The following is a 72,089-nucleotide window of genomic DNA, read 5'->3' as shown; positions in this document are numbered from 1 at the left end:
GACTGGAGCTGCCAGGATTCCTTTTAGACTGGGTGTTCTGGTCAAAAACTGGACACCTGGCAATCCTATCCCTTGCTCAAGTTTGTTTTAGTTAATGCCACTAGCCCACTGTGACCCACAGACCCCTTCATGCAAATCATGCAGGGTACAGGGTGTGCATAGGCTTTAATATAGGCATAATTGTTCATTGAAGTGTGGCATAGAAGGTCTCTACCAGAAATCAGCAGCTCACTGATTGTCATAACCATTGTGAAATATCTGTATGGATAACATTTAAGAAGTCATGGCTCTACAATGAAAATTATGTTCTTAAGGTCTTGGAATTAAGGCAGGTCACCCAGAGGTGACATACATCAGACATGTTCCTTTCAAGCAGAAGATAGCAGACACTTATCTCCCAGGCTTGAGTACATATACAGTGCTGCAGTGGCATCTTCTGTCAGCGTAGGTACTCCATCTCCCTGAGAGGCGGTAGACATGTCAACTGGTGAAGCTCTCCTGGCAACAGCTCTGTCTACACTGGAGGTTAGGGCTGGATAACTACATCTCTCTGGGGTGTGGAAAATCATGCTAAAGGCAGGTGGTAGTGAGGTGCCTCAAAACCCTGGGTGCCCCTGGAAGGCATCACACACGCCAGTAGTGTTGGGATTGATGACATAAGCGTGGGCTTACACACGTCCACATGAGTTTGCCCCTTTAGAGATAGTTGGAAACCAGAATTTATATTCTACAGGCATTTCCAAAATTCAATTTAAAAATCATTCTAAGTCAGAACAAAAAACGTCAGAATTTCAAAGTTTTCTGCAGAACAGAAATTTCCCTTCCAGCCCTCCTCACCCCCCACCCAAAAATTGGTATCATCAAAAGATTTAATTGGGATAACCTCAATTCATTTAATTTAGACTTTCATGTTACATATTTAATATTATAGTATTGTAAAAATATAATTTTAAAGTAAGTTTAATATAAAAATCAAAACAATCAAAATGATAAAGTGGAAAAAAAAGACTTTTTCCCATTGAAAATTTCATCAAAATTGACATGATACAGCAAAATGGTTAGAGGAAGCCGTGTCTTTCCCTGAGAAATTGTTCCCCTGAAATTAATTTTTGACCGGTTTTTGTTGTTCTTTATATTACAGCAGAGAGTTTGTATTTTAACAGTTACATTTTTTTTTATTTAAACAGTACATGAGAGAACAGCAACATGAGGCTGCTGTAGACTCATGCCCCCCGATCTCTGGAGTGCAGGCCCTCACTCTCCTAAGTGGAGCGTGATCTTTGATCTCTGCAGCCACATCCCACATTCTTACACTTGGACAGCTGATCTGTGGGGTTGCAGGATCAGCTCTAGAACTGGCTGGAACATTTTTGTTGAAAGTTTTCAACTGGAAAATGCTTTTTCTGTAAAACTGATTTTTGTTGTTGTTGAAAAAAATCATATTGATTTCATCAATGTCTAGTGACAAAATCAAAATGTGTTGTTGTTGTTGGTATTATTCCCAGAGTTTTCATTTTGGAAAATTTTTTATTTTTATCATCACTGTCTTGTGGTAGCCTCGAATCATGTTTTCAGGGTCTTGAAAATAACTGTTCCTCTAATCAGCACACTGAGTGTTCATTCCTCTTTTCTTGTTGATTAAATCAAGTGTCAAATTATTTAAATACAACAAAAAACAGGAGACACTTTGAGCAAGAATTGATAAGAAGATGTTTTAAGCTTCACTAAATAGTTGCCCTTAATCATTTAAAAAATAAAATACAATGCTTTTACTATCATGGCATATTGTAATATGTTAGTAGCATATAATATGCCTTGCCATGTCATAATATATGTCATTATGAAGTTAACTACAATAATGTACAATAAAATATAAAGTTAAAAATTCATTTAAAAAAGTTTCATTTTTATATGAAATTATACAAACATTTCTAAATGGAAAATTTGGATTTTTTGTTTTATGGGAAGTTTCAAAAATATTATTTCATTATGAATCAGTAGGAAAACAAGTTTTTATATGTCAAAATTTCCCATGAAATAGGAAGTCTGTCTTTCAGCCAGCTGTAATCAAGACCTAGAGAGTTAATCATCTCATATCCCAAATGCGTACACAAAACCAAATTTCATGCCCAACATCTTGATTGTGGAAAACTGCATCACAGAGTGCTGAAAACTGGCCCCACTTTTTCTGTGCAGGACAAGTTCTAGGGTCCCATTATTAGAAGGAAGTGAGTATTTTGGAGTCCCTGGATATCACTATTTAAGAAAAGCAAACAATTTTCCAGGATTTCAGGACCTAGTTCAAATCCAAGATTTTCTCAGGTCTAAGAGTTTACAATTTTTGCTGTGCTTTTATAATTTATATAAAGGATGAAGACTCACCAACCTACTGCTGTTCCACTGCTTACCATTGTGTAACTTTGTACATATTTTGGCATTTCAGACAATAATTTGGAGCCCCTTGAAGATATTCTGGGAGGGGAAGCAAATGTCCCCTTTGCCTTCCTGCCCTCCCTCTAATAGCACCAGGCCTGTGTCTATGGGATCCCTGTGTCTATGGGATCCTATGGGATCACCCTGCCATTTTCATTAGTGCAATACATATCAAAGTATCTATGAATCTGGTAAAAAAAAATCCATTAAAAATATCAATCCGTACATATAAGTGACCAAGAAGGTCATCAGACTTCATTACTCAGGCAAAAATCCTACTGAAGGTAAAATCAGGACAACCGCAGCCACAACTCTCAAGCAACTATGCAAAGAGAATAGAAGAGATCTAGGTTAATACACTACCTCCAGCCAGGCAGGAACCTACTGGAACTTAAAATACTTGTTCACCAATATTGCAAGATGTTCTACATCAAACTTGATAGATAGTATGTGAGCATGTTCAGTACCTTTAATATTTCTGACAGAAATATGAAATCCATAAACGTAACATAGAATTGGGAATAGAAGGAAGAATTATTTGAGATCACAATGGAGCTGACAAAGGCTACATCTCTCTGCCATTTTATTATTGACATTTCTCCATACAGTTTTTGGCTGCAAATGATTTTGGGTGCCTTTGAAAATGATTGACTTGCTGCTTTTTTTTTAAATCGTTTAAAATCAGAGAAATACAAAAGTGTGACAGTTCTCAGAGGCTGTGAACAACCAGAAATTATTTCTGTGATGTTTTATTTTGAAAACTCACTTACTGATTAGACTGTGTTGTTTAATATCACTCAAATCTAGAAAAGCTCATGTTAGCTAGACGAAACAGACAGGTTGCTCTACACATTATCCATCAAAAGTCAAAATGCAATCAATCAATATTATTCCCCCAAACTAGCTGCAAGATCACTGAAAACTAATAATATATCTGCAGGTTGAAGAGAGAAATTGCTTTAGGCTTTCAAACTGTACTCCAGATAGTCCCTGATGGATGAGAAGCAGAGTGTTAATGATAGAAGACTTCTAGCTAAATCAGAGCAGTCTAAAATCCCTACTTTGCTTCTCTCTCTGGTGTAACAGTCTTGATTGGCAAGTATAGTACATATAATTAGGGGAAATTACTGTGATTTTCCATTACACTACAATAATACGTTGCTCAATAGCCTGCTCTCTCACATGCAGATCACACACAGTACCCATCAGTATTAGAGATCAGCATAGTGCCCACTGTAGTCACAAGAATTCTGTTTTGGAAAGCTCCAGCAGGAGTGATTTGGAATCCCCTCCTTAGACTACCAGTTAGTCTCTATGGGCATGTACTAGCAGTTGAGATAATGGTTGGAGAAATTGAATCCTACGAGTCTATACTGACTGACTGAACAACCTCCCATATGGTAAAGGCAACCAATGGGAGGAGAGAGCATGTGTGTTCTTTCACAGGCATGGCTGAGCTTTTCCCTGCCCTCCCTTTCTGAGGAAGTCGGAAGGATACATTTTGATTGCAGACACACAGTGGTGCAGATAGCAGGATGGATAGTTCTGCTCTTGACACAGTGATCACAAGGGGATTTGGCAAAAGCTTTCCTCTGAAACAACAGTCTCTCCCATACAAGGGGATGAAGCGGCAGACAGGGAAGGGATAAAGGAAGAAAAAAAGAGATTCCATCTTCCTTAGAATTTGGAAAGGATCAAAACTGTTTGTCTAATTATAGCATATAACTGAGGGATGGACTTCAGAGATTACAGGGGATGGATTCTTGACTGGCTAGTTGCTCACCACAGCAGTAGCAGCATGTTAGCCTCCCTCAGGATAAGCATAAAGCCAGAGGAAAGGGAAGAAGGGAACAATATATGGTTTTGCTCCCAAACAAGAGAATTTCATGAAACTTAGAAAGATTTTACAGAGATTATCATTTCTGCAGTAACACAGAAGAAATATACAACATGATTTAGAAAACGTTAGACATATGCTATTTTTCCAGTCTAATAAAATGTACTCAAACAAACTGTTTATGTCAAGGGATCCTCAGAGACAGCAGAAGGTTTGTCATAAAACTAGCTGCCAGAGTGTTGGTCTGATGATTCATTTCTTAAAGCAAACAGACACAGTTGAATCTCATTCTCCAAATTTGCAGCGTTCCTACTTCTGTGATTTCCCCCCATGACCTATTCAAAAATGAGCATCAGACTCAACAAGCATTAAACTTCACAGGCAACGGGTACCTAGATTCCAGGAGCCTGAATCCACCATGGGTTTTGGTGGAAGTAAACAAGCTTTCAATAGGATTCAGCTAGATTCTTTATTTAATTTAACTAGACTACCTCAAAGGGCCCTTACTCATGAGGAGCAGTATCTTAATTCACAAAAGATTCCACTGACTTCAATGAAGCCACCCGTGGTGTAAGTAATATTCAAAGTGAGTAAGGGTAGCAGAGGCTGACCAACGATGATACAGTGCTAGACCATCGTCTTCTCTTGGCTCCGCCCCTAAACTCCTTCAACTGTTCTCGAACAGATATTGCAATCACTCAGACCTGCTCCATTATTAATAATTAGATATATCTGCAATCAGATCTGCCTGCATGCACTCTGAAATGCATAGTTATGCTTGCATTTGTGAGGCTGGACCACCAAGTGGTATTGGTATGATGGTATTCTGCCATCCTCCAAATTGGGCAAGTCTCTGAGTCTTTATCTCCTGCACTTGTGCAATGAGGGATCCCATAGGAGGAACATTCTTCATCCCAAAATGTGTGTTTTTAAACCAAGACAAAAATAATTCATTAGCTACTGTCTAAAAATAGCTCAGGTGGCAAGTCACTGCCAGCCTTACCTGGAATAAGCTTTGCATATGTGCCTGCATAGATGAGTAGTCAATAGGGAGTTGTCTGTGGTTTTCTATTGCTATGTCTTACAGTTATATCAAAGAGCCAGATACTAAATCTATCACCCAAGATCTTGTTTGGAGGACTAAAGGGATTACTTATCCATGCATGGAGATTTTCTCCATCTGTTGCAGATGTCATATTGATGAGTTGCTTAATTTTATTTAACTGCTTCAGGATATTATGCGATAAACACCCCAACAGAGTGGAAATTGCTTATTTTTAATTAGGGTAAGCACAACTATAAATTGTGCAGGGGACTTTGTGGTGTGCTGTAAACAAACCTTGTTACTGCATTATAATTAGCCAAATTTTTCATTTTAAATTAAGGGCTATAGCAGCTACTCGTACTCACCCTCTCTGTGGAAAGGCTCGATTTGCTATCTTTTTCATGGGCAGACAAGATGTCCTTTCCCCTCTACCCTACGTCTGTTCTGCTGGCATGACTTATAGGCTGGCACAATATTGGCTGGATTCTGAGCAGAGGTGATTCTCTTTGCTAACAAAAACCATGCAACAATTTCCCTTCCGTTCTCTTTTTAACAATATTGTGAAGGCTGGCAATCCCTCTGTTTCCTTTTCTATACAAATTCATGCACTCTATGCAATTCATGTGCTCTAGTCATTGACTGTCAGAACTTTATTTAAGATGTTTGCAATTGTGTCATCTAGATGACAGCTTCCAAAGGGATTTTAAATACTTAACCTTCACTCCCAATTTTTGGAGACTTGGAAGCAGGGCTTGGAATTAGCTGGTTCAATGAAATAAAAGGGAGAAGATCTTGCCTTGTACATTAAACATGTATACAAGTGCACTGAAGTTGATATAGAAGCGGAGGGCACACCTGTTGAAAGTCCTTGGGCAAAGATAGAAGGGGTTAAAGAGAAGGGTGAAGTCATGGTAAGTGACTACTGTAGAACATGTAATCAGGAAGAAGAGGTGAATGAAGTTTATTTTTTAAACAACTAACAAGATCATTCAAAAAAACTAACGAGACATCTGATGGGGAAATAATCCATCTGAGAACAGACTATCCAACAAATTCTTGGACCTGGTCTACACTAGGGGGCGGGGTCGATGTAAGATACGCAACTTCAGCTACGGGAATAGAGTAGCTGAAGTCAACGTATCTTATTTCGACTTACCTCCCGTCCTCACAGAGCAGGATCAACGGCCACGGCTCCCCCTGTCAATTCCGCTACCGCCACTCACCCTGGTGGAGTTCCGGAGTCAACGGGAGTGCATTTGGGGACCGATATATTGCATCTAGATGAGAGGCGATATATCGATCCCTGATAAATTGATCGCTACCTGCTGATCCGGTGGGTAGTGTACACATACCCTTGGAATGCATTGGACACAGCTTTTTATTACAGAAGGTGGAAAAAGTGACTAGGGCAAAGGCTATTCTGGATTTGATTCTGACAAATAGGATGGAACTAGCTGAGAATCTGAAGGCAGAGTGGATGATATGAAATGATAGGAGGAATAAACAGCAGAATAAAGACAATGCACTTCAAGACCTTTAGCAAACTCAGTGAACTGGTAGGTAAGATTCCATGGGAAGCCAGTCTAAGAGAAGAGTTCAGAACAGCTGGAAATTTTTTAAAGAAACATTATTAAAGATACAAGAGCAAACTATCCCCGTGCATAGGAAAGATATGAAATACGGTAAGAAGCCACCCTGGCTTAACCAGGAAATCTTCAATTACCTGAAACTAAAAGAGAGTCATGCAAAAAGTAGAAACTAGATCAAATTACAAAGGATGAATATTTAAAAAAAACATAACACAAGCCTGTAGGGACAAAATTAGAAAGGCCAAGGCACAAAATGAGATTAAATTAACTAGGGCTATAAAGGGTAAAAAGAAAGCATTTCACAAATATATGAGAAGCAAGAGGAAGACTATGGACAAGGTAGGCCCATTATTCAATAAGGAAGGAAAGATAATAACAGCAAATGCAGCAATGGCTTAGACAAGCTAAATGTCTTCACATTGGCAGAGCCTGATGAATTTCATCATAGGTTACTTAAGGAACTGGCTGAAGAGTTTGTAGTACTATAAAAAGAGAATAAGGACAATGCAGGGAATTACAGACCAGTCAGCTTAACTTTGGTACGCAGAAAGATAATGGAGCAAATAATCAATTTGTAAGCACCTAGAAGATAAAGTAATAAGTAACAATCAACATGACCAAAAACAAAGTAATATCCTTCTTTGACAGGATAACAAGCCATTGTGGATATGTGGAAAGCAATCTAAGTGATATCTCTCAGGGCTTGGCTACACTCAAAACTCCAAAGCGCTGCCATCGTGTGGTCGATGCGCCAGTGCTGGGAGAGACCTCCCCGTAGGGATTAGCTTGCAGTGCTGGGAGCTGTGCTTCCAGTGCTGGGCAGTGTTTACACTGGAGCTTTGCAGCACTGTAACTTGCTGCTTTCAGGGGTGTGTTTTTTTCACACCCCTGAGCGAGAAAGTTGCAGCTCTGTAAAGGGTCAGTGTAGCCAAGGCCCCAGTTTTAGTACAGCTTTTAGTACTGTCTCACATGACTGTCTCAGACAAATTGGAGAAATACAGCCCAGATGAATCTACTATAGGATGTATGCACAACTGCCTGGAAAACCATGCTCAGAGAGTAGTAATCAAAGGTTCACAATAGAGATAGAAGTGGGTTCGTACAGGAAGAATGGGTCAGTAAGCCTTCAAAAAGGCCAATGCTATAGGTATGAGAGGATTATTTCAAGTTAGCAAGTAGGAGACCAGCTATAGAACTCACCTCAGGTTTTATATGACACAGCTTCCTATTTTTATTGGTTTCTATGTCCAACAGGATGTGACTTTTCAGGAGTGTGCTTCTGTGATTTACTCCTGACCCTTCTCCATGTAAAAGATTTGTCCTATTCCATATCATCAGATACAGTTATCCTCCTATTTAAGTTTTAAATTGATTTGTTAGTTTCCTGAATCTTTGCAATACCCCTTTAACATGTTCTTTTAACTATTACAATTAGTTTAGAAATTTAGAATCAAGTCATCCAACTCCATTCTAGCTGATTCTTATTAACTTCTTGGTGCCAGATTTTGTAGCTCTTGCCTAAGTTGAACTGATTTCAAATGGAACTATTCACATGAGTAATTACTGCTCAGTCTGAATAAAGATTGCAGAATTTGGACTTGAGTAATTCTATTGGAATTATTTATTAATTATTATTATTATAAAACTGTCTACCATTGACCTTTGTGTGGTGAATATTATACAAGGCTGGGAGACAATGACTTTGTGAAGTGCTTTTAGAAGAGTGGAATAGTTACTTAAAAGTTTGAGATAAAAGAACATAAAACACAGACTTCATCATCACTTCCTCCTCCTTCCTCCCACCCTATATTCCCTGGCTGCTTGACCTTGACTGAGACAACATACTGGTGACATTTCTTTCAAAAAACTAAGCAGCAACTTTCAGTTTTCAAGCCTGTGCATAGTGCTTAGTAGCCAGAGATGGAATAGCTTACGGCATGCAGAGATTACAATATTCTTCAGCAACTTTCCGCACCTCAACGCAAACAACTTTTTGCAAAGAGACAGTTCCATCTGCTTGGTTCCTTCTAATGCTTGGCAGCTCACACAGTATCAAGTCACAGCAGGTTCGCTGTTATAACAGAAAACCGAGCCATCAATTCTCTCGAGTCATTTGAAATAAACAAACACTGAGGCTTTCCAGACACAGCAAACATATTTACTGTTTCTGAAATGAGATTTTGGGTCCATTATGCAGAATCGAGGAGAGATAAAACCAGCACATCATGTGACCCCCACCTGCCAACCCCTAGTCTAGCACAATCAGTGGGGATTCAGTAGCTGTTCTGACACCAAGCAGCAGGTGGGTCGCCAGGTCTTATTTACAATGAAAAGGCACATGGACCAAAACATTGGGTTTGTTTTCCTCCAATTTCACCCCAAAGTTTGTCATGTTTCAAGAGTGCATTTGTTTGGGCACCGATCCCTTTTTTCATTAAAAAATAATCAATTTCTCAACAGTCAACAGCTTGAGAATTCAAGTCAGAACAAATCAGTCAGAATTTTTGAGAAGGAGAATGGTCTAGTGGAACCTAGGCTTTGGGTGTTGTGAGGGTGGATACATTAAAGATTGTGAGGTGTTCAGACATTATGGTAAGGTACATGTATGACACTCATTACCTAAGAGTATCATCATCATCATCACCACCACCACCATAAAAAAATCCTCACACACACACACACACCCTCCACCTGCGCACACACTTTGCAGGAAAGTAAAGTTTGTGGGGCACAAGATTGCCCAAAAACTAAACAGCAAATGTTTAAGAGAAACTTTGTGGTGGAATGTTCATTGTGCTTCAGAATTATCTGCAGTTGCATGATTCTCTGACAACATTCCTATGCTTTATAAGGTTATTGCCTTCAGATCATTCTAGTTCTGAGGTATAATGAATTTGAATGTGGCAGATTTTACCCTTCTAATTAAAAATGATGATAACTTCACAGTATAGGTTTCACATTTTCAAAAGCATCTCCCTAAACAAAACATGAGATGAAAGAGTCCAGGTTTGTCTATTCAGAGCACTTTCCACTGATGTGCTATACAGTTAAAGGCATTAAGGGTGTAACATAAATACTGAGAAATCTGTCACTAGCTGTCATCTGTATTGAAAGGACAGGATCCCCAGGGCTCACTGTTGACAGCATTGAAAGAAATAACTTCACCTGGAATCACATTTTAATTCATCTTGGTGAACAATTTGGACTGGAAACTCTCTGCTTCAGATTTGGATGACATGCCACTTATTAAACAAAACAGAAATGAAATCAGCCATTCATTATTGCCAGTTTCACATTCAAGGCCCCAGTTGTGATTTTGAGAAACAGCAGTGCTGATAGCTAAACACCAAGGATCAACAATTTTTAAATGTGGTTATTATTAATTTCCTCAGGCAATCTTACATCACTTCCACTATCAACTCTTTGGTGTGTTCCTATTTTATGCATAGTTTCAGCTGACTAACACATGGCTAGTTCAAATGACTAGTTGCATTGTCATAAACAGATAGCTAAGGGTTAATGTCTCTTTCACCTGAAACACCTGACCAGAGAACCAATCAGGAAACCGGATTTTTTCAACTTTGGGTGGAGGGAATTGTGTGTCTGAGTCTTTTGTCTGCCGGCCTGCTTCCTCTGAGCTTTGGAGAAGTAGTTCTATTTTCTAATCTTCTGTTTCTAAGTGTAAGGACAAAGAGATCAGATAGTAAGTTCTATGGTTTCTTTTCTTTGGTATTTGCATGAATATAAGTGCTGGAGTGCTTTGATTTGTATTCTTTTTGAATAAGGCTGTTTATTCAATATTCTTTTAAGAAATTAGCCCTGTATTGTATCATCTTAATACAGAGAGACCATTTGTATTTTTTCTTTCTATTTTATATAAAGCTTTCTTTTAAGACCTGTTGGAGTTTTTCTTTACTTCAGGGAAATTAAGTCTGTACTCACCAGGGAATTGGTGGGAGGAAGAAATCAAGGGGAGAGCTGTGTGGTGGATTGCTAGCCTGATTTTGCATTTCCTCTGGGTGAAGAGGAAAGGGCTTTTGTTCCAGGATTGGGAACGGAGAGGGGGAATCACTCTGCGTAGTTTCACAGAGCTTGTGTCTGTGTATCTCTCCAGGAGCACCTGGAGGGGGGAAGGGAATCAGGATTATTTCCCTTTGTTGTGAGACTCAAGGGATTTGGGTCTTGGGGTCCCCAGGGAAGGTTTTTCAGGGGGACCAGAGTGCCCCAAAACACTCTAATTTTTTGGGTGGTGGCAGCAGGTACCAGGTCCAAGCTGGTAACTAAGCTTGGAGGTTTTCATGCTAACCCCCATATTTTGGACGCTAAGGTCCAGATCTGGGAATAAGGTTATAACATGAGTGGCAGCGGCGGGATATAGACGGAATCCAGAAGCCAGTAGGAATATTATATTTTTCTTTTCTCTGCTAAGGGCTTTTTAGCAGAGAGAAACAGTTTGGTTTTAAAAGGGAACCAGAGAGAATTTTTTTTTTCTGCTCTCTCTAGCAGTTTGTGGTTTGCATGTTAAGCAAGAAGCCATTACCAAACTGTTAAGGGTCTTTTGTCATGCAATAGCCCTCCCATTAGGAGGCAAGTACCAGCACTTATATACATGCAAATAAAGTGGTTTTTCTGGTTTCCCTTCATTGAACATTAGCTAGAGAGAGAAAGGGGAAAAAAGCACTGTTGCTAGGCAGACTCCAGGAGGGAACAGAGCCTGCAGTGCAGAAGATAAACACCGGAGGGCACCCCAACACAAGAAAACAGGAATCATGACTTCTAAGGCAAAAATGGAGGCCGAAGACCAAATCAAAGAAGCTGAACACAGGCGACAACTAGAAATAAAACAAAAAGAGATGGAGCTGAAAGAAAAGGAAGAAAGCATCAAACAGGCAGCCCAAGAGGCAGCACACAAAAGAAAACTAGAAGAAGAAGAGGTAGCCTACCGAAGGAAACAAGCAGAAGATGAGTTGGCCCACAGAAGGAAGCAAGAAGAAGAAGAGACGGTCCACCGCCGAGAAATGGAAAAACAACAAAGAGACATGGAAAAACAACAAAAACAAATGGAAAAAGAAAATGAAGAGAAGGAAAAACAGAGAAAACATGAACTGGAGTTGGCAAAAGCTGGGCTGCATGTGCCAGCCAACCCTAACAACCCGGCGCCAATTATTGCTCCACAGCACAGGAAATTTCCCACCTACAAGGCAGGTGATGACACCGAGGCCTTCTTGGAAAATTTTGAAAGAGCCTGTCTTGGGTACAGCATCCCCGAAGACCAGTACATGGTAGAATTAAGGCCACACCTCAGTGGACCTTTAGCCGAGGTGGCAGCTGAAATGCCTAAGCGGCAAATGAATGACTATAAACTTTTTCAAACCAAGGCCAGATACAGGATGGGGATAACCCCAGATCATGCCCGTCGGCGTTTCAGAACCCAAAAGTGGAAACCAGAGGTGTCATTTCCCAAACACGCCTACTACATTGCAAAAAACTATGAGGCCTGGCTAACAGGAAACAACATTCAAACCTTGGAAGAACTGAACCTCCTCATACAAATGGAGCAGTTCTTGGATGGTGTTCCTGAAGACATCACACGGTACATACAAGATAGAAATCCCAAAGATATCGCTGAGGCGGGGGAGATTGGAGCCAAATGGATGGAACTTGCAGAAAGCAAGAAAGCTACTGTCAAGGGGAACGATTACCACAGGGGGCACACAGATCATAAACCCTACAACCGAGGACAGCCAAAGACCCCACATACCACCCAAGTAAAGCCACACATACCCTACCCTTCAACCTCACCAGTCTCCAGTAACTCACCTCGGCCCAGTGACCCATCAGATGGAAGATGCTTTAAGTGTAATGAACTGGGACATATCAAGGCCAACTGTCCAAAGAACACCATGCGAGTGCAATTCATTACACCACCATCACACCAAAGATCCCCAGGCCCGGATGCCTCTCAAATACCCGTGGAGCGAAGGGAAAATTTGAGAGTGGGTGGAAAGAAGGTTACTGCGTGGAGAGACACGGGGGCACAAGTGTCAGCTATCCACCAATCCTTCGTTGACCCCAAATTCATCAACCCAAAGGCCAAAGTTACAATTTACCCCTTCATGTCACAAGCTGTAGACTTGCCTACAGCTCAACTGCCTGTCCAGTACAAAGGCTGGTCAGGAATGTGGACTTTTGCCGTCTATGACAATTATCCTATCCCCATGCTACTGGGGGAAGACTTGGCCAACCAGGTGAGGCGGGCCAAGAGAGTGGGAATGGTTACCCGTAGCCAAACCAGGCAAGCTTCCAGACCCATTCCTGTTCCTGAGCCGTCCACAGAGGCCCCGTCTGTGTTACCAGAGACCCAGACAGAGGCAGTGGACCCGGATTCCATGCCTACCACTGAAACAGCCACAGCATCTCCAGTCCCAGGCCCGGAACTGGAACAGCAACCAGCACCAGCAAGTGCAACCACATCTTCAAACTCAATGCCAGAGGGCGCCAGCGAGCCAGAACTGGCAGAAGCAAAAGACAGCCATACCCAAAAGGCTCAGCCAGAGCCTGAAATACCCTCAGGTGCACCAGCGGAGAGCGGTTCACCAGCAACGGAAACAACCCCATCACCTACATCGCTTCCAGAGGGACCAACCCCAAGTCCACAGTCTGAGGAAGAACTGGTGACCCCAGCCTCAAAGGAACAGTTCCAGGCTGAGCAGGAAGCAGATGACAGCCTTCAGAAAGCGTGGGCGGCGGCACGGAGCACCCCATTGCCTCTCAGCTCTTCTAATCGATCCCGGTTTGTTATAGACCAAGGACTTTTATACAAGGAAATTCTTTCTGGTGGACACCGGGAAGAATGGCAGCCGCAAAAACAGTTGGTGGTTCCAACTAAGTACCGGGAGAAGCTCTTAAGCTTAGCCCATGATCATCCCAGTGGCCATGCTGGGGTGAACAGAACCAAGGACCGGTTGGGGAAGTCCTTCCACTGGGAGGGGATGGGCAAGGACGTTGCCAAGTATGTCCGGTCTTGTGAGGTATGCCAAAGAGTGGGAAAGCCTCAAGACCAGGTCAAGGCCCCTCTCCAGCCACTCCCCATAATTGAGGTCCCATTTCAGCGAGTAGCTGTGGATATTCTGGGCCCTTTTCCAAAAAAGACGCCCAGAGGAAAGCAGTACGTACTGACTTTAGTGGACTTTGCTACCCGATGGCCAGAAGCAGTAGCTCTAGGCAACACCAGGGCTAACACTGTGTGCCTGGCCCTAACAGACATCTTTGCCAGGGTAGGTTGGCCCTCCGACATCCTTACAGATTCAGGGTCTAATTTCCTGGCAGGGACCATGGAAAAACTGTGGGAAACTCATGGGGTGAATCACTTGGTTGCCACCCCGTACCACCATCAAACCAATGGCCTGGTGGAAAGGTTCAATGGAACTTTGGGGGCCATGATACGAAAATTCATCAACGAATTCTCCAATAATTGGGACCTAGTGTTGCAGCAGTTGCTGTTTGCCTACAGGGCTGTACCACATCCCAGTTTAGGGTTTTCACCATTTGAACTTGTGTATGGTCACGAGGTTAAGGGGCCATTACAGTTGGTGAAGCAGCAATGGGAGGGGTTTACGCCTTCTCCAGGAACTAACATTCTGGACTTTGTAAGCAACCTACAAAGCACCCTCCGACACTCTTTAGCCCTTGCTAGAGAGAACCTAAAGGATGCTCAAGAAGAGCAAAAGGCCTGGTATGACAGACATGCCAGAGAACGTTCCTTCAAGGTAGGAGACCAGGTTATGGTCTTGAAGGCACAACAGGCCCATAAGATGGAAGCATCATGGGAAGGGCCATTCACGGTCCAAGAGCGCCTGGGAGCTGTAAACTACCTCATAGCATTTCCCAATTCCTCACTAAAGCCTAAAGTGTACCATGTTAATTCTCTCAAGCCTTTCTATTCCAGAGACTTACAGGTTTGTCAGTTTATAGTCCAGGGAGATGATGCTGAGTGGCCTGACGGTGTCTACTACGACGGGAAAAAAGACGGTGGCGTGGAAGAGGTGAACCTCTCAACCACCCTGGAACGTCTGCAGCGGCAACAAATCAAGGAGCTGTGCACTAGCTTCGCCGCATTGTTCTCAGCCACCCCAGGACGGACTGAACGGGCATACCACTCCATTGATACAGGTAATGCTCACCCAATCAGAACCCCACCCTACCGGGTGTCTCCTCATGCCCAAGCTGCTATAGAACGGGAGATCCAGAACATGCTACAGATGGGTATAATCCGCCCATCTACCAGTGCATGGGCATCTCCAGTGGTTCTGGTACCCAAACCAGATGGGGAAATACGCTTTTGCGTGGACTACCGTAAGCTAAATGCGGTAACTCGTCCGGACAACTATCCAATGCCACGCACTGATGAGCTATTGGAGAAATTGGGACGTGCCCAGTTCATCTCTACAATAGACTTAACCAAGGGGTACTGGCAAGTACCGCTAGATGAACCTGCCAAGGAGAGGTCAGCATTCGTCACCCATGCGGGGGTGTATGAATTCAATGTCCTTCCTTTCGGCCTTCGAAATGCACCCGCCACCTTCCAGAGGCTGGTAGACGGTCTACTAGCTGGACTGGGAGAATTTGCAGTTGCCTACCTCGATGATGTGGCCATTTTTTCAGACTCCTGGCCCGAACACCTACTACACCTGGAAAAGGTCTTTGAGCGCATCAGGCAGGCAGGACTAACTGTTAAGGCCAAAAAGTGTCAAATAGGCCAAAACAGAGTGACTTACCTGGGGCACCAGGTGGGTCGAGGAACCATAAACCCCCTACAGGCCAAGGTGGATGCTATCCAAAAGTGGCCTGTCCCAAGGTCAAAGAAACAGGTCCAATCCTTCTTAGGCTTGGCCGGATACTACAGGCGATTTGTACCACACTACAGCCAAATCGCTGCCCCATTGACCGACCTAACCAAAAAGACCCAGCCAAATGCCGTTAAGTGGACTAATGAGTGTCAAATGCATATGGTCTATTTTCCTAATTTTTCCAGCACCTTTTTTCTTATGATACTTATCTGACTCCCCATCACCACAGTATCTGAGAGCCTCACAATCTAATGTATTTATCCTCATAACACCTGCGAAGTAAAGCAGTGCTATTGTGCCCATTTTACAGATAGGAGCCCTGAACACAAAGAGGCTAAGTGACTTGGCCAGAGTCACACATGGATGTTTGTGGCAGAGCAGAAATTTTACTCTCAGCTCTCACAGCCCAGGCTAGTGCTCTAACCGCTGGATGGTACTTCCTCTCCAATCCAGAGATCTAGATTCCTCACAAAGTATAAACACATACAAATTAGAATGGTAAATTTAATGCAAAACTTTGACTCATTTTTTCAAGTTACAGATTTTCCAGTTTTTAGACTTTCCCGCAGGAATCAGAGAGCTACTCTACTCTCCAAAATCATAAGGCCCTTCGCTACTTAAATGCACTTGAGGGAAGAAAGGCAGTGAAAAGGTAGCTGCCCATTCTCCAGTGGCTGCCAGATTGATTCAGGCCTTCTGCGGCCCCACAAAATGCTAACGGAGACCAATTTAAAGAGGGGGGAATTTCAAAAACATTCAGCACTGACCTAATTTTACACCTGTTGAATAAAGACTTTACCTGTAATTTCAACAGCAGCAGAGTTATGCTACCTAGAACTCTCTTAAAAACTCCACCCTAAAAACTGATGTTAATAAAGATAGAAAGTGAGATGTCAGATCATTAATGTGAGGAAATTAGAGTCTAAATGTTACTGCCTCCTTTGTGGGGCATATAAATATTGAGAACAGCTGGTGATTTGTCTTACACAGGCAACACTGTGTGGGCAGAACTGGATAAAATGAGGCTTGAGAGGCAGGCTATTTTTCTTTTCATTGCATTTGTAGGTTTAGTTGAGATTCTTGATATTGTTATTTCAATGCTTCTCTTCCTTCACACCCTCCCCGCCAATTTAATCATAAAGGTCACATTTTTTAGCTCTGACTTCCAGTTTTGCACATGCTTTTTTGATACACAGTCACCCATAAACTGGAAAGTTTCACGTACAGCTACCAATTTGCATGCACAAACGTGGGTACATTTGTCAAATAAATACTCATAACCATATAGTCATTTTACCTGTGCAATCACAGGCACAGAAAAGCCACCAGAAGGCTAGTTGTACAATTGTCCCTTAATATATGTTCTGTTAGATTTAACTAATAGTGTGCAAATATAAAGCTAGGTAGATGTGCAGTTCTTCATAATTTGTTTTTATTGGAGTTATATTTGAAACCCAGCTGGATGTATCTTTTCATTTTAGCTAAATACCAACACATTTTGATTTGCAAAATTATATTCACAATAGCTGTTGCAAGAAGCTAGTCAAACAGTGATGGGTGGCAGTTTTAGACCCCTCTCCTTTATTCCCCTTTAAAAGAAGTGTGTCTAGAACAGCAGTGAATACAATGCATCACATTTTAGAGAGCTGATCCTATTAGTTTGTGGCTGTGTTGCAGTTGCGGTCTCTCTTGAGATCTGCCAGGGGAGCCGAGATTTATCAGGAAAGCAATCGTGCAGAACATCAAGCAGCTTGCAGTCAACTTGTTTACCATATTAGCTGCTCTCCAGTACTTCTCCTGGATTAGGAGACCTTGAATGCTGCCACTGTTCATCACATATGAGAAGACATGTGAAACAAGATGCTTCTGTGATTTTGCATTTGTCTGCAGGGAATATATGTTTCTATTAAAAACATTGAAGGACAGATTTTTAAAAAAAGATTGTGCCCACAGCAATTTTATACTAGATTGATTCTAAAGAGCTACTGGTGTTTAATTATTAAGGACTTGAGGGTGACTCATGCAAGCAAAGAATTCTCCTAAATAACACTTCCAAACAAGACTAGTGCAGGGCAAGAGGCTATTGTCTATTCTCTGATGCCTTTGACAATCAAACATGCAAACAGAGGAGCTGTTCACATTCATATCTATGCAGCAATGCTCCCCTGCTTGTGAGCAACTCAACATCCCCAAGATATTGAAGTGGAAAGAAGTTTGTGCATTTCATTCTTCATCTTGCAGTTTGCTGCACTCACCTGGAGTGACAGTCAGGTTCTATGAGGTCACACTGCTGTGCTTGTGCAGTTAGTTATAGCACTGAGGCAGATATCTGGAGGAATTAATTGCTGCCGAGATGCCTAGGAGAGCTGTAACATGCAGAAGCTCTCTCACACATTAAAGGAACACTATCAATTTGAAATCTAGTCAGTTTCTAAAAGCTAGTTAATGGTAGAATCTGTTGCTTTAGCTGCCCCTGAATTCCCCTATTAGTTTTTGAGGTTTTACCACCTGTTTAGAATACATTTTTTCCTTTCACCATTACCATGCAACAGAATCACACAAAGGAACCTGACTAGAATGAAACAAATGTTACATCTTGGTGAATTCACAGAGTAACCTAACTTGAAAGATAAAGAATTGTTTTCCTGTAATAGCTTTAAATTTGAGCAATACTAAGCAGCAAAATGTCAGACAGAAGAAGGGCAGTATCAATATTTAAGCACATACTCACCTCTCTCTCCTTCCCTCCCTCCCCCCACAGGAGTCACTGAGCATCTGGCAACTTGAAACAACACCAACTGGAATTCTATAGCCCAGCAACTCTCATGATTAGTCCCACGTTTAAGAGGATAGTTTCCTTTTTCTGCAGGCTGGAGTAGTCTTTGGAATGTCCATATCCCACCTGTGAGAATATTGTGCTTAGGTGCTATTATTATTGTTATTTGAGAAAGTGGTATTTTAAGTGTCTCTTTCCACCTCATACTTGACAAGCGGGAAGACAGTCATCCACTATGTCAGGAACTTGCCATATTCAGCTTTGGGCCTGAGTGACTTTAGTTGGCCCAATGTTTAATGAAAGTTAGCATTGCTAAGGAAGTTTGAAGCAGTTTTTAGGCATGTAGGCAAAAGATGATTAGAACAGTCACTCACTTGCCCTTGACTCTGCCCCCCAATTCTTAGACTACTTTCCCAATGTCATATGTAAGTCATTGCCATGAGAATGTGTAAAAATGAATGAGTGTTGATGCTGATTGGGCAATTATATTTAAACAATGAAGACATATGTCTGGGATCTAAGCATAAGTTTTCCTATCAGGTCCTTACATTACCTTTTGGCATCTGTTTTTTGAGACATATCTGTTTTAATAGCAAGGAATCAGTTTATGTCACGTATGTACCAAACTGGAATCTTCAATGTGACTCTCAGACCAACGTGTGAGGTCATTAATCCACAATGAGCTATTGCCAACATGCTGGCAGTGGCACCTTTAACTGGGGCTCAGTAGACGAGCCCCTGATTCCTACAAAAGATGCCAACTCTCATGCAGAGTAGGGGAAGGGATCTTTCTCTCACATCAAATATCTGAAATTGTAACCTGCTTCCCTCTTCCTTGGACTAGCCACCCACAGGAAGAGAGTTGAAGGACTCTGACCCTCAGCTGAGACAAGCCTGAAGTGCAACTAAGAGAGAGGACAGATCAAGCCCACTGCATGCAAAAGCACAAGTTACATCTTATACTCAGTGAAGATACTAGTAAACATTTATTTGTTCCAAGAGCCAAGACCAACCACGTGAGCTACAGATTTTTAGATGGTGTGAATATCCTGTAGGACAACTTGAGGATGCTTGAATCATGCCAATGCCCACAAGTGTAAGAGTGTGTGCGAGAGATTCTCTCTCTCTCTGTTACTTACTATTCCACAACACAGACACTAACCCCTAAATCTGTTGTTAAAACAGTAAAAGATCTCTGGACCAGGGTTGTTCTAGAGCTGCTAAGTCTGGGATTTTAGAAATCATTCTGTCTGTGCCAATCTGCCAGAAAGATACAGGCATTGTGTTAAAGTGGGGAGGGAAATATATAAAACAAATCAAGCTTAATGTAATCTTTGTGAACAGTGAAGCTTAGCAGGGGGAAAACAGCCAAAGAGGAAGATACCAAGAACTTATTTTGAGTGATGTACTGCCTTAAAACTAAAGCAAGTAACAGCCTCTGCTGCTAACAGACACTGAGCTAAAAAACGTACATGAAAGGAAACAGATTCTCCCCTTCCTCTTATTGTAAGTTGTTCAAATAATTGTTTTGTTTTATTTACTCATCGTTTGATTCAGTTATTAAGTAAAGTAATTGGTGAACCCGATAAATCAAATCTTTGAACTACTGACTTTCTCAATGTAACCTAAATTTGACCACGGTATTGTACCTTTGTAATTTAAGTTAGGAAAACTAGACTTTAACTTTCCTAGTGACAGTTTATTTAAAACTTTTTATATAACTCCTTGCTTAAATATTTTAATAGAGATGTAAGAGTTACTATGAACTGGTTTATTTCTCTAAATTTTAACTCAGACAAAGTAAGCTATGGAGGAGAAAAAGCAAAAATAGTTAAAAATTATTCCTGAGTCCATCCTCTATTTTAATTACTTACAATAGCACCCTACAGTTGAGCATGCATAAAAATCAGATCTTTACCATCTTTAGTATGCTAATAGTAGCTCCTTCATTTTTAATTGTTACTTATATGCATAAAGGTGTCGAGATGTGTTCTATACAATTAGTGTGTGACATCTGGGAAAGAGTTAATCAGCTCTTGGTGGTTGCTAGGCAATAGAGGACTGCTCCTGTGGTATATTCTTCCAATGAGAGACTGTTTTGGTGATGTAATGTTTCTATAGTTCTCAGGGACTGTTTTATGAAAAAATTCATTCTGCAATGGAATTAGATTTCCAGCCTGCTCCTGTAGTTAAGTTTAGCTACTAAAAGCTGTTATTTTTAAATTGCCTTCGGACCGTTGAACAGTCTATTAAAAAATGATCAAAATCTATTTAAGTCGTATTATCATGTTAAAAAAAAAACAGAAAGAGAGCACCACCCAATAACCTTTTTTGGACAACTTAAAGGATTTCAGCGATGTCTAGAATTACATTATTAATGCACCTTGAGTTATGCCTCTCAAAATAGTAACAGTAGAGATGGACCAAAGCAAATCCCCAGATATGAACCTCTCAGAACTTTGGAAATGTTCTAATCTGGATTCAAACTTAATAGCTGCCCTCTCCTCCCCAGGAATAGGGCATATAGTTGCTTATTTTATAGATGCCTGAGTAAGGGTGGTAGCATCAGGTCAATAATGTGCAGAACCAAAAACCTGGATTTAGACACCCAGGAACTTTGGGGGGGTCTGCACATCACAAAAGAGAAGGAAGTGCTTAGGGTTTTCCCAGCTAGAAGGCACCCCTCTCCTCAGAATCCACTATGTCTTGTTTATCCGCCCAGGAACCAAATGGTTCCTTTGTGAGAGAGCAGCCTTACTATTAGCTCTTGATTCATCAATACCCAACGTTTCTTGCCAAATTCTTATTTCCTCATCTTATTCAGAGAAATATTCATATTCATTTGGACTGTGTTCTTTGCTTAATGTGAGAACAGATGCTGGAACTAGGGGTACTGGGCTTGAGGTGGTTTCCATCATATACAGGGTTTACAGTTTGGTTCAATGGTTCTCAGCATGCATCCCTGAATGTGAGTGTCTTCAAATGACAGCTGAAGAATTCCACAATAACTAGTCTGGCAAATGCTGGCCAGATCTAGAAAGATGCAGAGCACTGACAAAACCCTTGACTCAGTATCTCTCATAATTAGGCCTGTTATTTGCCAGCTATGATGGCATCTACTTGAGGAAGATCATTTTGGCTATCAAGAGCTCTTTCTCCAGCAAAGAATCCTAAAGCAGACTAGGAGCACTGCCTTGAACTTACTGGGACTAAGTACAAGCTTGAGTGAAGGGATGTGATTGCTCTGAGACAAGTCTTTTCATTTGTTTCTTGTGATTCATCAGAACTTCTAGGAGTTCACACCCCTGCTTTTCATTAAGGAGTAGATAATGCATTTGGCTTTCTTTCAGTCCATTAATGCTTACCCTTTACTGGACTGGTCTTTTCTCCCTGGAGCTTATGATAAGACAAATGAGCGAGCCATTTTGGCACCAGTGCTGGGATTTACAGTTCTCACAAATTAGTTGCTCTCAAAAGAGAAAATTAAAATCTTTTAGGAGAAGATGGCTGTACTGATAAAAGGTCAAGAGAACAGCAACAATAAAGGAGAGATTGTGTTATATTAAAATAAATGTACAAAATAATTTTCTAACTGGCCTTTTCTTGATTTTCAGAATAAACCTGGTTTGGTTTAAAACAGCTGGATCTCTGGCTATTGGTGGGGTACCTTATCCAGCGTGCCGTGAAGGAAATAGGATCCTTTGGCCTTTGAAAAGAGGCAGAAGAAGCTTTCAGTCTACAGTCAGTTCAATTTCTTGGGCTACAAAATGGATCAGGGAGGCCCTGGAAGGGTCATGAAACACACCAGAGATGAGACACAAGCTGTGAGGAGATGGCAGCATCTGTGGTACAAGGCGTAGTGAGCCCCAACATTCAGATCATCCAGAAGAGATGCCGCTCTTAACTAGGGGATCTCACACTTCCCAGCTTCTGCAGGCTGAGTTAATTGCACGCACTGGGGCCCTCTTGCATTCCAACATTCCCTCCCACAAGCTTCCCATGTGCCCCCCCTCCCATCCCTCTCTAGTTCAGGGACTCCCTGTAACTTCAGCATTGCCCTCCCTTGTGTCTGGAGTTGTGCATCCTCCCTTCCCCCTCCACTACTTGCCACGGTCCCCCATTCCAATAGCTCTGCATATATCCTAATTCCTAGCCCCCCCCCCCCCCCCGCATGTTCTCCATTCCCTTACCCCTCCCATGCTGGAGCTTTGTATAGCCCTACCCCCATACTAGGTTCCCCCATCAAGGGTTCTGTGCCCCCTCCCTCTCTCTACCCATTCCAGGGTTCTGCATTCCCCCCACCACCCATGGCAGACATTCTATGAACCCAGTTATTTACCTCCTCCCATCCTAGGGGCTCTGTCAGCCCCTCCTCTTCCCTCCCCAATACCAGGATCCCCCATTTACCCCACTCCATGCCAGGAGCTTTGTGCATGTCCCATCCTCCTCATTCTTCTTCTTTTCATCTGGGAGACGTGTTATTCAGGGTGTCACACTTTCAGCTCTGCTGGGATACTAGATAGGGGTGTTATGTTGGAAGGCTTAATGGGCATCTTAAGTTTTGGCTCCACTAAAGAGCTGATGAGGATTTGCGGGCACGCACGCACACACGCGCACACACCATTCTTTCCCCCCAAGACAATAGGGTTTTGATCATTATGCCTAGAACATTCCCTGAAATATTGGAATGGAATGGCTCTGACATTCAAATCCAATGCATTACATACAGAGAAACATCTCTAGTTGAATGTAAGGCCTTCACAAGCTCAGATAATTAGCTGCTTTCACTTGAAGCTCATACACCATAACAAGGTGAGAAAGAAACTGATAAAGTGCTAAGTGTCAGCATCCACAGAAGAAAGGAAGGCCAGGGGAAGAGGAACAATGAAACTTTAGAACTGGGTGGGGAGGATTCTAAAGGGCTATTATCTTCCTTCAGTGATTGGCTTTTGTAGTCTAAGTACATTTTGCTGAGAACTAATGCTAACAGGAGATAGGTTCCAGCCTTGAAATTTGCCTGACTTTCCTCACATGCTGCTGGAGTTGGCAATCAAGATTTTAGGTCAAGTCTGCTGCAGATAAAGGCCCAATCTGAGAAATGTAGATTTAGGGCTTGGCTACACTTGCGAGTTAGTGTGCAATAAAGGAGCCCTGTGCGCACTAGCTCACTCCCCAGCCACACTGGCAACACACTTAGAGCACTCTGACTCCAAGGCTAGAGCACTCCTGGTACTCCACCTCGGCGAGTGGAATAACGTTTGCTGCTCCCCCACTGGAGTGCTGCGGTGCCAGTATGGATGCCCTGGTCTGTTAATACACTCTGAGTGGCCCCTAGAAGTGTCCCACAATGCCTGTTCTAGCCACGTTGGTCATCACTTTGAATTCTACTGCCCTGCCCTCAGGTGACCAAATGTCATACCCTCCCTTTAAATTCTCTGGGAATTTTGAAAATCCCCATCCTGTTGGCTCAGCCAGAAGTGGGGTGCTCTCAGCACATCTTTCCAGATGACTATGACTCCACATGCCAGGCGATCCCCAGTATGGAGCAATGGCGAGGTGCTGAACCTCAGTGTTTGGAGGGAGGAAGCTGTCCAGTCCCAGCTGCGCTCCAGCCGTAAGAATTATGATACCTAGGGGCAGATATCAAAGGACATAATGGAAAGTGGCCATGACCGGGACACATTGCAGTGCAGGGTTAAAGTGAAGGAGCTGCAAAATGCCTACCGCAAAGCCTGCAAGACAAACCACCATTCCGGTGCTGCCCCTGTGACCTGCCATTTCTATAAAGAGCTAGACACGAAACTTGGGGGCGACCCCACCTCCACTCCAGGGAACACTATGGACACTTCAGAGCCCAGTTCAACAAGGCAGGAGGAGGAAGAGGAGGAAAGCAGGAGCGAGGGTGCAGAGGCAGAGGAAGACACCCTGGCATCCCTAGATGCATGCAGCCAGGAGCTGTTCTCAAGCCAGGAGGAAGGTAACCAGTCACGGTAGCCGGGGCTTGGGGAAGGACAAACACCAGTTTGCAGTGGTTCCTGATAAGTGGCTTTTATTTTGGGAAGGAAGTTATACAGTGCAGGCTCTTGGGGCGAGGAGGATTAGGGCTGCATGCATGCCTAGATAGGGCGTTGATGTGCTCTCTCACATTGCGGTAATTGGCCTCAGTGATCTCTTCAAAGGTCTCATCCAGAACTTAGGTAATGTGCTTGTGCAGGTTTCTCGGAAGAGCCACTGTGGTCCTTGTCCCAGCCAGGCTAACTTGTCCGCACCACTGTGCAGTGAGGGTGGGGGAACCATTGCTGCACACAGGCAAGCTGCATATGAGCTAGGGCGGAAGCTGCATTGCAGTAGAAGACCCTCCCTTGCTTCCCAGGTCACCCTCAGCAGCAAGATATCTTCCAGGACGAACTCCAGTGGAAAATGTGGGGACAGTGTTCAATATAGGGGCCCTCTGCCACTGTTGGCTCTCCCCAAGGCACAGAAACCCAGAGGACAGTACAGCCGTGAAACAATCAGTCATGCTTGAACCTGTGCTTACTCACCATTTTGAGGCTCCCATGGGTTATGTCCGCTCGCTTTGGGACAGGCAAATTATGCTGTTGTGTAGACTGTACTTGACCTTAAGTATGGGCAAATCCTTGCTCTGTTTGGTGTAAACAATGCTGTCTTTGTTAAGTGTTGCATTTTGCCTTTACAGATGCAACCTTGACATCTCAGCCGTCTGTGTTATCACTGGTCAAAAGACTACAAAGAATCAGAAAGAGGCCATGTAGAAGCAAGGAAGAAATGCTGCATGAAGTAATGTAGCATTCAAATAATGAAAATCAAAAAGTGCAGGAGTGGAGGGAGAGTAAAAGGAGGGTCCACCAGTAGAACGGTGAGCACCGGCACAAAAGCGAGGTGCTCCGGCAGCAAAGCATGATTGGCTGATAAGCATAATAGAGCTCCAAGCAGACTCTATTCAGGTGCTCGTACCCATGCAGGTGGAGCACTACCGCGGCTGCATGGCCTGCCCCTGCCCCCTGCAGCCCTTGTCCCAAAACTCTCTCTCTTCTGCCTCCATTTCACCTCCAACCCAGTTTCCCCAACATCCAGGTTCTTATCACCACCAGCTGCCTCCAACACCTGCCTCACCACCCAGCCCTGAAAACTACAACCCTTACCCACTGTACTCAACCCCCATCACCATGCAGTATAGCCAGCCTGAAGTGCAGTACTCATTGCACAGCACTCCAGACAGGACTTACACAAATCTGTGATTGTACCATTCCCCACCCACCCCCTTACCCTTTCTGCTTCCCAAGCAGTTGTGTTTCTTTTCAATACATGAATTTTCTTTTCAATAAATGGATTTTTTGGCTTTGAAAATATTTTTTATTATTGCATAAACTAAAAGATACCTTAGTCCAGCAAAGCAACAGGCACTGCAAGTCAGCGTAGCAAACGGATTTCTACTAACATTGGAACCACTGCACTTCACTCCCGTGCAGGGCACCAAACATTACTGGTGGCTTTCAGCCTCAAATTTCTCCCTCAAGGCATCCCTAATCCTTGCAGCCCCGTACTGGGCCCCTCTAATAGCCCTGCTCTCTGGCTGTTCAAATTCAGCCTCCAGGTGTTGAAACTGTGAGTTCCATACCTGAGTGAATCTTTTACCCTTCCCTTCACAAATGTTATGGAAGGTAAGCACGCAGGTATAACCACTGGGATGTTGTCATTGGCCAGGTCCAGCTTCCCATACAGAGAGTGCCAGCTGCCCTTTAAACAGCCAAAAAGCACACTCCACAGTTATTCTGCACCAGCTCAGCATGTCGTTGAACCGCTCCTTGCTGCTGTCAAGGCTCCCTGTGTAGAGTTTCATGAGCCATGGCATTAAAGGGTAAGTGGGATCTCCAAGGATTACAATGGGCATTTCGACTTCCCCTACGGTGATCTTCTGGTCTGGGGAAAAAAGTCCCGGCTTGCAGGTTCCTGAACAGTCCAGTGTTCCGAAAGATGCATGCATCATGCACCTTTCCGGGTCAGCCTGTGTTAATGTCAATGAAATGTCCACGGTGATCCACAAGTGCTTGGAGAACCATAGAGAAATACCCCTTCCAATTAATGTACTCAGAGGTTAGTGAGCTGGTGCCAGAATAGGAATATGCGTGCCATCTGTCACCCCTCCACAGTTAGGGAAACCCATTTATGCAAAGCCAGCCACAATGTCATGCACATTACCCAGAGTCACAGTTCTTCTGAGCAAGATTCAATTAATGGCCCTGCAAACTTGCATCAACATGATTCCAACGGTCGACTTTCCCACTCCAAACTGGTTAGCAACTCATCAGTAGCTGTCTGGAGTTGCCAGCTTTCCGATTGCAATAGCCACCCGCTTCTCCACAGGCAGGCAGCTCTCAATCTCATGTCCTTGCACTGCAGGTTGGGGGCAAGCTCCTCACCCAGTCCCGTGAAAGTGGCTTTTCTCATCTGAAAGTTCTTCAGCCACTGCTTGTCATCCCAGACCTGCATGATGATATGATCCCACCACTCAGTGCTTGTTTCCCAAGCCCAAAAGTGGCATTCCATGGTGGTGAGCATGTCCGTAAATGCCACAAGCAAACTTGTGTCATATGTGTTACTCGAGTCAATATCATCTCATTGGAGCTCTCACTGTCACTTTGGATCATAAGGAATAACTCAACTGCCAAACATGACGTGCTGGCGAGATGCATCAGCATACTCATCAGCAGTTCGGGCTCCATTCCCGCAGACCAAAAGGGAAGACAGAGCGCACAGTACAAAAACCATTGAAAGATGGCGCCAAATGTGGATGGAAGCACAGGTAATGCTGGGATGCGAACCAATGCATCATAGGGCATTGGGACAGGACACAGAATGCCCTGCACCTCCTACCCCCTTCCCACAAGCTACAGCGCCAGATTGGGAAGAGGTGCTCCGTGGGATAGGTGCCCATAATACATTGCTCCCAATGCTGCTGCAAGTGCCGCAAATGTGGCCACGCCAGTGCACAAGCAGCTATCAGTGTGGACAGACTGCAGCACTTTCCCTGCTGCGCTCTCTGAAGGTGGGTTTAACTCACAGAGCTCTACATCTACAAGTGTAGCCATTCCCAAAGATCTAGTCCAAAGTCTGTGGGATGTTTGGATGCAGGGTCTGAGTTTGGTCTCATCTCTACTTGTAAATCACAGGTGAAAGGCAAGTGAGTAATCCCTTTAAAGGAATGGCCAAATATAACACCTCTGATTTATCTCTTTCAGTGCAGCTGAAAGAAAGAAAGGAAGAAAAGCATATTTAAAATGCCTCCTCCCAAAAAAAGAACATGAGGTATCCAGCATGAGGTATCCAGAGGTTTAAGCATAAACATGAGCTCTGACTCAGTGACTGACTAAAGGAAATGAGTCATGAAAAAAGTGTGCTTAGTAAAAAAATCTGAGTGTCCGACTCTTTTAGCCAGTTTGTGTGAAAGCCTAGGCAATTGGATGGTATTTATATTGTATTTGCTGAAGAGAGCTAACGAAACAAGCTTGAAACCTGATAACCATACTTTTCATCTCTAAAAAGCCACGTCTCATTATACAGTACTGTGGCGCACTGATTTTTATCCTTTATTCCACAGGGGGAATAGTCTTCATATAGACTAAAAATATTAAAGACTGACAGTCCTCTGTATAAGGCACATCTGTTTTTTGTCTCTAAGCCCATAGATATTCAAAATTCCAGCAAAGGAAGATCAGGAACAGCTCCAATCATATTGCATCTCAGTCCATTAAAATCATCATAGATTGATCATCAATAGTGTAAAAGTGACAGCAATGTATAGTTATTCAAGGCTACAGGAACCGGGCTAGTCATGTGCTCAATTTATTCATTTATGCTCACTCTAGCCTACAGTTGGATACCCATGATCACCGATCTGTGATTTCAATAACCAATCTAGGTTTCTATGAACTCACAATAGCATATCCCTGGAATCCCAACAGCATGAATAACAATCTCCTTTCAACATAAGGTGATCCAGCACACTCCATTTCAAAATCCTCTCAGATGATGCCCTTCTAATCTTCTGTATACTGGTCCCAGCAGGCACTTCAATGGAGCAGAATCTCCCTCCACTCCTTATTTTAAAGGGAAACATTAACATGCAAAGTCTAAAAGCTAAAACATTTCAGGAGTGTTTTATGACACATCCTTACCATTTTTGCACCAGCTGTACATTCTGAACATATTTATTCCCATATATCCCAGCATGCTTTTCAAGTGTGGCCAGCACTGGGTGTGTATTCATCAATACTACAATTTCAAATGACCAGTAAGTGATTACTACCTAGAATTAAACCATTTCTGCTAAAAAGGAGTCACGTTCAGATGGTTTTCACGTGGACTTGAACCTAGAAGACAGGCATCTAGTGGTAGTAAGAAGAGAGGCACTCTATTCATTTGTAAATTCAGAATTAACTGTTGTGAAAGAAACTAACTCATGCATGTAATGCCTTCAGACTATGGCTTCATGTTTTTCTCACTAGAATTCTAACTACAGCCATGAACAGGTCATTCATCTACAGCACAAACAGATAGTGAAATGAATGTAACACTGAACATGCTATGCTGTGTGGGAAACACCCCTTAGGTGCTGATCATGCCTGACTATTTCCTAGCCTCAGCTCACATTCTGCTACAAAACATTTGCACCCATACATATGGAATTATCGTTTGAGTTGTCACAGCCCCGGAGGGTACCTCTGGACTACAATCATACTGAAAGCATTGGGATTACAATAACTGCCATTCCACAAGAGACCACTAGTCTGTTGGGTCGGGGATCCTGCCTCTAGCAGTAGCCTATAGAGGAAGTATCAGAATAGGGAAAGAAACCAACATACTTCTTGTCACACTGTGTGATGTTACGCCATATGTGGAGGCAAGGAGAGAAATTGCTTACTTACCCTATGAGGAGAACACACATTCCCAAGAGCATGAGAATAAGTGCGATTTGTAACTAAAACTTAGCTAGTTTAACTGTAGGTGCTATTCATAGTCACATAAAAAGTACAAGCAATAAAAACTGTATGATCTAGCCTTTCAGTATTCTGTAAATAATTAATAATGACATATTAAACCTAACATCTGTGGCATTAGAAGAAATCCCCAGCGTCTTGCTATGCGGGTAGATATCAACTGCTGTATAAAAGAGGCAATGTAGGCAATAAATCCAGGCAGCGTCTCCTAGATGAGCAGGACCAGATTTAAAATGAAGGGCCAAAGGTGTGCAAAGAATTTAGAATATTTGACTGAATCAGGGCTTGTACTTTGATTATCCCTTAAGAATGATAAAATTCACAGATATAGTGCAGTATGGGATACAGGGAAAAACAGATTTGGCAGTGCTCATGACTTTCTTTCTTACAGATATAGCCTTCCTCAACTTCAAAACAGGGCTACGGCCACTGTGTCACTGCCCTGTGTCCTCCTCGCCCCATGCTACATACAACCACAGCTCAGACTGAGTGAAGAAGCAAGGCCATTTTCTATAGACTACTAGTCCTATAGCTGATCTTCCATGTCCACTTAACTTTTGCTTCATCAGCTGATACAAACAATAAGGTTACCAATTAATACCAAAGTTAGGCATTAATTCTTAACTTTTCCTTGGGAACTAGATTGAGATTTACTCTCTTTTCACATATAAACCATTAAACAACCATCAGAGGATTAACAACTTTTGGCTACTACTGACGTAGGCTGGATCTGTAAACAAAGAGATGAAAGTTTGTGTGTCTCTTTACTAATGCCCAGATTGTTCCAATTCCTCAAGATAATTTTTTTTTAACGTTTTTCCAGAAAATAGTCTAGAGAATTGCTGGAACAGCAGTTAAAGTAAAACTAAGCTATGACTACACCTCATTTAGAAAAAAAAATAGATGTGATTGGGAAAACCAGACAATTTTCTTATAATTTTCCATTTAGTTTTTTTTTTTTTCCTGACCAGCCCTAGCAAATGCAAGTCAGTGCAAATACGATCACAAAGGCTCATGGTTTTTGAACACTTGGGCTTGGCAATACAGATGTCATTAATAATAAAAGGTTCAGTATGTCAACGTCAGGCCTTTGGTGACATGACACCTGTGAAACCCCACTGTCTCCAGATTATGCCCCAAGTAGGTTTGCACAGATGTCACTAACGGCACAATCTGAAGGGAGACACTGGAGTAGCACTGGTATCTTGGAGTCTGTCTACACTGCAAAAGTGACCCTTGGCAGTGAGTCTCAGAGCTCAGGTCAACTGACAGACATGCAGGGTTAATGCTACACAGCTAAAAATAGTCAGTTGACTGGGGTCTGACACGCGCTGCTGCAGGTTTTTTTTTGCATTGGAGATATACCTCTAGAGGGTTATATTCAGCCTGCAGGCTCCTTACTGCTATGTGTGATTGGCAGGGGGTGCAGTGGAAGAAACAGTTTTAAACTGTATCAGAGCCCAGGGTGAGCTTGCAGGCCTGGGAGTTAGAAAAAAGTAACTATCTTTATACTTGCAAATTGAGGAAAATCTGCAATGAAAATCAGCAAATCATGAATATGGAATACCACAGGGCCATTCTCACGTGTTTTTCAGGTAGAATGACATTTTAAAGATGGTTTTTAGGGCTGGGAATAGGTCTTTCTGTTCCACTTCAGTTCCAAAGAATGTCACACATTTCAGTTCTATCACTTAAAATGCTAGGCACTTACAGAATACATTTTAATGTGATAAAAAGCTTTTAGAGTCAGGGCAGAAGAGTTTTGATATTCAGAAGATTATATGGCCAATTAAACTGATGTACTAGGCAATTAGAAGTGGTAAATCTACAGTAATTGGCCCACCATGCTGAAGGAAGTAAATTCTATCTCTTTCTTTCATAAAGCCTCATTAGTTTATTCTTTCTGTGGCTGTAGCCTAACAGCCTCTGTCTTATTTTCTGTAGTTGGAAACTGTTGTATTTTAGCAGTGAAATCCAACTACAGAAGGAAAATGATATCCTTTGACTCTATCAGATAAAAATGGATGGTTTAATATTTTTATGTAATGTATATGATTTAATAGAGCATAGTAAGTTTAGGCCTTAACATAAGTTTCCATAACTTCAACAACTAAAAGTAGATTTTGTTACAAAATTCTTAAATTAAAAGTCATTTCAATTAATCAGTACATGCTTGCTGCCAAAGTTTTAAAGGAAGTCAAACTACTGAATTGGTGGAAGTCACTAGCTAACCACCTGGAACCAACTTTTGACAGCAGTAGTCTCTTTTGCAAATGCAGAGAATAAACTGAAATGAAGAAAATATTTACTTGTTCAGTTCAATTACTAATTCATTTAAAGTTAGCAAACTGATTAGAAGTTGAAGAGGCAGGAAAACTTGTTTTCCCTCTGCCAACTTGAGAAAACAAAATGAAGTGTGAGAGGATGAGATCTACAAGTTCTAAAATCTTGAAAGATATGGGGCCCAAAGACAGTTCAATTCACTAAATACAGATACTGCCTCCTTTAATAAAATCAGTTAGTTTTTAGTGCTAAAAATGTTTTGATACAGAAGTTTATCCAGTACATTTAAAGGTAATTTTTAAAGTGTGTATTTTTAATGCATTCCAATTTTAATGCAAATAGAGCTTGACCCAAATCACAAGTAAAATGTTAATTTAGTAAGAAATGCATCACTCATGATTTTCTAACATAAACATGTATAAATAAAAATGCAAATAAGTATTTTAAGCCACATAATTGCTTAAATAAGTATATAAATACAGTGTAGCCTCCTTGTGAGCAAAAAAAGTAATAATAAATAGCGTAAATGTTATATTTAGTTGCAATTAAACATTTTGTAATAGTTACCAACCAATGAGAATCAACCTCTCCTTAGTAAAAATCAAAACAGCAAAAAAAAGTTTAAAAACCAATTACTTAAATCAAGGTTTTTTATTTAAAATATTAAGAAGTTATTTGAATTTTTTTTTATTTAAATTAATCCAGCCTGTTGTTCAGCTTCAGTGACCTTTGCTCTCTCTTCAGAATAAAGTGAGTTTTGACAGGTTTCAATTTCAATACAACTCCCACCATCCCCAAGAAGTCAATAAGGTCAGTATATAGGAATCACTTTACTTACCATTGTAATGCACCAGCTCTTGTTGAATACCCAGAGACAAGACAGAAGGAGATGGATAATGCTATATATGGTTGGACCACCGGTGGAATTTAGGATGTTCTTACCAGGTTGGAATAAAAGTTCTACTCATTCTTCCAAGAAGCCCCATATGATGGGCTCTAATGATCGCAAGTAGTCAACACCTCCTCTTTCTCCGTCATCCAGCAGAAAGCAGTACAATGCCCCCTAAAACCATATTGGGGCATTGGTTCAGTGTTAACTCAGAGAGCAACATCCTTTCTTGGAGCACTTGTGGGTGTTTTTGTATGACAGCCCTCCAACAAACAAATCTGGCCAACCTTGCTTAGTTTGAGAACTCAAGGTTATATGGCTGCAGGCTATAAATACCAGTCAATGTGTGTTTACATTAGAAACACTACAGAGGCAGCACTGAAGCTGTGTCACTGTCACATAGACATTTACTACAGCGAGGGAAGGGGTTCTTCTGTCGCTGTAGTATGTCCACCTCCCCAAGAAGCAGCAGCTAGGTTAATAGAAGAATTATTCCACTGACATAGCCCTGTCTATTTTGAGGCTTAGGTCAGCTTCACTATGTTTCTCATGGGAGTGAGTTTGTCCACACCCCAAGCAACATAACTAGGCCAACCTAACTTTCTAGACTAGACCAGCCTAATTCGTCAGCTAAAAGAAACTCTCTGATCTCTTTTCCTACAGAGTACAATTACTAGCTTCCCCCAACATCTTCATCCTGTGGCTCTTTCTTAGCAAGTATGTGTATGGATAAAGCACTCACTACAAGAGAGACAACTGTGCTGATAAAAGCGAAGTTACATAACCTGTTTTGTATTAATCTGGTAACTCACGTGAACACTTGATCAGCATGGATGACAACCCAGAAGTTATTTATAAAAGCATCAACAGAGAGCTATCTGAAAATTCTCTTTGTCAATGCCTGGCTTCACACAGATCCTTCCCATAAATCAACCACGTCCTCATAATGAAAATAGAAATTTAATTATTCACAGGCATGTCCCTTGAGCTTTCTCTGATCTTTTTGTGAATGACTAAGAGCAGCTGGTGCAGACAGAGCACACCATCTCTGCTGGCTGCTCTGTTAAAGGCAGTGACTCATCAACACATGACGTCAAACTCTCTACTCTTCTGAAATGGCAAAAGTTTAATTCAGAAAGGGGAAAAGGCACCTGAACAAAACAGCTGGAACTTCCTCCCAAACAATCACTGCTTTGGTCACATATCTGAGTGGCCATGAAAAAAAAATCCAGCAAAAGAAGAGTTAATCTAAACACCTCTAATTTGGTCTTTTGAGTGGGAGACTGCTTTTCTATTAAAAAGTGTCAGTTGATAAAACATCTTTCCTCACAAAAACTGGCTAATTACATAGTAGCTGTTACACAATAGCATTATTCCCCTTGGGAAAACCCCCATACACATTTTGCATGTGTACACTTCATCTCTCAGTAGTGTTCAGTATCTTCCAAAGGAGAATAACTCAAACAGAAGAAACTGATATAAGGAAGACTGAATACAGTGACCACTTTGTGTTTATAAAGAGTTTTCATAAGATGTTTGCATGATACCACGTATCACAAATTTCAAATAAGTAGTTCTTAAAACTGCCAAAATAGTATTTTACAGGATTACAATACACACAGATGAGCGAGCCCCAACAAGAATATTATGAAAGATCAACAAACGCTTCATAATAAATGCAAAACATCCACCCTGCACTAGTGCAATATTAACTCAAAAAATGTGAGTTACAGTTGAATGCACAACCATTACTTCATCCTCTAGTGCAAACATTAGGTTTTGATCCTGCTTCCATCGAGTCAGTGGCAAAACTGGTAGGCTGCAAAAAACAGCATATGTAAAATGCAGATTCTTATACCAGAAAGACTTGTTTCAGAAAGCAGTGGAAAGAGAAACACATGCAGTAAACTGAGATTCGGCCTTTATGTGGGTTTCTGTGTTGTCTGACTTCACGTTATCTGAAAACAGAGGGAGTGTATCCACCACATTTGAGCCTCAGTCTTGCTAAGATAATTTGAGCACGAGCTCCCTTAGACAGTGCTTCACAACTAGAACGCTTTCTCCTTGTCTTCCGACACGTAACTGTAATGCAGGGTGGGAGGCGAGAAGAGAGAGCTTCCATTTCAAAAATGAATGTAGATGTATTTCAGGGTTGGCTTGAAGGTAGTATTGCTTATAAACAGCAATTCACCGGTTCCTCAGAACAGTTATTCTAGAAGGACGCATACTGGAATTACTGGTTCAGTCTCTTCAGAGCGAGTCAAATGGGTTTTGAAAGATCAGAGGAGGTCTGAAAAGTCAGCATGGCCCTGAGACATTAAGCAGTACATCAACGATCACATTCTGTAACACAGCTGAGATGAGAACCCATGTACCCTGATAAACATACATTTGCTTCTTCCTGCATTAGTCCATCTCCAGTGTTTCTTGCTCAAGTTAACTGCATTAGTATTTAAATGCAAAAACCAAGGATAATTGACCAACCACATGGCAGTATTAGGATGTGTTTAATAGTGCAGAAAACATGGCATCAGAACCAAGAGTTGTTGCTTAACAAAACTGATGCACCTCTCCCCCAATCTTCTTGTCACTTAGCAGAGATGCTTTTACAATCTGACCTTTTAAGCACTAACTTCATTCTTAGTGCCATCCTCTGACAGATTTTCTACAGTGCTATTTTCCTAGCAGCATTTGCATCTCTAGAGGTAGACGTGCTGTTTTCTCACTCCAAAAGGATATGAGGCTTTTCCCTTGAGGTTTCTGTCATAATCATGGACTCTAGAGTCTCCACTAGGGCTTTAGCACTGGAAATTCCCGAAGGAAAATAAAAACCAATTAGGTCTCTCACTCAGTTTCAGATCAGCATGTGCTTAATTTTAACCACATACTTGGTACTTAGAACATGTAGAGTCAAATCATAAAACCATCGACCTGCTCACCTGTCTAACATGCAGTGCAAATCTGGTAACGAAAGGGTTAATCATATCATCATATGCCCGTAGACTGGATTCCATGATTACCCATAATACAGTATCAGAAATTGGGAACCATACTAGGAAGCATGAAACTCAGATGGGCAAATTCTTCCCAAAAGAATTTACAGGCTAAAGAGACAAAATGTTAATCTCTAGGAAGGCTAAGGAAAGGGGTAAGTATACAAACAGAGCAATCAGAGGGAGGAGGAGCACATGCATACGTGGTTCCAGTTCTTTATTTTTTTCTGGTGGGGGAGCAGGCAGAGGAGGAAATGACAAAGGGAGGGAGTAAGTAGGACTGAGGTGGGGAAATGACTGAAGGGGAAGAGGCAGGATGAAAAGGAACATGGAGGGCAGAGAGGGAGACCTGCCAAGGAATGATTTAGGAGGATAGGGAGAAGCAGGAGGAGACTGGAGAAAACAATCTGCTAACAAATAAAAGTCATCCTTAGTTCATGTTGTGAATAAGCCTGTTGAGCTCACTCACCTCCAAGGGCTGTGAAGGTTGGTCTCCCTGGATGGAACCTCTTCCTTCCTGCCCCCCACTGCTGTTCCTCCTCTGTTTCCCCCATCCCAGGTGGTGGGGAAACTTGTTACCTCCAGAGGTCTGTTGCTAAGGAAGAACTTGCTGCTTTTGAGAATTAGAACCAGCCCCAGGAGATCAGGCTTTGCTTTCTCCATGTCATGTGACCAGGGAAGAGGGGGGTGCTGGTGCACCGAATTATCTCCAACATTTCCCCTAAACAGAAGTGTTATTGTTTTTCCTCTTTGGTGATATCAAAGCTTTGCTTGTCGTGTGGCTGATTGGACATCACTTTGCAAAGCGAAGGGAGCAGGAGTTAAATTTCTACACATGAACCACCCCTCCAGAGCTGCACCACAAGGCCAGGGTCTCTCTTCAGTCAAATACCTCCTTCTAATGAGTCTACTTCTTCTGTAGTGCTGACAAGACACTTAATTATTAAATCAAGAACAGCTTTCACTCCTTCATTCTGTGGCCTACTCTTCACTGAGCAGTCACACAATCTGGGCCCTGTCTCTCCTCCCTTGACACATCACAGCTTTTGTTGCTGTTCACACACACACTTTGTTGGGGGCATGGCTGAAGTTGGCAAGCTATTGGTGGCAAGGATGTCTTCTTCCTTGAACTGAGATATCTAGTATAGTAAAATGAAGTGGGCCACACTCCTTGGGAGCTGTCCTGGTGCTGAACTCCACTTCTCCACTAGGACTGTGATTCGGCGACAACGTTGCTCCTGCTTTGACTTCAGTGTGCAATCTCCATGCTCCATTCCATACAGCAGAAGGGAACAAAGATCTGCTGCAGGGAGCAGCGGTACAGAAAGAAGGTTACATCTCTCCCTGATCTTCAAGCACAGAAATTGCCACTGCTGCCTGCCTCAGTGCAGGGATTACCAGGGTCCCAATGCAAAGGAAAATGTGACTGAGCTCAGCTGGAGAACATTACTGAATCCCCAGAAGGACTGTACTCTAGAGAATCTTTTAACTTAACCTCTCCAGTCACAGGAGCCAGGCCATCCCTGTGCAGAAGGGGAAAGTTCAGCAGAAAATACCATAGATTTCTTCTTGTTTTCTAAAGAGAGGTCATCAGAAATGGATGAGATGTTTTAAACTTTGGCTGCACAAAGCCTTAATTTCATTTAAAACACCTGGCTATGGAAAAAGCTTCAGCATTGCCATACTGTGTCCTAACTTTAGGAAGCCTCTGCCTTTATTTGACTAGCTATGGGTTGTTTATTCTTGCCTTGACCATGTCTCACTTTACCTACTGTATCACTCAAAAATACAGCCACTTTTAAAGCTTTCTTCCCTTCCTCCCCACAGTCAACTCCCCTTTCTATTGCTGCTGCAAACAGTTCTCCTGACTTATGTTCAGGGAAAAAATGACTATGGAGCTGTCTAAACAAATCTCTGTCCTGCATTCACTATTTTACCTGCTTAATTTTAAGTAAACTTTTACTCTTATCACTCTAAAATCAACACTTATGGGAGAGTGAATTGAATTCTGCTGCCTCACACATCAAATGATGGACCTAAATTCCAAAGCCCCAGTTCAACCAAGCACATAATCACATTTAACTTCAAGACTGCATCTAGCCCCATCAAAGTTAGATGGGCTACTCATATGTTTAAAGGTAAAGGAATACTGAAGAGATTGGCTGAATCAGGGCCTTACTGCCAGATTATTAGCAGTTAGATATAGCTAAAAAAATAGAGGGGGTAGGGATAAGAATTTTTCTAGAATTGCATTTCTGGTTTTCCAACAACTTATTCTTCATCTCCCTTGTCTAACTAGTGCTATTAGTTAGCCAACAGCGAACATGGCTTGAATATCAGCTCCTAGGGTAAGCCTGCAAGGGGGGGGCTTTTGTGGGGGGCACGGAAATCTCTTTATACTTCAACACTGTGCATATTACATGGAACTCAGACATTAAGCACAGAATACCACGATGCTATCTTTAGAATGCGGTTTCAGAGTATAACCATATTAGGTTTGCTTTGATTATTTTTCTGCCTCATTGGGACAGTACTGTTACCCTAAACTTTGTCATATTTGCCCCAGAGTAACCTTGTTAGAAAGCCATTAAAATTACTTGCTCTTTTGTTACCTTTTTAAACTGCTTTCTCATGTTTCATTCAGTCCTCTTCACACACATACCTTCCTGACAACAGTAGATTTACAAGGCATTCTTTACCTCTCGTTTTGGATAAGGCCAAAATATCAGTTCCACAAGTTTAAAAGTTTTTCCCATCAATTGTAAGAGACATGATGGGAGGGAACGGCATCTGCTAAAGCCAGCAGGAAATGGATTGTGAGAGTCCTACTCCAAAGAAGAGAATCCCTGTTATCCTTTAGTCAGGACAATATTTTCTGGAAATATTCCATCTTGATTCCATAATCAGCAATCATTTTACAGCCTCATCTGGCACTCTCGTTTTAGCTCTTCTCATAGAAAGTTCCTTAACTGAGATGATCTTTTGGTTATTTCTTTCAGTTCTACTCCCCAGCACACTTTTCTCCCAGGACCCTTTTCCAATCTCTTCAAAGTGATCAGTGTGACTGTGGCAGACCAGCTGCCAGCTCATGCCAAAGCCAATTCACTTGTGTATAGTATTGATCAAAGTAATTGTTACATACATAAGAGTATATTTGGTGTTTAAACTTCATGAAAACTAGTGGGATGTTATTCGCATTGTTTTCACTTACCTGTATCCTGTTATAATGTAGTATAGTAGTAAAAATTTACATTGTGTTTACTCCTGTAATTAAAGAACCCATCAAAGAAGAAAGAAGTCTTGTGGAATACAAATGAAGAACTTTAAGAGAAAAGTGCTAATTTCAAAATATTTGATCATTGTGTACGATGACTGGAAGTCAAAGATTCAAAAAGCATTCCTCCTCACCCTGTCATCAAAGGAAAAGCCCACCCAGCTAGTGACACTATCAGCTTGTTTTCTGTGAGAAGCTGTAAGAATAGATTCAAAGGGCCTTCATCTCTGGACTGATTGGCCTCTTACAAGGAAGTGTACGAGATGCAAAGGGGAGATCCCCCGAGACAATCTGGGAACCCTGAAAAGACTTTTGGGAAACTGGCTGTTTATTACATCACTGCCACCATTTGGGATTATAAAATGAGACTCACCTGTTAATATATTTCACCTGCTTTAGCCTCTCAATAACTCTCATTTATCCAGCATTAGAGGAAAGCAACTTTTGCGGGATTGATTGAGGTGTAACTGGGCACTCAGTATGAGCTTATGTATGTTGAAATGTTCAGGGTCAAGTAGCAGAGATGGAGCTTGTTACCGGAAAGATATCAGCTGTACTTAAAGTAGCCACTTATGCTGTTAGCTCTACTAAGGGGCAGATCTCTAGCTGGTGTAAATTGTCATTGCTCTGTTAATTTCAATGGAACAATTTATACCAGCTGAGGATCTGTCCTATGTGTCTGAGCATATGTCTTTTATAAACATCAAATACAGAAATGATTTGGGTGGAAATTCTTGTTTTCTAACTTTTTCTTTAATTTTTTATACATTAAAACATCCTGTTATGAGGGCTGTTATCCTTCTTTCTTTTAATAGATAAGCCAGTGGAATTTAGAATAAATAGAACTTCATTGTATTATCATATACCTTGGTCTTTTTTAGGATTTGCTGAATAGCTACATCATTTCTTTTAGCCTGGATCCCATTAGTCATAGTCTGAGTCAACAGGTTTCCATGACAGCAAATTTCTGTGCAATGCGGCAATTCATTCTTTATTTCTGCTCTAAACTTCCATTGATATATTTCAACCTCGACCTTATAAAAATTTCCTTTATTAAAAGTCATTTTATACAATAACTGGATTTTATTTATACCATGATCTTGTCAAAGAATACACATACTACTGAATTTAGTAAAGGTGGCCAAATTCTCCAGATTTTTTTTTCCAGAAGAATACTTTTTATCCGGTTCTACCTCCCAGAATTCTGACAGCAGTTCCTATTAGCTGCATAGCAGAGAACCAACCCTGTCACCACTGGTAGGTGACAAGGTCACAGAAAGAATCCCACAGGCAGAGAATGCTAATAAGAAAATGGAAAAGCTTCTAGTCAACACAGCCGGCAAGAGCAAAGAAAGAAATCTAGGCCAAAACACGCCCATGTTGAATGGTTATTTTGAGAAAATGAGGCTGTGTGCACTCTAAACTCTTCAGCAAGGAGAGTTCAGATAAAATCCAAGATAAAATGCAGTTATCTTGGCATTTAGGCTGCTTATTACAACCAATATTAGTATTACTTATTTCCTGCTTTATTGATAACTGTTTGATAATTAGACAGTAATGACACCAAACAGTCTCTCTCATAGACTTAGTAAAGTTTAAATCGAACATTTTCTATTGGATGGAATGTACAGAGAGATTGAAATTTAGTAGGGTAACTACCCATACTGTCAAATTGGGCAACACTAAGTTGTAAGTTTGTATGTTGGCTATTTTAAGAATAACCAAGATCAAATGTAATATGAGATATTAAGGCTCTGACCCTGCAATAGACTGAGTGTAGCCCAGTCCCTGCATCTGTAGAGGGTCCCTTTGAAGTGGGGGTCTCTGTAGCAGGAGGGACATCCCTACCCACAAAGCATTGCAGGATAAGGCCTAAAAGTGATTCTACAATGTAGTGGGAGTTTTTTTGCTATTATGTAACAACATGAATTAAGTTATGAGTTACTGACACTGTACAGAAAGTGAAATGAATCTAACGTTTCATAATCCTGAACAATAACTTGTTCCCACTCCATCCAGTTGTAACCCTCCTGCACCATTCTAAATAAGGTCTCTTCCTCTTCACTGTATAAAACCTTCATATGCTGATAGTTGTAGACTTGTGCCTCCCATTAACCATTACTTAGCCACACCATGTGGACAAAGCTCAGCTCCTAGCACGAGTGGAAAGTCGCTAGTTTTCATCTGCTGATGAGTTCACAGCAGGCCAGAGAGTTAGGCATTGCCAGCCTCTATTGTTCCCGCTCTGTAGCCCTCGTGTAGAGGGCATTATTGGTGGCAAGGGACTGAGGCTGGAGCACACTGCACTTCAGCAACCTTCAGCTGGCCCGCTGGGGAGCTGCAGCCAGCTAGCATAAACCACAGCACCTCATGAAGTGCTAATCTATGTAGTGTCTATAGCATGTCTAGGGTAGATGCAACCTGACAGAAAGGGAGCCACAAGCAGCCTCCTTGCAGTCCCCCAAACTGGGCATGGCAGAGAATATGGGCCACATTATTTAACTCATATATGATGCTGATGTGGGCTATACAAGCACTTATCTCTCTACTCGTGAAATTAATACTTCTTCATAAGCATCCCTCCAGGTCTCTTATGTATTATTGCTACGTGGAATAAAGTGAGGCAGTAGGTGAAGCCTTATGTTCCTTGTTAGAACGACCACAAAGGGCCAGATTTTGACACTCTTACATGCACTGAGTAATATCTTAGCCCTTTAGCTGCTCCATTTGATCTCACTGAGACTGCTTGAGGAATAAAGTTCTAATCAATGTGAGTAAGAGTATCAGAAATTGGCATAAAGTAAGTGAGAAGAAAGTAAACTAATAATGATTTCAATGTTAAAGTCACTTAATCTGAATAGCCAGTATTTTTAAAGATCCAGTGTATACGGTATGAACTGATTTTAAAATACTGAATTTATTATTAAATTACTGCAGTTCAAACCACAATGAAATAATATGCAATTACCCAGTTTCACGTAATTGAATGTTCAAACCAATGTTCTGAAGCTATTTAAAGCCTTCAGTGTTTTCACTTTTTCCATGGTATTGGAAGTATCACTTTGACATCAATATGGAGAAAACAGATGGCTAGAGTAATGAACAAGTGAGCAATATGATACCACCAACTGACAACTCACAAGTTTGACTAACAAATTAGATAACACAGACAGAAAAGAAGTGGGCTGGTAATTAACAAAGTTGGTGCTGTATGTCAAAGTATTGAGAAAACCAGTAAGATACAAATAGGCTCTTAAGGGAGTAGCAGTGAAATATTTAGAATAATAATTCAAGCAGTTTAATGATGAAAAAGGAACAGAAATATGGCTTTTACCATAGTGCCAAAAAGATTGGAAGTGAAGGAGAAAAAAACTCCATACATTATTGGGGAAATCACACCTGTACTTTTGTGACAAATACACAGAGATTAAAGAATTCCATAACTTATATAGAAGATAATTTCATGATTTGATAAGGATCTAGAGAAGAATCATGTGATGAAATAGAGAAAAGAAAACTTAGTAACTAGGATAAGGTCTTTTAACTTAGAAGCCTATTAGAATGAAATAATCACTCAAGTGATGCGAGTCCAGTTAAACTACAGACAGGTCAAAGCACTCAAGGTCAACCCAAAGAGAAAAAATACATCATTGGAAGGAAACTAAACAAGGTAACATACTATTTTTTCCACTCTTCTGAAACACTTTATCAAAACATTATTATAAAATTAGTCCAAATATTTGATTCTTCTCATATCTATCATTCTTGGTCTCTTCCATCTTTGTGTAATCTGCAAAATTACAATGGGGTTTATTATAGTGTCCATTCTTATTAACATTAGGACACTTGCAACTTTTAAGAAACAGACTAATCTCTAGGTGTATGCCAACTTTGGATTGGCTAGTTTTCAGGGGACTGTGCTGGAGAGAAGTAGCCATTTCTGGACACTAAAAGATATAGTGAAGTTGGGACTCAAGGGAGGAGTAAATTACACCAGACACCAACAGTCCTTCTTGCCAGGAATAATCTCTCCCTCTCAATACCTGCCCTCCCAGTGGGGTCTATCAGTCAGTCTCTTTCTTCTTTGGTCCCAGATCTAACAAGAGGGAAGATTACACTGGAAGATCAAGCTGGAGTGGGGAAAAAACATGGAAATAAGCTATCAGAACATAGCAGCAGAATGGTCTCTAACAGCCATGTAGAACCATGAAGGGTATAGAAGATCACAGAATCTGACAGACTAGGAACGTGGTCTTCTAGTACTAAGTGGAGGTGGTGTGCTTAGGGGATGGAAGAGCTCCCATTGTATTGGATAGAAGAGCCAGAGGTAGAAGGAAGATAGTACTCCTATTAGGAAGTGGCAGGAGAGGGTGAGCTGAAGAGATGCATATGCATTTTAAGTGTTAACACATCTTCAAAGCAGACTCCAGGAAAAAAAAGAAAAAAACCTCAGCTTTTAAGAAAAAAATTATTATTATTATTAGACCAGAATAATTATTACATTCAAAAAATATACTATTACAAAAGTATACTGATGCAATCAATGATGGACCAAAACTAGTATAAATATCTTTTGCAAATATTTTCTTAGACTGAAAAAGTTCATAGCTAAAAGCCATTGTATAAAAACTAGTTTTTAGTGTAGGAGGAGGATAGTGGCTAGATTAAGTGTAATAACAGTTTTAAGAAACTCCTATATAGAACAATACACATTATTGGAGCTGACCTTCATTTTGACTACTATACAAATCCCTTTAGTTATTGGTTTTTGGTATTTCTCAGAGGCTCTGGCACATAGAAAAGCAATTTCAACAAGTGAATTTTACAGATAGTAAGCAGCATCTCTGTCCCTCCAGGAGGTTTTAAAGTTAAAATGCAGGTTTGTTCATATATTCCTCCATCGTCTGAAAAAAAAAATAGCAAGTGAGGTGTTACAGATTGTAAAATATTATGAAATAGAGTAAGGACCTGAGTTGTTCCCACTGAATAGGGTTGGAATTTTTGATTGATTTCCATCAGATCCAGACCCTATGAACAAACACTAATCAATGAAATATCTACAGTAATAATTACTTTAAAACCCTGTTAGACTGAACATCTAACTTGCACGTGCAGTTGCTATATCTAGCTGGTCTTTTGCACGGCCACTACTGCAAGCTGGTGGGCTCTCTCAACAGCCCAGGAAAGAACCTGTGCCTTGCCCATGCCTCCCTCAGTCCCGAGCTCCAGGGCAGAGAGTATTATTCAAACACAAAACAAAGCTTTTCCTTGATCAAAGCAGACAGCAGAGGCCTTTCCCCTTGCCTCTCTCCCCACCCCTTTTAAACCCATTCTGAGCTATGCATAAGCTGCTCTTAACCCTCCCTGGCTGTTTCACCCTATCTGTTACCCGATCAGCATGTGCAAATACCAGCTTGTACTGAAGAAACTGGCTGGAAAAAAGACTGCAAAGGGCCTATTCACATAGTGTTTTCCTAACTAGTTCTACCAGCCTCTCATTTTCTTCCATGCTAATGATCATCCTGAAAATTTAATCATCCATAGCGTTTGCCAGTTCTTCCCATTCTCGGCTCACTAAGGTAATTTACAATGTAGAAAAATGAAGCTCATTCCTGCAGGTTTTTGAATAAAAGTCTCACTCCTATTCCTCATAGGAACCATTACATGGTCTAGTTATGGACAAACTGGAGGTTACCAGCACATACTTGTGCTGATTTTGATATTACCATGTAGGTCATTTGTCAATTTATTAGTGAAACAACAAAAACAAAACAAAACAAAAAACACTCGAACATTCAGGCCCTCTACCATGACTTGTTTAAAAATTATATAAAACAAATTCTTAATGCAGTGTTTAATATCTAGCAACTGACGTGACTAATTAACAACCATTCTACTTGCAAAGTAGCCAGCAATAGCATATGAATAACTTAATACCATATCACAGGATGCCAGAGGATTGAACTAAGGGTATAAGATATTGCCACCTTTTGTAATTATATGGTTGTACCTCGTAGTACTAAACTTCAGACAGGTTGGGATATCAAACACTACTCCTGTCAGACAAAAAAAACACAACTGTGGTCAGGTGTGTGCCTCTGTCTTACCTCTTGTAACATATCAGAATCTTCTATGGCTTTCACTGCTGATTTCTTTGATGTTTCTTGTATTTCTCCACCCATTATAAACTCATCAAGAATAAAATAAGCCTTTTCAAAATTAAAGATAATATCCAGCTCACACACCTGATGAAGCAAAATACACATTTAGGCACAATATTATAGCATTATATGTATTAGCATTCCTAGAGCTTATTGACTGCCAAACCTATTCACCGTATGCACTCTTGTGGCAGACAGTAAAGTACAAAATAGAAATACTGAATATTAATTGATAACACAACTTTGGCATTAGTGAAATCATATTCTTCTCTGCATGAACAAAGACTCATAGACTCATAGACTCTAGGACTGGAAGGGACCTCGAGAGGTCATCGAGTCCAGTCCCCTGCCCTCATGGCAGGACCAAATACTGTCTAGACCATCCCTGATAGACATTTATCTAACCTACTCTTAAATATCTCCAGCGATGGAGATTCCACAACTTCCCTAGGCAATCTATTCCAGTGTTTAACTACCCTGACAGTTAGGAACTTTTTCCTAATGTCCAACCTAAATCTGCCTTGCTGCAGTTTAAGCTCATTGCTTCTTGTTCTGTCATTGGAGGCTAAGGTGAACAAGTTTTCTCCCTCCTCCTGATGACACCCTTTTAGATACCTGAAAACTGCTATCATGTCCCCTCTCAGTCTTCTCTTTTCCAAACTAAACAAACCCAATTCCTTCAGCCTTCCTTCATAGGTCATGTTCTCAAGACCTTTAATCATTCTTGTTGCTCTTCTCTGGACCCTCTCCAATTTCTCCACATCTTTCTTGAAATGCAGTGCCCAGAACTGGACACAATACTCCAGTTGAGGCCTAACCAGCGCAGAGTAAAGTGGAAGAATGACTTCTCGTGTCTTGTTTACAACACACCTGTTAATGCATCCCAGAATCATGTTTGCTTTTTTTGCAACAGTATCACACTGTTGACTCCTATTAAGCTTGTGGTCCACTATGACCCCTAAATCTCTTTCTGCCATACTCCTTCCTAGACAGTCTCTTCCCATTCTGTATGTGTGAAACTGATTGTTCCTTCCTAAGTGGAGCACTTTGCATTTATCTTTATTGAACTTCATCCTGTTTACCTCAGACCATTTCTCCAATTTTTCCAGATCATTTTGAATTTTGACCTTGTCCTCCAGAGCAGTTGCAATCCCTCCCAGTTTGGTATCGTCCGCAAACTTAATAAGCGTACTTTCTATGCCAACATCTAAATCGTTGATGAAGATATTGAACAGAACCGGTCCCAAAACAGACCCCTGCGGAACCCCACTTGTTATACCTTTCCAGCAGGATTGGGAGCCATTAACAACTACTCTCTGAGTACGGTTATCCAGCCAGTTATGCACCCACCTTATAGTAGCCCCATCTAAATTGTACTTTCCTAGCTTATCTATAAGAATATCATGTGAAACTGTATCAAATGCCTTACTAAAGTCTAGGTATATCACATCCATCGCTTCTCCCTTATCCACAAGGCTCGTTATCCTATCAAAGAACGTTATCAGATTAGTTTGACACGATTTGTTCTTTACAAATCCATGCTGGCTATTTCCTATCACCTTACCACCTTCCAAGTGTTTGCAGACTAAGCAAGTATAAATAGATTTGTTTAAACACTTTTTGTTATAGCATACTTACTTCATGAAACAACTTTTAATAAGTATCAGAATGGTAGCCCTGTTAGTCTGGATCCGTAAAAGCAGCAAAGAATCCTATGGTACCTTATAGATTAACAGTCTATAAGGTGCCACAGGATTCTTTGCAACTTTTTATATATATATATATATAATATAACAACATTCTCTGCCCCAAAAACGTCTTACAGTATCTGACAGACCAAAAACAAAGACACAGCACAATGATTTATGTTAAAGGGGAGTCGGATAAAATCAACTGCTCAAGAGAACATGGTAGAAAATATTCAGAAAAATGGATCTCCTGCAGCGCCCAATGCCTCCCATGGACCATCTCCATGTCCCCTGGCCCATATCACCCTCATTATGCCCTCACACCCTGCTGATCTCTTGCCCTCATGCGGTGTTTCCTGTTGCTTGATATGAGCTAAAGAGAGAGTCAGGTCATCTTTGAAAATTTAAAACACCCCCTCCCCCCATTTTAAAATTCTTTTTCTAATTTTTCCCCAAAACTTTCTAGATATCTCCCTTGGGAAGAGGTGTGGCATGTGAAATGTCAGGATTGGCTTCTCTTTGAGGTTGGGCATATTATGGGACGTTAACTCCCTATAATAGCCTGGGCACTATTTTACTGTCATATCCACCTCATGCTGGATGTGTGGACATGGTACAACCAAGACAGAGGGAAAGGTTGAGTAAGAGCAGCTACAGGGATTTTCACACCTGACTCTGAGACAAACAGCTAAAGGGCAAAAATTATCACAACTTACGGAAGAAAAGGAAACTTACATTTCCAAAATACCTGTCCAATAGTTCTACATAACGATGAACAACCTCTAGTGTCAGCAGCTCATTATCCTGGTCTTCTATTGCACAGCAAAAATATAAACTAGCATACCTACAAAAATAAAAATGGGTGAATGCTTGGTAAAACCTGAAGTAATAACTCAGTCACAGAGATAATTTGGTTCATACTCCTGCCTATGCAAGTCTGTTCTCTACAGTAAGGCTACGTCTACACTGGCACTTACTGTGGTATAATTTACGTTGCTCAGGGGTGTGAAAAAGCCATCCCCCCATAGCATCATAAAGTACAGTGATTAAACACCAGTGTAAACAGCATGAGGTCAGCGTGAGAGCTTCTCTTGCCGATATAGCTACCGCTGCTCGTGGGGTAAGCTGACGGGAGAGTTCTCTCCCACTGGCTTAGAGCAGTTACCACAGAGAGCTTATAGCGGCGCAGCTGCACCACCGCAACTCCACTGCTGTGAACTCTCTAGTGTAGCTATAGCTTAACAGTTGAATTGATTTTCCTCTCTCAGCACCTTTATTTTAAAAAGATTATATTAACAACAGAAAATTATTCTTTTTGTAAAAAAGCTGAGAAGATTTGTTGAATACCTCCTCAGTGTTTAAGCTTCAGGACTACATTTAAAAACAATGACTGGTAAGGGACAAAAATTTCCCCAAATGCTGCAGTTGCCCCTACTGTAGGTGTATTGGTTTAGATTGTAGAATAATTTGGTGCTTTAAAAAAAAAATATGCATAGAAAGAACGAACATTTGGGCCACTATTCAGGCTATCAAACGATTAATAAAATAATCTGTGCATATTTCAAGAAACAGATTACATGTAACTACTCATGCTGATCAATTCTTTCTACTGATTGGTAGCAGAGTTTTATATTTAGTTAATCTAGTTTCATGAGTGGGAAGGAGGAATATCCACTTGAGCATTCTTCTCAAGATAGTGGCTGGAGCACCATTTCAGCAAAGCATCTAAACTTGTGTCAGTCTATCCCTTTTCAACAAAGCGCTTAAGAACATGCTTTATTTTAGCGTTTTGCTGAATAAGGTTGGACTTCTGTTTTAAGGCCTTCATTTCTCTCCTGGAACTATGAAGGCAGGGATAGCCTGTTATCACTTAGGCTCATATACCTGGGGAAGATACAAGTTCCAGAATGGTAAATATTTCAAAGATACGATTTGGCAGAAGGCTCCTCAATACAGTGTGTGTAACCTTGCAATACACTGACAAAGCACAACATGCTTTTCAGCACGATACCTTTAAATTAGCAAGATTAGCTAGGCGTAGCATCTTCTATAGTTTAAACTGTCAATCAATTCTTACTCCCATTTTTATTCAGTGGTAAGCAATACCAGTATTTTTCTAATGGCAATTCACTGTGTCAATGTATGGAATGGGAAAAGGCAAGCTGATTTTGTTTAGAATCAACCTGCATTGTTCCTTGTTTCAGGCTCTTACATATAGCATTTTCAAATCCTCATGACACCCATTGTTCCTCATGTGCTTCATCCTAGTAGCATATACAAGATTAAGGTCTCTCTCTCTCTCTCTCTCTCTCTCTATATATATATCTTTATTCTTATAAAAACTACTCATACCTTTTGTAAACTAGCTTTAGGTCTTTCCAGTCAACAAAACTGCTCATCTTTTGACTGCGAGCCAGAATAATCTGAACAATTTCCCGTGTGATCTTTTTCCTCTCTTTGTCAGGTAACGTTATGTACCACTTCTGAAGTCTTAATTTCCCTTGTCGGCTGAACAGCAGTATAAAGCGTATCTAGAGTAAACAAAGCAACATGATAATATTAGGTCACATGCAATTGTTTTTCCAGGAAGCAGCCATTCAACTGCCATTCTTTACTTTATTAGAAAGGAACATGGCAACTCGCAAAGAATAATTCACCCATGTGCAGAGGGCCAACATAATGCCTATAGCACCTAAGCTCTCAAGAATTTTATTACCACCATACACATCTAACCTCAGCCCTAGTAAAACACATTCCTCACCTAAGCATATGAAAGAAATGAAGATGCAAGCAAATGCATTATTTTTATTTTATTCAGAGATTTTAAGGGCTAATCTAAATATCTCTGAGAGTTTTGTGAATTATATAATGAAAGATACCTGGATATATATTAGAATATTTCAGACGTGCCAAGGCACTAATACAGTCCCACCCCTCTCCTAATTAGAGGGAAGGAGTGTTCTGATAATCGAGCCTACAAATTTACCCTAATTCTGAGCTTAACTGTAAAAAGTATGTAAAAATTCATAAGATTTCACAATAACCTTTAATAACAATGGGAAAAGATATGAAAGGGTGACAGACTAAAATTAATCTAAACAAAAAGGCTCACCGATATAACTTAAGGACTGTGTTCCGATCATGCTTGGCAGACAAGAAAATGTGGGTCTAGAAATTAATGAACCAAAATTGGGGTGTCAGATATTAGGCCTAATTGGTGGACAAAATAATGAGGGACTGTGCTATTCCAACCATTCTTCTCTGTTTGGTTGCTTAAAGAAAGAGACTTCAGAGACAGGAGAAAGATAGAAGAACAGATGGAGGCTATTGGTGTGAGCTTCACCATCATGGCTGCCACCCCCAGCATTTCCTGAAACCCCAGGCCTGTGTCATCCCAGGACACATTCCTCAATCTAAGGTCATCCCCAGCCATATTTCAATTCCCTGCCCCAAAGCATGCCGATGGCAGTGTTGCTCAAAGAAAAGGTTGCCAGATTTATTTTATTTTTAACCTAGGCAAAACAACCTATTTTCCCCTAACCTTATTCTCAGAAGCAGCTGAATTGGTTTTGGCTAAAATTTACCAAAAATTTACCCAGAGCCTGAGGCAGGCATACTACATAGATAATTTCAGCCCAAATGGTTTAAGTTTGACAAAGTTATAAACAACTGAAAATAGGGTCTCCTAATGGGAAGTCTTGGGCAACCTTAACAACAGGTGGCACTACCAGCTTCACCCATAATGCGCGCGCACACACACACACACACAATTCTGCCACCCTTACTCATGTTATGTAGTACCTTACTGTGTAAACAGTCTCACTGATTTCAATGGGATTACTTATGAGTTTTACTCATTGTAAAGGAGGGCAGCAGAGTCAGATCCAAACAGTATTCTTGCCAGCAAGTTAAAGAAGTATGGGCTGGATGAATGGACTATAAGGTGAATGGAAGGCTGGCTAGATCACCGGGCTCAGTGGGTATTGATCAATGGCTTCATGTCTAATTGGCAGCTGGAATCAAGCAGAGTACCCCAAGGGTCTGGGGCTGCTTTTGTTCAAAATCTTCATTAATGATCTGGAGGATGGCATGGATTGCACCAGCAGCGAGTTTGCAGATAACATTAAACTGGGAGGAGTGGTAAATATGCTGGAAGGTAGGGATAGGATACAGAGGGACCTAGACAAATTAGAGGATTGAGCCAAAAGAAATCTGATGAGGTTAAACATGGACAAGTGCAGAGTCCTGCACTTAGGACGGAAGAATCCCACACACTGCTACAGACTAGGGACCGAGCAGCTCGGCAGCAGTTCTGCAGAAAAGGACCTAGAGGTTACAGTGGACGAGAAGCTGGATATGAGTCAACAGTGTGCCCCTGTTGCACGGAAGGCTAACTGCATTTTAGGCTGTATAAGTAGGAGAATTGCCAGCAGATTGAGGGTCGTGATCATTCTCCTCTATTTGGCATTGGTGAGGCCTCATCTGGAGTACTGTGTCCAGTTTTGGGCCCCATACTACAAGAAGGATGTGGAAAAATTAGAAAGAGTCCAGTGAAGGGCAACAAAAATGATTAAGAGCACATGACTTATGAGGAGAGGATGAGTGAACTGAAATTATTTAGTCAGCAGAAGAGAAGAATGGGGAGGAGGGGGGATTTGATAGCTGCTTTCAACTACCTGAAAGGGAGTCCCAAAGAGAATGGATCTAGACTGTTCTCAGTGGTACCAGATGACAGAATGAGGAGTAATGGCCTCAAGTTGAAGTGGGGGAGGTTTAGGTTGGATATTAGGAAAAAAATTTTCACTAGGAGGGAGGTGAAGTGCTGGAATGGGTTACCTAGGGAGGTGGCACAATCTCCTTCCATAAGAGGTTTTTAAGGTCAGGCTTGACAAAGCCCTGGCGGGGATGATTTAGTTGGAGATTGGTCCTACTTCGAGCAGGGAGTTGGACTAGATGACCTCCTGAGGTCCTTCCAACCCTGATATTCTATGATTCTATGAATTGAAATTTATTAAATATTTTGGATGTTTTTCTACATTTTCAAATATATTGATTTCTATTAAAAACACAGAATACAAGGTGTACAGTGCTCACTTTATATTATTTTATTACAAATATTTGCACTGTAAAATGATAAATAAAAAATAGTATTTTTCAATTCACTTCATACAAATAGTGTAGTGCAATCTCTTTATCCTGAAAGTGTAACTTACAAATAAAAATTTTCAGTGTTACATAACTGCACTCAAAAACAAAACAATTAAAACTTTAGAGCCTACAAATCCACTCAGTTCTACTTGTTGTTCAGCCAATTGCTAAAACAAACAAGTTTGTTTACATTTACAGGAGTTACTGCCGACTGCTTCTTATTTACAATGTTATCTGAAAGTGAGAACTGGCGTTCACGTGAGACTTTTGTATCCGGCATTGCAAGGTATTTACATGCCAGATATGCTGAACATTCACATGCCCTTTCATGTTTCGGCCACCATTCCAGAGGACATGCTTCCATGCAGCTGACGCTTGTTAAGAAAAAACATGTTAATTAAATTGGTGACTGACCTTCTCGGGGGAGAACTGTATGTCTCCTGTTCTGTTTTATCCACATTCTGCCGTATATTTCATGTTATAGCAGTCTCGGATTATGACCCAGCACATGTTTGTTTTCAGAACACTTTCACAACAGATTTGACAAAGAAAGGTACCAAAGTGAGAAGAAAGGTCCCAATATGAGATTTCTAAGGGTTTGGCTACACTTGCAGCTGTACAACGCTGGGAGTTAGGCCTTGGCTACACTGGTGCTTTACAGCGCTGCAACTTTCTCACTCAGGGGTGTGAAAAAGAACACCCCTAAGCGCTGCAAGATACAGCGCTGTCAAGCATCAGTGTAAACAGTGCCGCAGTACTGGAAGCGCGGCTCCCAGGGCTGCAAGCTAATCCCCATGAGGAGATGGAGTACATGCAGTGCTGCGATCACACTCACAGTTCAAAGCGCTGCCGTGGCAGCACTCTCGCGGCAGCGCTTTGAAGTTTCGAGTGTAGCCAAGCCCTTAAAGCTGTCTTCGTACAGCTGTGTAGGGAAAGCGCTGCAGTGTGGCCACACTGACAGCTACCAGCGTTGCAGTGTCGCCACATTTGCAGCAGTATTGGGAGTGGTGCATTATGGGCAGCTACCCCAGCGTTCAAGTGGCTGCAACATGCTTTTCAAAAAAGGGGAGTGGGGTGGAGTGTGACAGGGAGCGTGGGGGAGACAGAGAAAATGAATTTTTGGAGCTGACACTGTGTCAGCTCCCTGCCTTGCAAGTTCTGACCCCTTTCCCCACCCCCTCTCATTCACTAACTGCAAATAGCCCTTTTCTCTTTCCTCACAGACCAGATGAACAGCTGCTCCGAAACAGACCCCCCACACACACCGTGCTGCTTCTCTCCTCAAGCAAACATTCCAAAGGGATCCCTCTGCCTGCCTCTGCTCGAGCAAACAGTAGCTGTGTTTGTTTTTTTAGATAAGCAGCTCCGGGAGCCCCGAGTTCACAACAAAACAAAGAGGCATCACAACAAAACAAAGAGTGTTATCTTTATTTAAAAAGCATTATGGGAAGGTTCCGGAGGTCAGTTACAGCGTAGTAAGATTAATCACTGTTTACACTGGCACTCCAGCGCTGCAGCATCAGTGCTGTTCTCTTTATTCCTCTTGTCGAGGTGGAGTACGACCAGCGCTGTAGCCAGGGAGATACAGCGCTGTATGTGCCTTACCAGTGTGGATGGGGAGTAAGTTACAGCGCTGTAAAGCCACCACCAGTGCTGTAACTCTCAAGTGTAGCCAAGCCCTAAGGATAGCTACAGCACTCGACCCAAGGTTTAAGAATCTGAAGTGCCTTGCAAAATCTGAGACAGACGAAGTGTGGAGAACGCTTTCAGATGTCTTAAAAGAGCAACACTCCGATGAGGAAACTACAGAGCCCGAACAACCAAAAAAGAAAATCAACCTTCCACTGGTGGCATCTGACTCAGATGATTAAAATGAACATGCGTCGGTCTGCACTGCTTTGGATAGTTATCAAGCAGAACGCTTCATCAGCATGGACGCATGTCCTCTGGAATGGTAGTTGAAGCATGAAGGGACATATGAATCTTTAGAGCATCTGGCACGTAAATATCTTGCGATGCCAGCTACAACAGTGCCATGCGAATAGTGTTCTCACTTTCAAGTGACACTATAAACAAGATGTGGGCAGCATTATCTCCTGCAAATTGTAACCAAACATGTTTGTCTGAGCAATTGGCTGAAGTAGGACTGAGTGGACTTGTAGATTCTAAAGTTTTCAATTGTTTTATTTTTGAATGCAGTTTTTTTTGTATATAATTCTACATTTGTAAATTCAACCTTTATTATAAAGAGATTGCACTACAGTACTTGTATTAGTCAACTGAAAAATACTATTTCTTGTTTTTTACAGTGCAAATATTTGTAATAAAAATAAATATCAAGTGTACTTACAATAGCCACCCGCTTCTCCACTGGCAGGGCAGCTCTCAATCTCGTGTCCCTGCGCCGCAGGGTAGGGGCGAGCTCAGCACACAGTGCCATGAAAGTGGCTTTTCTCATCCGAAAGTTCTGCAGCCACTGCTCGTCGTCCCAGGATTGCAGGATGATGTGATCCCACCACTGAGTGCTGGTTTCCCGAGCCCAAAGGTGCCGTTCCACGGAGCTGAGCACGTCTGTTACTGCCACAAGCAATTTACTGTCTTCACCGTGAGGCGATTCAATATCATTGTCTGACTCCTCATTGTCACTGTCACACTCATTTTGCAGCTGAAGGAATAGCTCCACTGCCATGCATGATGTGCTGGCAACATTCATCAGCAAGGTCGTCAGCAGCTCAGGCTCCATTTATAACAAAAACCGCAGAAATCGCGCTGCAGAATCACAATGCCGCCGAACTGCTCGAAATGTGTAGCAAAGCACCACGGGGCGTTGGAACAGGAAGCGGAAAGACCCTCACACTTCCTTCCCCTTCCCACAAGCCACAGCGCCGAAATGGGACGAGGTGATCTGTGGGATAGCTGCCCACAATGCACCACTCCCAACAGCACTGCAAGTGCTGTAAATGTGGCCACACTGCAGCGCTAGTTGCTGTAAGTGTGGCCACTCTGCAGCACTGGCCCTACACAGCTGTACTAACACAGCTGTAACTACCAGCGCTGTAAAACTGTAAGTGTAGACAAGCCCTGAGTGTTAAAAACAAGAATACTTCTGTAAGCTGCTTTCAGTTAAGTCTGTAGCTTTGGGGCAAGAAATTCAACCCTGGGTCTATGTTGGAGCAGATGGCAGTGTCTGGCTTAGCAGAACAAGGTGCTGGGGTCTCTTGCTGGCAGGGAAAGCAGGGATGGAGATAGTTTTGGCACATCAGTGGCAGCTCCTATGGAGGGGTTCTGTGATCTAACCCATCACAACCACAAAAACAAAATGTGAGCTCAAGCTGCTGGCTGGTGCAGCAGGAAAACAGCTCTCAGACCTGTGAAAACATCAGTGGGTAAGTGCATACGACAAAAGAGGTTCACTTCCGTTTCTTTCAAACATTTTTCCTACCCTTTGTTTGGTAAGTGAACATGTGAGTGAAATGAGTGAGTGAACTGTCTTGTGGGTTTTACCAGTCCACTGGGCTTTAGCAAGCAGTTCAAATACAGTTATTGAACGTGGGTAATTTAAAGGGTTGTTTAGCACTTCATTTCATGTCTGATATAAACAAGTCTTCACATTTTGAGATGTTACAGACTAGTTAGTTCTATAGCAGGAGTTGGCAACCTTTCAGAAGTGGTGTGCTGAGTCTTCATTTATTCACTCTAACTAAAGGTTTTGTGTACCAGTAATACATTTTAACCTTTTTAGAAGGTCTCTTTCTAGAAGTCTACAATATATAACTAAACTATTGTTGTATGTAAAGTAAATAAGGTTTCAAAATGTTGAAGAAGCTTTATTTAAAATTAAATTAAAATGCAGAGCCCCTCAGACTGGTGGCCAGGACCCAGGCGGTGTGAGTGCCACTGAAAATCAGCTCACGTGCCGCCTTCAGCGCCTGTGCCATAGGTTGCCTACTCCTGTTCTATAGTGAACATTTTCCATGTTGATTTGCTTGTTCAGTAATGTAGTGTGAGATGCCACTTCTGGTAGGTATGCTCCGAAGCTATCTATTGGATTGGGTCCCATTCAAAATCAGGCTTGGGGGGGAGGAAGAGGTGGTCCTGGTGCCCACTTCATAACTTTCAGCCCAATGGTTAGACCACTCACCTGGGATCAGGGTCAGCTTCCCTGAAGGGAATAGGGAGCATTTAAACAGGGTCCATGCTGATGAAGCGTTCTGCTTGATAACTATCCAAAGCAGTGCAGACCGACGCATGTTCATTTTAATCATCTGAGTCAGATGCCACCAGTGGAAGGTTGATTTTCTTTTTTGGTTGTTCAGGCTCTGTAGTTTCCTCATCGGAGTGTTGCTCTTTTAAGACATCTGAAAGCGTTCTCCACACTTCGTCTGTCTCAGATTTTGCAAGGCACTTCAGATTCTTAAACCTTGGGTCGAGTGCTGGTTGCAGCGCTGGCTGTACACCCGGTCGAGCCTCGGGTGTAGAGGATCCAGCGCTGGTGATCCAGCGCTGGTCAGCAAGTGTAGACACCCACCAGCATTTTTATTGACCTCCGTGGCATAAGCAGGTTCCCAATCAAGAAACACTTAGGGTATGGCTACACTTGAAACTTCAAAGCGCTGCCGTGGCAGCACTTTGAAGTGCGAGTGTGGTCACAGCGCCAGCGCTGGGAGAGAGCTCTCCTAGCGCTGCAGGTACTCCACATCCTCTACGGGTGTAGCCTGCCGAGCTCCCAGCACTGCGGCACTGTTTACACTGATGCTTTACAGCGCTGTATCTTGCAGCGCTCGGGGGGGGGGGGCGGTTCTCACACCCCTGAGCGCAAAAGTTGCAGCACTGTAAAGCGCCAGTGTAGCCACGGCCTTAAGCCAATAATGAACTTGGAGACACCAATCCACATCTGGGCTTTCCCAGGAATGTTGCTTGGCTGGTAAGGAACTCAGTCAGCATGGACATGTGACTTGCCCAGGTGACTCCAAAACTCCATTTTGTAGCTGGACTTTGCATAGGAGAGAGGAGGGGGTCTCCACCCACAAGAGAAAGTCTATTTAAACCCAGGGGAGACGCCTCCATTTTGTCTTCAGCGGCTAAAAAGAGAGCCTCTTAACCCCCAAAGGTACTTACAAGAAACTGGAACAAAGGACAGTGTCTGCAAGGAGTGAGAGTGCTTGCCTGCTTGACCCAGACTAAAAGGAGATTAGTCTGTAAAAGGAAGCATTCTGGAACTGGTGAGGATTTTATCTGTATTCAGTTGGATTAGACATAGATTGGCGTGTTTTATTTTATTTTACTTGGTAATTCACTTTGTTCTGTCTGTCACTACTTGGAACCACTTAAATTCTACTTTCTGTATTTAATAAAAATCACTTTTTACTTATTAATTAACTCAGAGTATGTATTAATACCAGGGGACGCAAAGAGCTGTGCATATCCCGCTATAACACTGATCCAAGAGAGATGTGAACAAATTGAAGACCAGAAGAAAGCAACAAAAGTGATTAAAGGTCTAGAAAACATGACCTTTGAAAAAAGATTGAAAAAATTGGGTTTGTTTAGTCTGGAGAAGTGAAGTCTGAGGAAGCACATGACAACAGTCTTCAAGTTCTTACAAGGTTGTTGTAAAAAGGAGGGTGACAACTTGTTCTCCTAATTGCGGAGGACAGGATAAGAATTCATCAGTTTAAATTACTGCAAGGGAGATCAAGGTTAGATATTAGGAAAAACTTCATAACTGTAAGGGTACCTATCTCATAGAACTGGAAGGGACCCCAAAAGGTCATTGAGTCCAGCCCGCTGCCTTCACTAGCAGGACCAAGTACTGATTTTTGCCTCAGATCCTTAAGTGGCCTCCTCAAGGACTGAACTCACAACCCTGGGTTTAGCATAATTAAGCACTGGAACAAATTATCTAGGGAGGTTGTGGAATCTCCATCACTGTTAAGAGCAGGTTAGACAAACACCTGTCAGGAATGGCTTTTCAGTGCAGGGGACTGGATTAGATGACCTACTGAGGTCCCTTCCAGCCCTATAGTTCTATTATTGTGTGCGTGCAGCATGTAATTGTATACACTAAACTAACTATTATTACTTTCAAAAGATTTACAGTGAGAGGATAGGTGAGAGTCTCTACATCTGTCCCCCTCCATTACAGTTTGCAGTAAAATAGTACACACTAAGCTCAAGCTTATTGCAAAGCTCTGGCCACTCCACTGCTACTCCAAAAGAAGCAATTTCTGAGAAAGCAGCAGACAATTATACTTAGAAGAGGAGAAATCATTTGTCTTTTCTCTTTCTAGTCCCTCTCATCCCTTTTCCTAGTTTCCAAATTTCACTCAATCTGGAACATCCTCAGGAAAGGAAAGAGCAATATTACATCCACAAGAGCTCAATCCTACTCCCCAGAACCATAGACCCCAAACTACAACTGGCATTTATTACTTCACTGTTGGCTAGACACTGTGTCCTTCACTTCAGCTTTGCTCTTCTCAAAAGTATTGACACAATATAGCATGCTGCTCATCCTCACAAACGTGTTCGTGAAAGCATACTGTAAAGGAATATTTTATTATACTGATGGACTTGGAAGTACTGAAGTGTCTAGACAAAACACTAATAGCCTATTTATGCACTCTTCTTTGAGAGTGAAAACATATTTGCTTTATCACTTTATTAATAAATTATTGACATTGCCATGTGTCAATCAGATCCATTTCATAACGTGTAGCAATAAATACGTTTATGGAGACCATCTAAATACAGGTTTTGTAAATAAAACTAAAAGGTCACACTTTGTATTACATTTGCAAACAGTGAGATATATATCATCACTATATATATATATAAAATATATATTTTCATTCTAGTCCAAAGAAACCTAGAATTTATGTAATCATACAGTTCAAAATTAAGCTCTCAAAAACATGAAAATACAGAACAAAGATTGAAAGTTAAGGTTTAACTTTGCTCTCACGGTACTTTCATATATGGTCTTTCCATATATCTTTATAATTTATCTGTTGCCATTCAATATAACATATAATTAAGTACAAACCAGAATTTCATATATAACCTGTCTTGCAGGCAGTTGCAGTTCATAGAGTCTCAATGAAATTTTACAAACCCAACCCTGGAGGAAGAAAATCATGCCAGTAGTTTTAAAACTATTTAATGTTTAAAAGTGGAATGGCCCAGAGTCTGACAATCCAAACATTCTCACAGTAAATTGGAAAAGATCAAAACATTTCTTTTCTTTTTTGAACTTGCTCAGTTTACAGATTATATAAGTAGTGTGTAGGTCCTTTACTGCTTTCTAAAGATACAAAAACCACATCTCATTTACCTCATTTTGGTTGTGGGGCTTTGGCATAATCTAGTGGCTCTGACTCACATGCCCTTGTTACCTTAATTGTTTCCTTCCCCACAACTGTGTCAGAATCAGCACTCTCTCCAACTTCAGTTTGGTTTAGATTGATGGGTCACACCTGAAACTCTGGGTAGGGTTGCCAACTATCTAATCTAACAAACTCAGACACCCTTGCCCTGCCCCACCTCTTCTCCAAGGCCCTGCCCCACTCATTCCATCCCCCCTCCCTCTGTCACTCACTCTCCCCCACCCTCACTCACTTTCACTGGGCTGGGGTAAGGGCATGGGAGGCAGTTAGGGCTCTGGCTGAATGTGCAGGCTCTGGGGTGGGCACGAGAGGTTCGGAGTGTGGGAGGGGGCTCCAGGCTCGGGTGCAGGAGGGAGTGTGGGGTGAAAGCTCTGGGAGGAAATTTGGGTGCTGGAGGGGGCACAGAGGTTGGGGTGTGAGAAGAGATGTGGGCTGCGGGAGGGGGCTCAGAGTTGGGGTAGGGGGTTGGAGTGCGGGAGGGGGCTCAGGGCTCCGGCCAGGCAGTGCTTATTTCAGGCAGCTCCTAGTCAGCAGCGCAGGTCTACTGCAGACTCCCTGCCTGCCCCGGCCCCTTGCCACTCCTAGAAGTGGCTGGCACATCCCTGCAGACCCTGGGAGTGGGGGCTCCGTGCGCTGCCCCCACAGCTCCCATTGGCCGCAGTTCCCAGGAGCTATGGAGTCAGTGTTCGGGGTAGGGGCAGCGTGCGGAGATCCCATAAAATCTTCCAGTTTGGCTTCAGTAGCCTCCAGGAGATTCCCAGTGAAAATCAGGAGGAAAATCAAACATTTCTAACTCACAGAAAATTAGTCAAGTTGTTTCAAACTTGGAACGTTTTCTAGACCTCACAATGTTTCAAACCTGGCCATATCGGAATGTACTGTATGTTACTTTAAGCTTGCATTAAAAATTCCAGTCTATATTCTTTTATATGGGGAATTAAGGATCTAACAATTGATGAAGATATAAAATGAGAGAAACTATATCTGAAGACATAAGCACAAGGGGGCAGAGTTAAGGTTGAGCTTTACACCTGAACTGATTTTTCCTGACTTCTGAGAGCTTGCTTTTTCAAGCTTCTGGCCAAATCCTGCATACATCTAAAGCATGTAGTGCTTCCTACTGTGAGCAATTCCTCTGGGCCTGTGGGTTGGGGGTCTAGTGCTGCTGTGAGAGTAAAGTTGCTGATGTCAGAGATGCTTCTCTTCCAACCCCCATGCAACATACACATCCAGCACAGCACTGTTTCCAGAGGCCAGCCACATAACATCGAGCAACTCCGCTTCCTTCGCCTAGGGCTTTGCATGTGGGAAGAGAGCTCTATTATTACTGGCTATGAGGCAGAAGGTGGAACAGAGATGAGGCAACCAATGGATTGAAAAAGAAAGCAAACTTCTCCTTCCTTCCTCTCCTTAGGTTCTTGCTGAGTTCTAGCAACCATGGCATTTTGTCAGGATTTTTTCTCAACTAGGTGGGTGTAATTCACTTCCTGATCTTGCTCTGCCATTTAATAGCATCATTCTAAACTCCTTACTTGGGCTTTAGGAAGAAGATTTACACATCTAACTTAAAAGCCTCACATATCCCACAAAGTTTTGAAAATGGTGAAAAGTTTCTGGAACTCATGGATATACATCCTTGTAAATTAGAATGAAATTAAAAGATTGTATGCCTGGTGAAAGGAGAAATTGTGTTAACATACACTGACTGATAGAACTTAATCATATATATTTTATTTATGAATGACAATTGTACCTTTGTACAGATGTTACAATAATTGGATGAGGTCACATACAACATGCTAATGAAGACATAATACAAATTCACGTACTATAAAAGACTGTGGAAGAAATTAAGAGAGACACCTGTCATTGTTATATCACACACACATTGCCAGAGCACTGAGAAAACAGACTGGCTGGCCACAGCTGGCTGAAACAAAATGACTTTGAAATGTAATTGCAGGGTGTTGTAGCTGTGTTGGTCCCAGGGTATGAAAAAGACAAGGTGGCTGAGAAATCTTTTACTGGACCCGCTTGTGTTGTTCACATGAGCTGGTCCAGTAAAGAAAATATAACCGCACCCAGCTTGCCTCTTTGAAATGTAAGGTTTTCATCTTGCTTAGCCAAATATTTCATTTAAACACAACTTGGAGTCTGGCTAGCCATCTTTTTGTACTGTTTCAGGTTAGCTGGGCTCATATGCTTAGCTTTTATTGTTTGTTATTTTCTATGCTAAATAAACATTGTCTTTACCAACAAGTAGGGCTGGTCAGAAAATTTTTCAACTCACAATGACTCACAAAAACTTATGATAAAGGTTTCCCCCTCCCCCCAATTCTCATTAATATTTTTGTCAGTAGGGATGATTTGCTTTTATTCAAACACAAATACCCAGAAAAATAGCAAGAAACTATACTTTTTTCTCTCATAGATGTGATTTTTTTTCCTGTTGCTCCTAGGTTCAAACTCCCTAGTTCTTATACCAAGGAAAAATCTATGCCAAGAAGTTTAGTAACACAGGAATAGTGTATAATGCAGAATTGTCACTTTAATTATATTATTGGCTCTGATGCAGATGTCAACCCAATTTATTAGATGAGGCTTAACGATGTTGACACCATTTAACATTGAACCAGTTTGGAAAATATTCTGATCACAATGGCCTCAGATGCATTTAAAGAAAAACATTACAAGTTCTATGCCACTTTACAGAGCCCACAACTTGGGCTAGAACTATTCTTCAGGGTTTTAAATCTCACTCCCTATCCTAGAACTGACATGCTATTGTCACAATTGTCTATGCCCTTTTTCAATCACCAAAACTGTACCGGGACAGGTTAGATGGGCCCAGTCCTCTTGACCGAATCCCACACCTCTCTTGATATACTCTCTTAATTACCTTCTCCTGAACATACAGGTAGGTTCGCAATGTTCCTTTCTACAAGCAGCAAAGCTAGTCTCCTCCCTCCAGAGGGATGGTTGGGTTCAAAGTATTTCAGTAGAGAAGAGACAGGATTTGGCTGTAATGAATATAAAGAGGATTTTATTTTCAAATAGCTGGGCACAGACAGTCCCTGGAAGTTCTCTCAGGCTCAAAAACTGACTAAACACAGCCTGCTCTGCCAAGTATCACGAGAATATTGCCTCATTCTTCTCCCGTCACTTATACCTGTATAATTCAATAGAGTTACTCCCAACCGAGTTACACTAGTGTAGGTGAGAGGAGAATCAGGCCTAAAGTCTCCCTGAACACTGGTCTGGACTAAGCAATCGTAGAATGTGTCCTGTCTGAATTACAATGGTTCAAATCCAATTAGCTAAAACAAGAGAGATATTTGTTGTACATCTGAGAACAAGACATTTAAGGGTGATAAATTTTAACCTCAGCACTTGAGAACCTAGGTGAGTCTGGTGATGCTATTGATGATCTTAGGTTACATGAAGCAACAACATTTAAGACATTCAGGACAATTAACTATCCCATTATATCCTTCTTTTCATTCAACTAGTTTTAATGGCAGTCTGATCCCAAGCTGGAGTCTTTCATGGAGAAGCTCATTGTCAGCACAAAATGGCATCTTTCTCTGCCCTCCTGGTATCTGAGGTCTGCTTTTGTACACTTCTGAAAACAGACACTGCTCAGTTACCATAGGTACAATGAGACAAGCTAAGAGTGAGTGATGAAACAACAATCTGAAAGGGCCACAGATGATGAAGGAATGACTCAGCAAAGAGAGAGAAAAAAACCTCTTGGTCAGTCAGACTTTTTCCTTAAGAAATTATATTTATACCAAGAACTTAAAGTAAGTTGAGCAGAAAATTCCATATCTATAGGTTTGACTCAGTCCTACAACCTTCAGGCAGAGTCCTAAACTCCAAGGCATTCTATACTCCCTACCCAACTGGCAACTATTCTTACAGCTGTTTCTCTGAACACACGTGCAAGCGGAGGGGAAACTGATGTGAAATTAAGCCTATGTTCGTGGTGGCGGAGAGTGCCCATGCACTCTGTCACAGCACATTTATATGTCCCCACAACTTTTAGTACGTCCAAGGTTATCTACATCAGCACAACCACAAAGGAAAGCCCTGCTATCTGGGAATTTAATCCCAGCACCCTCCTCTGATTCTGACCTTGCAGGGAACCAAGCAATGGTCTTTGTTGTTCTGGGGATGTGAGGCACGTAAAAGCTATCAAGTTTCAATGACTTCTCACCCAGCTGATAGCATAACATTTTAGCCTGAGGAAATCTGTGTCTGGTGGAACAAGAATGTTCTGAGCCATCCAGCAGCCTCATGAGTCATGACATCAGACTAACAGGGCAGGGTGTGCCTTTGTTCCCTTCTCCAGTTCACCCTCTGTCCTGAAACAAGTTTCAAAGTTCTTCATGTTAAAGGAGATATTTTCAATTTACATCTTACAGTTACATCATTAAAAGGCACAGGTACAGATTCAGATTGAATTAAATCAAACAGTCCAACTCAACTTCCATCTGCAGCATACTCTAATCTGACTCCCATTTTATTTTTTAGCTGCATTTTACAGATGGTAAACTGAGGCACAGAGAGACTAGTGACACTGGAAGTGTAGGGTAGATTCGAGAATCAAACCTGGTCCTCCAGGCTAGCACCAAAACCACTAGAATATCCTTCCTCGACTTTGGAGTTTGGGTCCTTATCCACACACAACCTCTTTGGTCTGTCACGACCTGGAGGAGTTAATTTTAGGCAAAACACAAGGTTTATCTCTTGGGCAGTGCTTTTGGGGAGTGGCTGGGCTGAGAAGGAGAGCAGACAAGTAGGATGTTACTCCCATAAGCTAGAGAGTCAGTCATACTCCACAACAGCTCCAATTAATAGTTCTGAGAGTTGACAATGGCTGAAATATAATACAAAAGGAAAGTGCTTTTCTAGGGCTTAGAATGGACAACTGAACACTAGTTAAGTGCTTAAGATATTTTCCTTGGAATGTTTGTTATGGAGAACTTCTGTATTATTTTTATGGAAAATATGCATGACTTAGTTGTCCCCACTCACATTTGTATTACCACCAAGTTAGACTGAGGGTCTAATGACAGGGGAATCAGAGAAGGGTGTTGATCATGCAGTCATGTCTGGGTTGGTTAAGAATGAAATACAAGAACTGTCAACATGTGAATGGAGCTACCTTGGAGATACAAAGGACAGCAAGGACCAGATCATTCACTTTAAAGACTGCTGAGCCAAAGGGAGTTTTTACAACCCTCCTCCCTGGCCTGGGCCTGGGCGAGCTAGGGATGTAAAATTTTAATCTGTAAGCATTAGTCTTACTGGTTAACCCATCTTAACCGGTAAACCCCGGGCTGGCCAGCTGACCCCAGAAGCCCCATGCCAGCCATAGCAGCCCCTCTCCCTTTAGTCGGTTAACCATTTAAACAACACAATTTCAATCATTTAAACGGTTAACTTTTTAAACTATATTTACATCCCTAGTGTGAGCTGCTCACATTAATTCAGCATGACTGCAGTCTGAAACGAGGCACTGAGCATTAAGCATGCTGCTGCCCAATGCAGTAAGAAGTTTGAATCGAGGGGTAAGAGAAGCAGATTGTGTTGCCAGCATGCAAGCTTTGCTTTTCCACTCTAACCAAAGGAGCCTCTACACCAGGGGTCAGCAACCTTTCAGAAGTGGTGTGCCGAGTCTTCATTTATTCACTCTAATTTAAGGTTTCATGTGCCAGTAATACATTTTAACATTTTTAGAAGGTCTCTTTCTCTAAGTCTATAATATATACAACTAAACTATTGTTGTATGTAAAGTAAATAAAGTTTTTAAAATGTTTAAGAAGCTTCTTTTAAAATTAAATTAAAATATAGAGCTCTCCTGACTGGTGGCCAGGACCCGGGCAGCGTGAGTGTCGCTGAAAATCAGCTCGCATACTGCCTTCGTCATGCGTGCCATAGGTTGCCTACCCCTGCTATAACTGTATTCCAGTTGACTAAAACATGCTGTCTCATTTTGAAGAGGCTGTCCTGTGTCACTGAAAACATCTACAAGTGCTCTCAAGAGGTTAAGCCTCTGACATAGGTCTAAACTCATTAGACCTGCTGGAGAACCCATGGTGAGAAACAGAGGTGCTAAAGCCAAAGACTCAGTCTTGGGTTAGCAGGGACTGCTGAGTTCCACTTTGCAAAAAGTAGAGGCCCTGGGCTTCGCACTAAAAAGTGTCCACTGCCAGAGGGCAGTGACTAAAGGCCGGAGGCAGAGGATACCCTTTGGAACCATGACAGTACAGCAGCTAACTAAAGGCAGGAACAGTTAAATTCTTGACATGGGCAGAAGCTGCACAGGTGTGGTAAAAGAAGAGTTATTGTGCTCACATGTTCAATAAGAGTTCAATTCTACTCTCAAACATCAGTGGAAAGGCTCCCATTGACTTCCGTGAGAGCTGGATTGGGGCCTATCCGATTCTTTATATCCTCTTCTGTGAGCCTTTTAAACACATCATACAAAAGGGCTACCAAAGAGCAGGGTGCCAGAGCCTTCCCAAAAGTGAGTGGGTTCCCCAACCTGGGTAGGTGGAGGGACCCAGGCTCCCCACAGCTGCCTGTACAGCTCTCCCTAACTGGGCTCCAGTCAGGGCCTCGGAGCGGCAGCCCAGCCATGATAGAGCTGCACAGGCAGCTGTGGGGAGCCGTGGCAGACCCTCCACCTGCCCTGGGAGGGCGAGGGGGGCACTGAAAGCAGCCCCCGGCCTGTGTCCTCACCCATGGACCCCCCAATGCAAGTGCAGGGTCCACAGCTCTCCATAGCTGGCTGCAATGCTGTCCTTATCATGGCTGGACCGCAGTTCTGAAGCCCACCCCACAGCCAGAGCTGGGTCAGGGAAAGCGTGCGAGCAGCTGTGGGGAGCTGGTGCGGAGTCACGTACTCTCCACCTCGACCTGCCTTAGGTAGGGCAGGGAGACGGATATGGGGCTGCTGTCAGCCTTCTCGTACCACGGGCAGGTGGAGGGTCCACATGTGTGGCTCCCACAACTGCCCAGGCTCCTGTCCCCTTCCAGGCTCCATGCTGGCTTGGCTAGGTGGACGGGCCCCACCTCCCACCCCAGCAAAAAGTAGACGAACCAGGCTCATTCATCTTCAAAAAGTAGGAGGGCCATGGTCCCCCATCTTCCTCGCACCACTGCATCCTGCACGACACACTCACATTTAGCAGTGCTCACATGTCTGCATATAGCCCAGCTATTTTTCATGCATCCAACTACCTCAATTTCCTTGCACATCCCCACGGTCCCATCGTCTCCCAGCAACCCTCCCGCCGGCTTTCCCCATCCACCCATCACATCCTCTCTGGCCTGCACCACTGCCCCAGAAATCCTCCAAGCTCTCCCCACCCTAACAATCTCTCTTTCAGACTCTCCCCCTCTATAACATATCCTTCTACCTTCTGGTGGCTCTTGACTTCTTGCAATACCCTAGTCCTCAGGCTTCCCTGATCTTTCCTTTCAAAGCAGGGTTTGGCAACCTCTGACATGTGGCTCACCAGGGTAAGCACCCTGCCGCGTTGGCAGGTTTGGCCGATCACGGCTCCCACTGGCCGTGGCTAGTACATCCCTCTGCCCGCACTGCTTCCCGTAGCCCCCATTGGCCTGGGACAGCAAACCGCAGCCAGTGGGAGCCGCTATCGGACGAACCTGCTGACGCAGCAGGTAAACAAACTGGCCCTGCCCGAGCCGTGTCCCAGAGGTCACGGACTCCTGTTCTAAAATGTGCAGAAAATAGGCTCCTACCTCCCCCATACCTATTCCCAATGCTCAAGCTGATCTTGAAGGAGAAATCTATTAATTTTTTCACTTTCCAAAAATGTCACTCATGGAGCTGCATAAAACATGGCAGCTGGATTTTCACTCAGACCTACATGGGCCTTATTTCAAAATATGACCCAAACTACTGGTGCAGCTACAGTTCTACACCTGATAAGTCAATTGTTCCTTTTCTCCAGGCCTAAGAAGTAGATTATGGTATCCTGGGTCCAGATTTCCCCTATTATCTTATCAGACTTTTTGTTCGACAGGAATGATTTCCCAATCCTGAAAAGGTGAACTGGTTATTTTTTTGTGTGTCTGCATAGTCTCAACTGGGACACTTTAGGGAGTTAAATGTACTCTTTTTAAAAAGCCTTTCCCTTGATGAGAAGTAACAGTTGGGCAGAAAAGAGTGACCTTCCACTAGAGTAACAATTTTCTTGCTAAGATGTGATCTACAAATTGAGAACATACTATAGTTAAGTGCATAAGAACAGCTTTTGTGACTAAAATAATTTCTATTGCTTACATACTTTTCCTCCATAAACGTCAAAGCATGTAACAAAGGTGGATAACCAATATTATCCCCATTTTAAACAGGGAAAGGCTGAGGAATAGAGAGTTCAAATGACTTGCCCAAAATTATACAGTGAGATGGTTAGAGCTTTAAAGAGAACTCTAGTTATTTGACTTCAAATCCAGTGCCAGATTCACTATATCATGCTGCCTGAGGAAGGGGGTATAAACAAACACACACATTTGCCTTACAAGTTTAATCCTGTGAAAAACTGATATGATGGACAGTCTCCAAAATGTCAATAATCGGCACTACTGTAGGCAATATTTCCTTATCCCATGCCCAATGGGCCACAATAAATGTGTTGGACAGAAAGCATTTGTGAAGTCCTTAGATCAGGGAGACTCTGGAATCAACTTTCCATGTTGGTCAGGCAAAGCCCAAGTTTGCTGACCTTCAACGTAAAGTATAAGCTCTATTTATTTACTCAAGTTTTACTTACACTTAGGGGAATGATTGAGTCAGATGAACTCAGGCAGTGATCAGAACGTAATACATTGTGGGGATAGGTGGGAAGAGAGGGAAGGGAATTATCTTCATTGACATATACACTTTATTATTTACACTCTACACACACCCAGCAGTGTGATGATGAGCACATCTTTATAAAGGCACTCAATGAAACAGATATTTGTAAATTTGGTTCTGATTGGATCAGTGTATGTACTGTACTTTACCTTTCAAACCACAGCCAAAATTTAAACACCAGCCTCCAATGAAAGATGGTTTTGATGTTTCTGTTCAGTTCCAGTGGTCAATTAACATTACAAATCCACACAACAGGCAAGCTGTGCAAGATAGAAGTTCAGGGAACACCCAGAAAAGCCCAGCATGATGACCAGTCAACAAGAGTATTAACCAAGTTATAGGCACCATAGACAAGTTCTGGCCTGAGAACCTACACCTCCAATGGGAAAAAAAATCTGGCCATGAGTGCAAGGATATCACTCACTACCTTTCATGAAGAAAAAAACAAAATTCCTTAGAAAGCACACATTAACCTTGACAGGCCTCCATGTGATGCTCCTACAGTTAGCACAGAGACCAGCTGCAGTGAGAGTACTTACCTCTCATATTATCTCTTCATGATCCTTCAGAATGGATGGCTGCTGCCCCTACCCAGTGCCCTTTCAAGCTAAAAGATGGGATAGCAGCCACCTAGCTTCACTTGAAGATCCTGAGAAGGGAGGATCCTGAAATCTAGCCCACGTTTTGCAGGGAAAAGGCAAATCCTGTGGACTCATCAAGTGAATGTCTCCCAGAACACACGTGAACCAGAGCCAGAACCTACCTGGCTCATTCTGTTCTAGTGACACTTGTTCTGACTTAAGGGGACATTTGGTGTTTCTGATTCTTGTCACTTTGTTGTGAGTCTCACACTTGGTGATTTTCTTACAGCCCCAGCTTCCACAATTATATGAAAATCTGAGAAGAGTAACCTCCTGGTTGCCCACATTTCCAAGCTTTGTCATACAATCTAATGGTTCAAAAGCCAGAGGCAAATAAAAAGAACCCAAAATTTATCTTTTAAAAATCTCATGATTTGGGAGGAAAGGGACTGGGGTGTGTGTGTGACTTATTCTTTTAAAACACTTAGCGGTAGCAATACTGAACACTGTTGATCTACAAAATTTGATTTCTTTAAATGCACATTTTTCCTGTATCTAAAAACAGCTCAGATTATTAAAACTGGAATTTTGAACATCTGAATTACCCTTTTTTCTCATTTCTCTCAGTGTGGAGGCTGAAAATAAATGTATGACTACACCTAAATACTATTGTGGCACAGCTGAACCACTACACTACAGCGTAGACATTAGCTACACCAATGGGAGGCGTTCTTCCTTTGGCATACGTAATCCACCTCCCCAGGAAGCAGTAGTTAGGCCAAGGGAAGAATTTTTCCATCCATCTAGAGTCTCTATACTGGGGGTTAGCTTAGCTTAATTACACCACTCAGCATGGTGGATTTTTCACACCCCTGAGTGATGTAGCTAAGCCAATTTGATATTCTAGTATAGACAAGGCCTAGTCAATTTCACTTTTGTTCGGTATCTGGTTCACTTTAAGGGCCTTATACACTAATTAGTACCTATGCTGAATGTTTGCACTATGGACTGTTAGCAAATGATTGTTTAAAAACCTGCTTCCACTGGATTGTTTTTAGTTGAAGTGCCATGCAAACATTTCTGTTTGTCTTAGGTTTTCACAATATTTATCTCTGTGGTCAAATTTGAATTGAGAGTGTCTTAGGCCCTGACTACACAACAACATTTTACTTCAGTGGGCACAGAACAGCTTGGAAAATTGAGGCCTTAAGTTTGGCCTATGCACAAACTTGCTCTGGTTTAGTTAAACCTGTTTAGACCCTCGAGTGGCCACATGCATTCAATTTAGTTTAAACTGGTTCCTAATCAATTTAAGCTAAACTATAATAACCCTAATTTAAACCAAAGTAAGTGTGTCCATATAGCCTTTTGCATCAATTGAACCAAGTCAGTTTAAAATGAGCCCTAAAGTGAAACCAATGGAACTCTGCCTGTAGAGCAGCCCTTAGAAGGGATGTTGTAAGTCTATAACATGTAAAAGCATATGTAGCCACAAACTGAGAGGCAAAGACAGTACCACTGGCTGTCTGCTCAAAAGCACGTGCTCCATGGAGCACCAAGAAACAGAAGCAGGGCTCACAGAAATATGATGTTCTCTACCATGTTAGATGCCACGCACTGTGGGAACTGTGCTGCAGGAGTGGGTGATGTGATTTAGGCTCTGATCACTGGGGCAGAGTACAAGAGGGGAAGCAGACATGTCACCCACCTATGGGTCTAGGGCACAAAAGGGGTCATTTGCCCAGGGCTCATTTGTGAGGGTCCCCAGAGCGGCGCTGCGAGGCGGTGCACAAGGTGGCCGTGCTGTTCAGGACCATGTTTCAGGGAGTGGTGCTGTGACCCAGGGGGGCAAACTCGAGCAGCAGTGCCGGGCCCTGGGCCTGCTGGAAGTGCCCGGAGTGGGGCCCAGCACTGCCCACTGGTGAGCGCCCCAGGCAGGATCTCGCCAGCCCCCCCCCCCCCGGGGTCATGGGGGAGGAGGGCAGCCTCTGTTTCAGATTTGTCTCAGCCCGGGCTGAACAGTGGCAGGAGGTTCCCAGGCCCTGGGGCCCAAACCCAGCCGGGGGGAGGGGGGAAGCGGGGGCTCATTGCCGCGCCCCGCCGAGCCCCAGCCGGCTCCCCTCAGCGGCGGGCCCTGCCAGGCTGAGCGGGGGACGGTGCCTGGGCCAGCGCCCATCCCGGGGTGACACGACAGGGAGCCAGTCAGGCAGGCACCGGGAGCGGCCCCGGCCCCCACTTCCCGCCGCGGCCGGGGCTCGCTGCCTGGCGACCCCCCTCAAACCGCGCCCCCCACTCACCATGGTCACTGCTCCGGGCGGCTCGCCCCGGCTGCCCCCTCAGTGCCAGGTGCGCGCCCCGCCGCCCATCCTGCCTTCCCACAATGCCCGAAACTGAAAGCGACTCCGCCCCGCCTTCACCTGCGCCAGGGAGGGGCCGGCACCTGGCGCCGGAACAGCCCGTCGGCGGCCCCGCCTAGCGGCGAGCACCTGCCCAGGGCGCTGCCGAGCGAGCCCCGCGGCCGCTCCGTGCGCTGCGCGGGCTGGCGAAGAAGGAACTTCCCGAGCAGCCGGGGAGGGGCGCTCCCGGGGCTCGGGCATTGCTCGCCGCTCTCCCTGGAGTCACTGCGGCCCGACGGCTGCCGCCAGCCCAGAGCTGGTACTGGGGGGAAGAGCTACATCCAGTGAGCTGGGCAGGCGTGGGATAGCTCTGGGGAGGCGGAGGGCGAAGAGACCAAGTGGCATCGAGCTGTGAAAGGGCAATTTTTACCCTTTGGGGCCCGGGGATTGATCACCAGCCTGCAGTCTCAAGGGATTTCCTAGTTGCACCAGGAGGCTAGCAGGCTGACCCAACAGGCAGCATAGAAATAGACAAGACAAGCCTGGTCCTGTACACTGTATATAAGTGTCCAAGTGAAATTCACATTCCCGAGTTTAACCAGTTATATTTACATAATACCCAAGCACATAAACAGTGGCAGATAGGCAGTCTAGGCTGAAACTATTATTATTAGCATATTTTATGCACCTGGATTTTCCACTTCCCCAGCAATCACTAGGCACACCAGGACAGATTAATAAAGAGAAGGGCGGGGGAGTCAAGATTCCAGTCTCTGGGTCCCACCTGTGCCCCTCTTGGAGAAGACTGCAGTTCAGCAAAGCTATTTGAGTAGTTCTGTTGGTTTCAGTGGGGCTACTCATGCTTAAAGTTAAGCACATGCTGAAGTGCTTTCCTGAATCAAGGCCTAGCA

At 42.5% G+C, this 72,089-nt stretch overlaps 1 protein-coding gene across 1 annotated transcript; it reads right to left on the bottom strand.

Moving 5' to 3' along the window:
- Positions 1-43,444: 43,444 nt before the first annotated feature.
- AP1S3 (adaptor related protein complex 1 subunit sigma 3) lies at positions 43,445-71,277 on the bottom strand. Its single transcript, XM_030576515.1, has 5 exons — positions 71,140-71,277; positions 49,188-49,366; positions 47,571-47,679; positions 45,094-45,231; positions 43,445-43,890 (listed from the first exon to the last, which is right to left on the bottom strand). Exons 1-5 carry the CDS (start codon positions 71,140-71,142, stop codon positions 43,855-43,857), a joined length of 465 nt encoding a protein of 154 aa, XP_030432375.1. The 5' UTR covers positions 71,143-71,277; the 3' UTR covers positions 43,445-43,854.
- Between the last annotated feature and the right edge of the window lie 812 nt (positions 71,278-72,089).

Source organism: Gopherus evgoodei, chromosome 9 (genome assembly GCF_007399415.2).
Source record: "Gopherus evgoodei ecotype Sinaloan lineage chromosome 9, rGopEvg1_v1.p, whole genome shotgun sequence".
In the NCBI taxonomy this organism is placed as follows: domain Eukaryota; kingdom Metazoa; phylum Chordata; order Testudines; family Testudinidae; genus Gopherus; species Gopherus evgoodei.
Note: the sequence above shows the minus strand (reverse complement) of the source record. Positions and strands in the feature narration are given on the sequence as shown.

Coding starts and splice junctions, on each gene's coding strand:
- AP1S3 (XM_030576515.1), bottom strand. Junction 45,232..47,570: donor TGGACAGGTATTTTGGAAAT/GTAAGTTTCCTT, acceptor TTGCTTCATCAG/GTGTGTGAGCTGGATATTAT. Junction 43,891..45,093: donor ATTCTGATATGTTACAAGAG/GTAAGACAGAGG, acceptor TTTTTTTTTCAG/ACGATGGAGGAATATATGAA.